Here is a 72,089-nt window from a genome sequence, read left to right as displayed (position 1 = left end):
GTGTGGCGCTATCTACAGGGGGCTGTGTGTGGCGCTATCTACAGGGGGGCTGTGTGTGGCGCTATCTACAGGGGGGCTGTGTGTGGAGCTATCTACAGGGGAGACTGTGTGTGGAGCTATCTACAGGGGGGCTGTGTGTGGAGCTATCTACAGGGGGCTGTTTGTGGCTCTATCTACAGGGGTCTGTGTCTGGTGCTATCTACAGGGGGGCTGTGTGTGGAGCTATCTACAGGGGGGCTGTGTGTGGAGCTATCTACAGGGGGCTGTTTGTGGCTCTATCTACAGAGGGCTGTGTGTGGCGCTATCTACAGGGGGGCTGTGTCTGGCGTTATCTACAGGGGGGCTGTGTCTGGAGCTGTCTACAGGGGGGCTGTGTCTGGAGCTCTCTACAGGGGGGCAGTGTGGAGCTATCTACAGGGGACTATGTGTGGCGCTATCTACAGGGGGGCTGTGTGTGAAGCTATCTACAGGGGGCTGTGTGTGGAGCTATCTACAGGGGGCTGTGTGTGGAGCTATCTACAGGGGGCTGTATCTGGCACTATGTACAGGGGCCTGTGTGTGGAGCTATCTACAGGGGGCTGTGTGTGGAGCTATCTACAGGGGGGCTGTGTGTGGTGCTATCTACAGGGGGCTGTGTGTGTAGCTATCTACAGGGGGGCTGTATCTGGCGCTATGTACAGGGGGCTGTGTGTGGAGCTATCTACAGGGGGATGTGTGTGGAGCTATATACAGGGGGGCTGTGTGTGGAGCTATCTACAGGGGGGCTGTGTGTGGAGCTATCTACAGGGGGGCTGTATCTGGCGCTATCCACAGGGGGGCTTTCGTGGATGATTTTTCCATTGACCGGTAGCAGAGTTACAGAACTAGAAAAAAAAACTTTCCCATCATGTAACTCTGCTACCTGTCAATTGAAAAGTCATCCACCACAAGGTCTCCCTCTTGACTTTCATTGTTCTCAGCCTTTTGGTTTGTCCTGCAGCAGCTGCCGCCGTGATGAGCAAATGTTATACCCAAGATCGGAAAAGTAACACATAGACGATATAACTTGAAATATAATATCTGTGATATCCAGACAGTCTATAGATCCGCAGTGACAATGTGTGCGTGTTATTTGCAGAAGGATCTGGCCGTGATTTGATGTGTTGATGCGGGATATTGGGCATGGTTAGGGGGCGTGGCTTAAAATTTCCCTCTTTTCCAAATTCAAAAGTTGGCAGGTATGTCTCTATGAGTTGTCGGGGGGCAGGACTCTCAAGCTCTCTTTATAAGTTGTCGGGGGGCAACACTCTTAGGCTCTCTCTATGAGTTGTCGGGGGCAGGACTCTCAGGCTCTCTCTATGAGTTGTCGGGGGGGGCAGGACTCTCAGTCTCTCTCTATGGGTTGTCGAGGGGGGGCAGCACTCTCAGGCTCTCTCTATGAGTTGTCGGGGGTCAGGACTCTCAGGCTCTCTCTATGAGTTGTCGGGGGGCAGGACCATCAGGCTCTCTCTTTGAGTTGTCGGGGGGGCAGGACTCTCAAACTCTCTCTAGGAGTTGTCGGGGGGGCAGCACTCTCAGGCTCTCTCTATGAGTTGTCGGGGGGCAGGTCTCTCAGGCTCTCTCTGTGAGTTGTCTGGGGGCAGGACTCTCAGGTTCTCTCTATGAGTTGTCGAGGGCAGCACTCTCAAGCTCTCTCTATGAGTTGTCGGGGTGCAGGACTCTCAGACTCTCTCTATGAGTTGTCGGGGGGCAGGACTCTCAGGTTCTCTCTATGAGTTGTCGGGGGGCAAGGACTTTCAGGCTCTCTCTATGAGTTGTCCGGGCAGGACTCTCAGGCTCTCTCTATGAGTTGTCGGGGAGCAGGACTCTCAGGCTTTCTCTATGAGTTGTCGGGGGGCAGCACTCTCAGGCTTTTTGAATTGTCGGGGTGGCAGGACTCTCAGGCTCTATGAGTTGTTTGGGGGGTAGGACTCTCAGGCTTTCTCTATGAGTTGTCGGGGGCAGGATTCTCAGGCTCTCTATGAGTTGTCGGGGGCAGGACTCTCAGGCTTTTTGAGTTGTCAGGGTGGCAGGACTCTCAGGCTCTATGAGTTGTTGGGGGGGTAGGACTCAGGCTCTGTCTATGAGTTGTCAGGGGGGGGGCAGCACTCAGGCTTTCTCTATGAGTTGTCGGGGGGGGGCAGGACTCTCAGGCTTTCTCTATGAGTTGTCGGGGGGGCAAGGACTCTCAGGCTCTCTCTATAAGTTGTCGGGGGGCAGGACTCTCAGTCTCTCTTTATGAGTTATCGGGGGGCAGGACTCTCAGTCTCTCTCTATGAGTTGTTGGGGGGCAGCAGTCCCAGGCTCTCTCTATGAGTTATCGGGGGGCAGGACTCTCAGGTTCTCTCTATGAGTTGTCGGGGGTCAGGACTCTCAGGCTCTCTCTATGAGTTATCGGAGGCAGGACTCTCAGGCTCTCTCTATGAGTTGTAGGGGGGCAAAAGTCAGGCTCTCTGAGTTGTCGAGGGGGCAGCACTCTCAGGCTCTCTCTATGAGTTGTCGGGGGACAGGATTCTCAGGCTCTCTATGAGTTGTCGGGGGGCAGCACTGTCAGGCTCTCTCTATGAGTTGTCGGGGGTCAGGACTCTCAGGCTCTCTCTATGAGTTGTCGGGGGGCAGGACTCTCAGGCTCTCTCTATGAGTTGATGGGGGGGTGGCAGGACTCTCAGGCTCTTTATGAGTTGTTAGGGGGGGAAGGACTCTCAGGCTCTCTAGGAGTTGTCGGGGGGACGACTATCTAGGAGTTGCCGGGGGGGGCAGGTCTTTCAGGCTTTCTGTATGATTTGTCAGGGGGGCAGTACTCTCAGGCTCTCTAGGAGTTGTCAGGGGGGGGGCAGGACTCTCAGGCTCTCTCTATGAGTTGTCGGGGGGCAGGACTCTAAGGCTCTCTCTATGAGTTGTCGGGGGGGCAGGACTCTCAGGCTTTCTCTATGAGTTGTCGGGGGGCAAGGACTCTCAGGCTCTCTCTATGAGTTGTCGGGGGGCAAGACTCTCAGTCTCTCTTTATGAGTTGTCGGGGGGGGGCAAGACTCTCAGTCTCTCTTTATGAGTTGTCGGGGGGGGGCAGGACTCTCAGTCTCTCTCTATGAGTTGTCGGGGGGCAGGGCTCTTAGGCTTTCTCTATGAGTTATCGGGGGGCAGGACTCTCAGGCTCACTCTATGAGTTGTCGGGGGTCAGGACTCTCAGGCTCTCTCTATGAGTTATCGGGGGGCAGGACTCTCAGGCTCTCTCTATAAGTTGTTGGGGGGGCAGGACTCTTAGGCTTTCTCTATGAGTTGTCGGGGGGGGCAAGGACTCTCAGGCTCTCTCTATAAGTTGTTGGGGGGCAGGACTCTCAGGCTCTCTATGAGCTGTCGGTGGGGCAGCACTCTCAGGCTCTCTCTATGAGTTGTCGGGGGACAGGATTCTCAGGCTCTCTATGAGTTGTCGGGGGTCAGGACTCTCAGGCTCTTTCTATGAGTTATCGGGAGGCAGGACTCTCAGGCTCTCTCTATGAGTTGTTGGGGGGCAGGACTCTCAGGCTCTCTATGAGCTGTCGGTGGGGCAGGACTCTCAGGCTCTCTCTATAAGTTGTTGGGGGGGCAGGACTCTCAGGCTTTCTCTATGAGTTGTCGGGGGGGGGCAAGGACTCTCAGGCTCTCTCTATAAGTTGTCGGGGGGCAGGACTCTGTCTCTCTTTATGAATTGTCGGGGGGGGGCAGGACTCTCAGTCTCTCTCTATGAGTTGTCGGGGGGCAGCAGTCCCAGGCTCTCTCTATGAGTTGTCGGGGGTCAGGACTCTCAGGCTCTCTCTATGAGTTATCGGGGGGCAGGACTCTCAGGTTCTCTCTATAAGTTGTCGGGGGTCAGGACTCTCAGGCTCTTTCTATGAGTTATCGGGGGGCAGGACTCTCAGGCTCTCTCTATGAGTTGTTGGGGGGGCAGGACTCTCAGGCTCTCTATGAGCTGTCGGTGGGGCAGCACTCTCAGGCTCTCTCTATGAGTTGTCGGGGGACAGGATTCTCAGGCTCTCTATGAGTTGTCGGGGGTCAGGACTCTCAGGCTCTTTCTATGAGTTATCGGGGGGCAGGACTCTCAGGCTCTCTCTATGAGTTGTTGGGGGGCAGGACTCTCAGGCTCTCTATGAGCTGTCGGGGGGGCAGCACTCTCAGGCTCTCCCTATGAGTTGTCGGGGGTCAGGACTCTCAGGCTCTCTCTATGAGTTGTCGGGGGGGTGGCAGGACTCTCAGGCTCTTTATGAGTTGTTGGGGGGGCAGGACTCCCAGGCTCTCTAGGAGTTGTCTGGGGGGGGACTATCTAGGAGTTGCCGGGGGGGGGGGGCAGGTCTTTCAGGCTTTCTGTATGAGTTGTCAGGGGGGCAGCACTCTCGGGCTCTCTAGGAGTTGTCAGGGGGGCAGTACTCTCAGGCTCTCTCTATGAGTTGTCGGGGGTCAGGACTCTCAGGCTCTCTCTATGAGTTGACGGGGGGGAGGCAGGACTCTCAAGCTCTTTCTGAGTTTTTGGGGGGGCAGGACTCTCAGGCTCTCTAGGAGTTGTTGGGGGGGGGGGGGACTATCTAGGAGTTGCCGGGGGGGGCAGGTCTTTCAGGCCTTCTGTATGAGTTTTCAAGGGGGCAGCACTCTCAGGCTCTCTAGGAGTTGTCAGGGGGGGCAGGTCTTTCAGGCTTTCTGTATGAGTTGTCAGGGGGGCAGCACTCTCAGGCTCTCTCTATGAGTTGTCAGGGGGCGCAGGACTCTCAGGCTCTCTCTATGAGTTGTTGGGGGGCAGGACTCTCAGGCTCTCTCTATGAGTTGTCAGGGGGGGCAGGACTCTCAGGCTCTCTGAGTTGTCGGGAGGCAGGACTCTCATGCTCTCTCTATGAGTTATCGGGGGGCAGGACTCTCAGGCTCTCTCTATGAGTTGTCGGGGGTCAAGACTCTCAGGCTCTCTCTATGAGTTGTTGCGGGGGCAGGACTCTCAGGCTCTCTATGAGTTGTCAGGGGGCAGGACTCTCAGGCTCTCTCTAGGAGTTGTCGGGGGGGGCAGGACTCTCAGGCTCTCTATGAGCTGTCGGTGGGGCAGCACTCTCAGGCTCTCTCTATGAGTTGTCGGGGGACAGGATTCTCAGGCTCTCTATGAGTTGTCAGGGGTCAGGACTCTCAGGCTCTTTCTATGAGTTATCGGGGGGCAGGACTCTCAGGCTCTCTCTATGAGTTGTTGGGGGGGCAGGACTCTCAGGCTCTCTATGAGCTGTCGGTGGGGCAGCACTCTCAGGCTCTCTCTATGAGTTGTCGGGGGACAGGATTCTCAGGCTCTCTATGAGTTGTCGGGGGTCAGGACTCTCAGGCTCTTTCTATGAGTTATCGGGGGGCAGGACTCTCAGGCTCTCTCTATGAGTTGTTGGGGGGCAGGACTCTCAGGCTCTCTATGAGCTGTCGGGGGGGCAGCACTCTCAGGCTCTCCCTATGAGTTGTCGGGGGTCAGGACTCTCAGGCTCTCTCTATGAGTTGTCGGGGGGGTGGCAGGACTCTCAGGCTCTTTATGAGTTGTTGGGGGGGCAGGACTCCCAGGCTCTCTAGGAGTTGTCTGGGGGGGGACTATCTAGGAGTTGCCGGGGGGGGGGGCAGGTCTTTCAGGCTTTCTGTATGAGTTGTCAGGGGGGCAGCACTCTCGGGCTCTCTAGGAGTTGTCAGGGGGGCAGTACTCTCAGGCTCTCTCTATGAGTTGTCGGGGGTCAGGACTCTCAGGCTCTCTCTATGAGTTGACGGGGGGGAGGCAGGACTCTCAAGCTCTTTCTGAGTTTTTGGGGGGGCAGGACTCTCAGGCTCTCTAGGAGTTGTTGGGGGGGGGGACTATCTAGGAGTTGCCGGGGGGGGGCAGGTCTTTCAGGCCTTCTGTATGAGTTTTCAAGGGGGCAGCACTCTCAGGCTCTCTAGGAGTTGTCAGGGGGGGCAGGTCTTTCAGGCTTTCTGTATGAGTTGTCAGGGGGGCAGCACTCTCAGGCTCTCTCTATGAGTTGTCAGGGGGCGCAGGACTCTCAGGCTCTCTCTATGAGTTGTTGGGGGGCAGGACTCTCAGGCTCTCTCTATGAGTTGTCAGGGGGGGCAGGACTCTCAGGCTCTCTGAGTTGTCGGGAGGCAGGACTCTCATGCTCTCTCTATGAGTTATCGGGGGGCAGGACTCTCAGGCTCTCTCTATGAGTTGTCGGGGGTCAAGACTCTCAGGCTCTCTCTATGAGTTGTCGCGGGGGCAGGACTCTCAGGCTCTCTATGAGTTGTCAGGGGGCAGGACTCTCAGGCTCTCTCTAGGAGTTGTCGGGGGGGCAGGACTCTCAGGCTTTCTCTAGTTGTCGGGGGGAAGGGGCAGGACTCTCAGGCTCTCTCTATGAGTTGTCGGGGGACAGGACTCTCAGTTTCTCTCTATGAGTTGTCGGGGGGGGCAGGACTCTCAGGTTCTCTCTATGAGTTGTCGGGGGGCAGGACTCTCAGGCTATGAGTTGTCAGGGGGCAGGACTCTCAGGCTCTCTCTAGGAGTTGTCGGGGGGCAGGACTCTCAGGCTTTCTCTAGTTGTCGGGGGGAAGGGGTAGGACTCTCAGGCTCTCTCTATGATTTGTCAGGGGGGGCAGGACTCTCAGGCTCTCTCTATGAGTTGTCGGGGGGCATGACTCTCAGTTTCTCTCTATGAGTTGTCGGGGGGGCAGGACTCTCAGGTTCTCTCTATGAGTTGTCGGGGGGCAGGACTCTCAGTTTCTCTCTATGAGTTCTCGGGGGGGCAGGACTCTCAGTTTCTCTCTATGAGTTGTCAGGGGGGTAGGACTCTCAGGTTCCCTCTGGCAGCAGGTAAACAGCTTTTTACTTTAAAAAAACGGAATCCCATTATAGAAAACGGTAACCCGCAGAGCTTAGCCCCTCCCCCTCTATCCTGCGCCGCCCTCCATTCTGCGTCTCCTATGGCTCCGCCGTGCTGTTTAATGGTTGCTTGTAATTTTATATTTTGTCCTGGACACCCCGTCCGCTTCAGTCTGTCTGACCCAAAATTGTGGTCAAGTTAAAGGAAGACGGCTGCCCGACCGTGACCCCGTGTAGCGCCAAACTGTAATTTAAAGTGAGAGTTCATTAAATGACTCATAAATAGCGGCTAAACCTAGAAACACCTGTAGTAGTCTGACTGTGTGGTCTGGACCGCCCCCTTGTTGCCTGGTAACGGTTGTTAGGGGGCGGTCCTGATCACACAGTCAGACTACTGTGCAGCAACCTCTCTCCGCTGCCGCAGCTTCTCCGGCTGAAATAAAGATCAAAATCTAAGGAAAGAAAATCATAAATCTCATTATTTTTAGGTTTATTAGCGATTTAGGAAAAGTTGTTTTTTTTAAAAGGAACTGGTCCTTTAATGCATTCTACACTGTAACGTGACTACAGCTGTGATGACACATGACGTCACTCCCCGTCCAGCGATCTGAGAGGGGCTCATCACTAAGGGTGGGGGACTTCACACGGGATACAATCTGGTCCTTCGTCCCATTTACACAATTGTTACATTCAGATGATTCCATTATAATCGCTACATGTAGCCGGCTCTGGATTATCCACTGTGTGCCGGATTACAGGAATATCAGGCAGTCGTGTGCCAGATTACAGGAATATCAAAAAGTTGTAAACTGGATTACAGAATTATCAAGCAGTTGTGTGCCAGATTACAGAATTATCAAGCAGTTGTGTGCCGGATTACAGAATTATCAAGCAGTTGGGTGCCGGATTACAGGATTATGAAGCAGTTGTGTGCCGGATTACAGGATTATCAAGCAGTTGTGTGCGGGATTACAGGAATATCAAGAAATTGTGTGCCGGATTACAGGATTATCAGGCAGTTGTGTGCTGGATTACAGGAATATTAGGCAGTTGTGTGCCGGACTACAGGATTATCAGTGTTTCATAGGACACGCTCTTTATTATTACTGGACGAGGTGGATTTTTCTGGATAGTTGTGTTGATCTTCTATATACACCGGAGTACACCGAGCCGCTCCCTGGCAGCGCTATTTCTGTGTTGTTTGCCCCTCTCTGTCCTCTGTGTGGCGCTGGCACAATGCGAGCTGCTGGTCCAACGTGGTGCCAAGTGCCCCTCCCCCTCCTCCAGTATGTTATACATTGTAGAGCCGCCCTGCTCACTGGTATATATATATATACACACATATAATAATCTCTACTGAGCATTTCCCTCTACAATAAAAAAATCTTCAGAAGTTAAAGTGCCAGCCGGTATGACCACCCTGGCAGCCCCCACAACTGTCACCCAGCTTGCCCAGACTCCTGAATGGCACATCTGCCTGTTTACATGTGTCAGTACAGGAGCAGTGGTTGTATCGCTGTATATTGCGACAATTTTACCTTTCAGGGTTCCTAGAAAGCTCGGTGACAGCCCCTATGATGGTGACCTATTATTTAGATTTCCCTGAACATCAGCAGCACAAATCTCTCTCCTGCCCTGGACTCTAGGCTGATGGCTCTTACCTGCACTGATACATTGTAACAAACCCTCATTTGTGGGATGGGTTTTCAGTTAATGATTCTACTCACTGATAGCAAGCAGAGATCTTGAAAATGGTAAGGCTTGAAACAAAGTATATTAGAAAGTTGCAGAACGTTTCATTAGATAATGATCACATGAAACTGGAAACGTAGTCACATACCCCGATCAGGGGCGTAGCTATAGCGGGTGCAGTCCTACCCGGGCCCTGGGGGCTCTAATGCCCCTCTGCCATATAGGAAGACACCACTATTATAAATGGCACACGGTGGGTGAGGGGCCGTTATATATTTTGCATTGGGGCCCCGGAGCTGCAGGTTCTGCCTCGGCCCCAATCCCAGCAGTGTAGAGCCACGTGTGGCCCCCGGGTCGTCACTCTTGTGGGATCGGCCTCGCGATGTCTGTTCATGGGAATTATTGCAGCGCTGGATAATGACACGACCTGTAAACCCTCAGATCTCTATATAGAAGGGTGCGGGGATCTCGCCCCTGTAATTGTCGCCGGCCGGGGCCTCACATTTGCTGCAGCTTTACAGCCTCGTGGTCAGTAAATTATAAGCTGTCAGTAACCGGGAACATTTCTGGGTTATTTTTGCTCATCTTGTATTTTAATGAATAAAAGGATTTATTTTTGGAAAACTTCTCGTCAGTATTTAAACTCCTGGCACGTCAGCGGCCGCCGTCAGTCTGAACCGGGTCCCTGGGATATTCGTGGGGGACGGAGTGAATATTTTGGGGGATCTCTTCTTCATTTTTGCTGATTTTAGCCGACATCATGTCAATAGCAAACAGGGCGGCGGAGTACATGCTCTCAGATGCTTTACTGCCGGATGTCCCCCCAAATAAGAAAGGCCTCCGCCTGGAGTTACCCCTGGATCGTACCATTAAGTTGGTCTCTGTTGGTCTCCCCCTGCTACTGGTCTCGTTGACTTTTGCCCGGGAACTTTCTACAGGTAAGGACAGTGCGTGTGCAAATGGGTTGTAATTTCTGTTGTAAGATCCCCTCCCCCTCACAGCTGCAGCTTCGTTACTGATGATATCCACAGGGTTTGCTTTATATCCTCTATTCATCTTATTTATTATCACTTCATTTCTGTGTTCTCCCTTAATTCCACTCATCTGTCCCACCAGGACTGTTCATTTTGTGCTCCCGGTCGGTGAATAGAATGCCAGTACTGCAGTGAAGACTGACACTGGCAGAGTAGGAGAAAAATGAAACGGAATAACCACATAGATTTTAGGTGTGCGGAAAGCTGGGTGATAATTCCTATGGGCACTGACATGGTTGTGATAGCGCCCATCACCATGTAAAAGAATATATATAAGATTATCAATAAGTATAATAATTATTAAAGGCTTCACAAAATTCAGGGTCAGATATTTAGAAGATTTCTTATTTACTTTAGAATCCTCTTCACAATGTTTTCCTTTAGAGATAAACTTCAGGTAATAATCACCACTAGGGGGCATCTTGCCAGTAAAATGGATGCACAGGATGGAAGAACATGACGGCATTGTGACGGCCATTAAGAGAGATACCCAGCCTAATAACAGACCCTGAATGGCGTATGCCTCTCCCCTCATCTTCCCGTGTTGGTCAGGCCGTAGCTTGTGTCCCATGTCTGCGTCTGTCGCGGGACTGAAGTTGTCACCGGGCCTCGGTATTATCACATGATCCTCCCTCTATTTCAGGGTCACAAATTATCTGCTTCCCTCCGAGTAATTACACTGAGAAACAAGTGCAGTTCGTGGACAAACACTGCTGGCAGTCGCTGACGCACCACGACTTCACCGCCGACGGGAAACTGGCGGTCACCGCCCTGTGGATCCATAAGGTAAGAGTCCATGAATGGGGGAGGCATGTCTATATGTGTCATCACCCGCTAGAACTCAGCTCCAATCACCAGTGATCACTACGTCAGGAGTTGTCCCATGTAGAACTACAACCCCACCCATCCAAATACATCACGCCATGTTTTACAAGGTGGCGCACCGGCTGCTCTCCACGCCGAATAATAGAGCTGACCCCCCTCCCTTCCCCTATAGGATCTATTACCAATATGGAAAGGGAACCCCTTTAGGCCCTGTTCACACAGCGGAATTTTTGTCTGCAAAATTCCGCCTCTCATTCATTACAATGGGAGTCGGACGTTTATTCTTCCCGCTAGCTGATTTTTTTCCTGCTTGATCTCTGGGCGGATTTTGTCTGAATCTCCCATTGAAGTCAATGGGAGGAGGAATCTTCCTGACGGCAAAAATAATTCCGCACCGGATTTTGCGGCCAGACCCGCCACGCAAAATCTGCTGTGTGAATAGGGCCTTACATGTCACCGAAGGGGGTGTGGACCCCCTCTACATAATGTCATGCGACCATACCCATATGCGCCAATCATCGGCGTAGCTATATGGAATGCAGAGGTAGCAGCCGCACCCAGATTCCGTATTATAAATGGCGCATGGTGGGTGGGGGACCTGGTACAGATTCTGCATTAGGACCCAGGAGTTTTACGTTATGTAATGTATCAGTTGGAGGGATGAATGGCCGTCAATAGGGTCAAAACGTAACCTCTAGACCCTAAACCCTGTGGGACTGGGACTCCTGCTCGCTAGAATGTAACATCTGGCCGCTGCGGGACAAGCGGGTAGTGCCAGGGCTGGAGCCTGCAGGGTGCGGTGGGCACAAGGTTGAATACATGGCGTTCAGTTCCATTCTCTGATTTCACCAGGTGTTCCCGTTCACGTTGATGGTTGTCGCCGTGGTGATGTATATTCCGGTCGCGTTGTGGAAATACATTTCGAAGTCTGCGTTATACCCAGATCTCCTCTTTATCATCGACGAGCTCGACAAATCCTACAATCGATCCATTAAACTGGTGCAACATTTACTGAAGACCCACAGGACCTGCCCCGACCCGCAGCTGTTCTGGGAGGAGCTGAAAAGGTGCAGTGAGTACTCCGCCTCAGATACAACGTAACGGCGAATGTTATCATGTTACTCTATGGGAGCTGTATATATCTGTATGTAGTGAGCTCCCCCTAGTGGTGGCTGCAAACAGCAGAATGTTATCATGCAACTCTATGGGAGCTGTATTTATGTGTATGTAGCGAGCTCCCCCTAGTGGTGGCTGCAGGCAGCAGAATATTATCATGTAACTCTATGGGAGCTGTATATATCTGTATGTAGTGATCTCCCCCTAGTGGTGACTGCAGGCAGCAGAATGTTATTATGTAACTCTATGGGAGCTGTATATATCTGTATGTAGTGAGCTCCCCCTAGTGGTGGCTGCAGGCAGCAGAATATTATCATGTAACTCTATGGGAGCTGTATATATCTGTATGTAGTGAGCTCCCCCTAGTGGTGTCTGCAGGTAATCAGAATGTTGTCATGTAACTCTATGGCTGTGTGAAGGCTAGCAGGGGATTTGGAGCTCTGTATCAGTAAAACAATGCTCCCCCTATACAGATATAATGAAATTACTCCGCAGTAGATCCTGAATCTATTCAGACAAACCACAGACCCTGGTTGCACGTGAAATCCTTTGCATGTATTGTCATTACGGGGATCTGATCAGAACCTTTTTGTTTCCAGCGCTCGCCACGTCCGATACTTCGAGTTTCCGCTGCTGGAGAAGTATCTGAGCTGCAAGCAGCGGTCACACTACATTGCGTTCACCTACATCGCGAGGAACCTGCTCCTCCTGCTCCTCATCCTCCTCACCTGCTTCTACCTCGGCTTCTTCCATCTCAACGTCTTCCACCAAGAAGAATTTACCTGTCGGGTGGCGGCGGGATTCCTCGTGTCGGAACCGGCCAGATCAGAATTCGTCAAGTGTAAATTAGTATCTGTGACGGTCTTCCAGGTGATCAGCGCGGTCCATGCGGCGCTTTACCTTCTCCTGCTGCCCGTCATCCTCTACAATCTCAGCAAACTCTTCCACTGGGACAAGCAATTCCTGAACGTCTACGAGATGCTCCCGGCCTTCGACCTCCTCACCAACAAGATGCTCGGCTGCCCCATCAACGACCTGAACGTCATCATCATGTTCCTCCGGGCCAACATCTCCGAGCTCAAGTCCTTCGGCCGCCTCAGTGTCCTGTGCACGCTCAAGAAAACCACCAGGAACAACCAGAAGATCGACACGGTGGTGGATTTCATGTCGCTGCTGGTGGGAATGGACGAGGATTATGGAACCCCCGACTTCGCATCGTGTGAGGAAAACATGGCGGCGAGTGAAACCCAACCCACGTCAAAACCAAGCAGCTTTGGTAAGACTGACCGTACCCTCCTGAGAGTAGTACAGGAACATTCCTTTACTCCGGCATCTGATCATCTAGAAAGCCCGATAGTACAAGATTTTCTGTTATGTACCGGACTAAGTCAATTTGTTGATACTTTTTTAAAAGAATTATCTAAAGGAGGAGAACCCCGGTCATATGTCCTCCAGTGTCGTAGCTATAGGGGGTCACAGTTGCGACCGGGCCCTTAAGCCAGGGGGCCCACAAGCCCCCTATACCACACTGTCTACTGTGTAGTCCCAACGACATGACGTCCGCCACAGGGACCAACAGTGGAGGATTGCAGGCTTAGATACAAGGCCCATGTGTGATATTGTCTGTTGGGCCCTGTATCTAAGACGAGCACACGATAGTTTCACACATAGGCCCTGTATCTAAGCCTAGCACATGATAGGCTTAGATACAGGGCCTTTGTGCGATGCTGTCCGCTGGGCCCTGTAGCCAAGCCTATCATGTGTAATACGGTCTTCTAAGTCACTGTATTTAATCCTATCCATATCTATAGGGGGTCGTAGTGCTATAGATCGCAGTCTCTTTGGCCATGAAGAGAAGTTGGGGGCCCATAAGGAACTTTTGCACTGGAGCCCATGAGCCTTTACCTGCGCCCCTGCCTATTACAGCATATGAACGCCATAATGTGGGGGCCCAGAATGGCTCTGGTGGGCCCGGCCTGTCCTCCATTACATGGATGGCTATTCATATGAATGACCGGCCTGTAATACTATAAATCCACCACAGCGGACGAAATACGTGGCAGGCCGTAGCTTTTACTTGGGGGAGATAGAGAAGCCGCGGTCTTCTTAAAAAGGGGTGGTCTTCATGAGACAATACGTTTAGTGACCGTTTAATAATCGGAAATTTCTGATAAACCACCACCAGTCCGATCCCATTCAAGGGGGGTCTCCGCTATGGACAATTCCTACTTCTTAGAAGGGTCCGTTGACAAAAAAAAAAAATGACCCACAGTGACCAGCTGTGATCTGTGGGGAAACCGGGCAGTAAGTGTTCAGTTTGCCTGCAGCGCCACCACAGGAGAAATGAAGTATTACACAGCGTCCATTCATATCAATGTGATGTCTGTGTAGGACAGGACAGAGAGAGAGAGAGAGAGACTCTATGTAACCGCTCTCCAACCTGCCCAAGAGATGAGGGTCCTGAAGAGAGGACCCCCCAATATTATCTCAGAATTCACTAATGGGAGGTATGACAATGGGATTTCTAGAATGGACAATTCCTTTAATGCTGGGCTAAAGGAATTTTAATGAATTACTCCTCTGGGTTATAAGAAAGCATCATATAGACAATGAACCCATAATGTCACTGTCCCCCATTGATTGCCACATTGGCATTGATCATAAACGAAGGTTTTAGGTTTTACAATAGATTCCTCTTACCATTTGCATTCATTTTTTTATGGGTTCTCCCACAATTCCATGCAATGCAGCCCTCCCGAAACAGAGAGATCTAATGAGCTGTTCATCCTGAGCATTCTAGTTAATGAATAGAATGCTAGAACTACAGTATAGACTGACAATAAAACCAAGAATTATTATAAAGGGAATGTTGGAGGGTATATGACATTGGGAGAGTGTGAGAAGCCGCGTTATGAACTCTGTAATGAAAGTCATTGTGGTCGCCATTGACCGCTGCCTCGGGGGCTTCGTCGTCGCAGATAACGTCAAATTTGGAAGGAGAACAGAGCTGCACGCGGTGCTATTTCTCCCGTCAAAACTACTTACACATCGGCGGAACCCGACGGACCATATTGCAAGTGAATGGGATCCGCCAGATGCCGCCATTGTGCGTCGGATCCATATACGACAACACAGGGAACGGAGATTATATATGTTTTGTGTTTTATGGTGGACGCGCTCTTTCCACATTAACGTTACTATGACAACACTGGGGGTATCCTTGACTAAAACAAATTGCCATTTTTTGCAGAAATGGTTAAAAACGAGGCCAGAAAATAGAAGATGTGTCCCGGAGGAGGAGGAAAGCCGCATTCCAGTCTACGTGTTCTCTGTGAACAATCACCCCCATCATCTTCTTATAGGATCAGCCTGGTTGGACATGATCTTCCTCTTTTCTATGAGGAAAAATATGGAGCTCAGGTATCCCGGGGACGGGTATCGCTCATCATGTGACCCTGCGGCCGGTGAGACACCCACCTGTCTATAGTCACCCGAGAAAGTGTCCCCGCAAAGCACAAATTATATTTAAAGGGCCAGTGTCAAGTCTTATATAAATTGTATAATAAAAAGTTCTGCAACTTTCTAATAAATCTGTTCTCAATTTTTTCTCAACAATTTGCATGATCTCTGCTTGCTGTCAGAGAATGGGAACATTCATGGTTTACCATCCAGAGGCTTGAAACCCTTCCTGACCAAATACTTCTCACGGCTGAGAGTTTGTTAAAAGTGTAGACAATGTTCTGTGAGCTAAACACGGCACAAATCTCTCTGCGACATCTCTCACCTGCACTAATACAATGTAACGTGCACCACTAGGTCAGGGTGGGTTTTCAGCCTCTAAATGTAAATATTTTTTATTCACAGCAAGCAGAGATCTTGAAAAGTTATTCAACATCCCAATATAAATTTGGACAATTCCTTTTTGTTAGAAGGATCTCCCGACAATGACCTGATCACCTGGGAACCCAGCGGTAAATTCTGCTGCAGCGCCGCCGCAGGGGAAATCAAGCATTACACAGTTCACATTGAAATCTACAGGTTGTCTCTGTAATGGATGCGCCGGGTCCTCCAGATGAAGAGACGCTGTTTGTAGCTGCTCTCCAGACGACCCCTTTAAGCTTTGTCTATAGAAGACTGGACCATTCTTTAACCGCTTCTTGACCGCCCACAGTAAATTCACGTCGGCGCTTGCTGGGCTCTGGGCAGCGCCGACGTGAAATCACGGTGGGTGTTAAAAGCGCGATCCAGGTGTCTCAGAGTAGCGCTGACACCCGGATCGCGCTGTTAACCCCTGCCTCTGGTCACGGAGACCTAATCCGGACCCGATTGGTTCAGGTCTCGAACATGTGATCGCAGGGAAAAGATCGATTACTTACCGGTAATCTGTTTTTCAAGAACCTATGACAGCACCCCTGGGGAGACGTCCCATCCGCTGGACAGGAAACCTGAGGATATAAAATGGACACACCTCTCCACACACCCTGTCTTTAGGAAGAACTCCGGATGAGAAGTCGTTTAGTTTGTATGCGTGTTTTTTTTTGTGAAAGTCCCTCACACCTTAATATGTACAATATTTACAGGGACGCTCAAATTAAGGGTAGCGATCCAGTGTATGAGGGTCATGTACTACAGACATGGGAGGGTAACAGCGGGGTGCTGTCATAGGTTCTTGAAAAACAGATTACCGGTAAGTAATCGATCTTTTACCTATTCACCTATGACAGCACCCCTGGAGATGTAAAATAGAAAACATTATTTCTAGGGTGGGACCACCGCTTGTAGTACCTTCCTACCGAAGGCCAAGTCAGAGGCTGTATGTACTTGTAATCTGTAGTGTTTAAAGAAGGTGTGAGGAGAACTCCGTGTGGCAGCCTTACATATTTGGTCTAGGGATGCATCTGCTCTTTCTGCCCATGAAGTGGATACGGCCCTAGTGGAGTGTGCCCCGAAGAATTCTGGGGGTTTGAGTTTTTGGTTTATGTAGGCTAGCCGTATGGCCTGCTAGATCCACCTTGCTATGGTAGCTTTGTTGGCTGCTGAACCCATATTGTGACCCTGAAACTGGATAAACAAATTTTGTGATGATCTCAGATCTTGGGTAACCTTTAGATACTGGACTACACATCTTCTTTTTTTTTAAATTCTTTATTTTTGTTGACCTATAAGGTCCATTTTATAACATAAAAGGAACATACAACAAGGTAATGTACTTTTAGAATACATAATCCAAAGGCAAATGTACAGAAAAAACAATCAGTGCATTGTTATATAATGGCATACTGAATGAAAAAGAGGGAATAACGACAAAGGAACACGAAACACAAAAGTGTAGATGGAGCTAAGCTCCCAGACAAGGGAATGAAGAAAGAAGGGGAGAGCGGAAAGAAGAAGGAGAGGGGGGGGGGGACCCTCCACAGCATCCCACAGACCAGGGTGTTATTGTGGCCGATTAAAAGGATACGGATCTCAGATGATGTCTTTATAGGAATCCGAGTCCTGAAAGACCATCCATTGGGCCCAAGTTTGGCAAAACCTGGAGCTTGAGTCGTTGATAACGGATGTCAAATCCTCCATATGCATGATGTCGTTAACCTGTGAAACCCAGAGGGATAGTGTTGGGGGAGATGGATCCTTCCATCTTAGTGGGATGCAATGCCGAGCTGCCATCACTAGAAAGTGAAGCAGGGAACGCTTATACTTGTTCGCTGGAATGTCGCAATGATGAAGAAGGAAAAGAGCCGCATCCATAGTTACATTTATATTTGTAACTTCCGTTATCACCCTCTTTACACCTTCCCAAAATGGGGTAAGGAGAGGACATGACCAGAAGGTGTGGAGGAGGGTACCACTATCTTGCCCACATCTCCAGCACATAGGGGACACTGTGGGGTAGATGTTATGTAGGCGGACTGGGGTCCTATACCAACGTGAGAGTAGTTTGAAGCTTGCCTCTTGGTATCTTGAGCAGATGGAGGTTTTTTGAGCCATAAGGAATATACGCTGCCCTTGTGCGGGGGAGAAGGATATCCCCAAGTCCTCTTCCCATCTTGACATGTATATAGGATTGGGCATATCTGGGGGGTCCATGAGAATTCTGTAAATAGCGGATAATGTATGTCTAATCAGGTCAGAGCCTGTGCAGAGGGTCTCTAGTGGAGTTTTTCCCTCCTGGTAGGACCTAGGGCCGGACTAGACATCTTCTTACGTCTAGGCAGTTAAACTGTTGTTCCCTCTGATTCTTTGGGGAGTCACAAAAGGAGGGAAGGACAATGCCTTGGTTTAGGTGAAAGGGTGAAACCACTTTAAGAAGGAATTCTGGTAGGGTTTTTAAGATGACTCTATCGTCTAGCAGTAGGGTATGTGGAGGAAAGGCAGAGAGGGCCTGGATCTCGCTCACTCTACGGGCTGATGTAATGGCTAATAGAAAGGTCATTTTGAGTGTCAGCATCTTCCAGGAAATAGTCTATGGGTTCAAAGGGTGGTTTTATCAAAGCCTGGAGAACGAGGTTTAAGTCCCAGGGAGGAACAGGGGACCTTATCTGTGGTCTAAGTCTGCAGGCGGCCGCTAGGAATCTTTTGATCCAGGGGTGTTCTGCTAATTTAAAATTGAAAAAGGAACTTAAAGCCGAAATCTGAACCTTTAATGTAGTAGGCCTAAGGTTCTTTTTTAGTCCCGCCTGGAGAAAATCCAATATTAGGGGAATATCTGGATTGGTTAAAGGATTAACCTCCCTGCCTGCGAAGTTTAAGAATGCGTTCCATGACCTCAGATATATCTTTGAGGTAATCGGTTTCCTACTAGCTAGTAGGGTGGCGATGACGGATTCTGAAAATCCTCTCTGTTTAAGGATTATCCTTTCAGTTTCCATGCTGTCAAGTGGAGCTTCTGAATATCTGGGTGTAATACTGGGCCCTGATATAGAAGATCTGGCCTGTCTGGAAGAACCCATGTTTGGTGTGACAACATTTTTCTTAGCCACGTGAACCATGGTCTCTTTGGCCAGAAGGGGGCTATCAGTATCACGCTGGCCCTGTCTTCTCTGATCTTTTTTAAGACTCTTGGGAGTAGGTTCAGGGGAGGGGGGGGGAGGCGTATCCTCTCTCTAGACTCCAGCACTGGGAGAGTGCGTCTATTGCTGTTGGGTGATCTGAGGGATTTAGGGAGAAGAACCTCTGGATTTTTCTGTTTCTCTTGGATGCGAACAGATCTATGGATGGGGTTCCCCATCTGAGAATGATCTCCTGAAATACTGTGGTGTTCAGGCACCATTCTGATTGGTGAAGCCTTTCCCGGCTTAGGAAATCTGCCACCAGGTTGTCCTTCCCTCTGAGATGAACAGCTGATAGAGTCAACAGGTGGTGTTCTGTCAGAGAAAATATGTGTGGCTAGGCCCATCAGTGAGGCCGATCTCGTACCCCCTTGTCGGTTTATATAGGATACTGTAGTTGTGTTGTCCGAATAGATGTTTAGGTGCTGACCTGAGATTGCCTGTATGGATCCCTTCAGGGCCTGAAGAACTGCTGCTAGTTCCCTGAAGTTGGAGGATCTGAGAGCGGTCTGCTGGTCCCACTGACCCTGAAGGAAAGAGGAGTCGAAATGGGCTCCCCACCCCCAAGGACTCACATCTGTGGTCATATTGAGAGTAGGGGTTAACCTCCATGGAATACCCCTTGTGAGATTTGCCCTGTTTAACCACCATCTGAGGGACAGCCTTGCTGTGGAAGAGATGTGAAAGGGTTGGTCCAGGGAGAAACTGCTCCTGTCCCATTGGTCTAGGATGTCCCACTGCAGTGGTTTGGACTTGAAGTGAGCCCGTAGTACGGCTGGGATGCATGATGTCATGAGGCCTAAGACTGACATAGCTTCCCTGAAAGTTGTCGTATGGTTCAGGTAGATCTCTGATATCCTGTTCATCAGGGGCCCGATTTTTTCTTCTGGGAGGAAGGTCATCTGTTTGGAGGAATCCAGCAGGGTTCCTAAGAATATACATCTTTTCGATGGATTTAAATTTGATTTCTTTAAATTTATGTTCCATCCTAATCTTGTCAGTATATCCCGGACTATCTGTATGTGTAGGGTCAGAGTTGGAACCATTTCTGCTACCACCAGAAAGTCGTCTATATATGGAATCAGGAAAATGTCGTTCATCCTGATGTATGAGGTCATTTCCGCTATCAGTTTGGAAAATACCCTTGGGGCTTGAGAGATGCCGAAGGGGAGGTCTCTGTATTGTAGGTGGCATACGGACCCGTTGAGTGTTACTGCTACCCTTAGATACTTTTGATGACGGTGACATATGGGTACGTGATAATAGGCATCCTCTAGGTAGGCATCCTCTAGGTCCATTGAGGCCATCACGCAGTCTTTGGAGAGGAGGTTTATAGTTGACATGATACTCTCCATGCGGAATTTTTTGTAGGTCAGATAGCAGTTCAGTTTTTTTAGGTTTATAATGACCCTGTGTTTTCCTCCTGGTTTGTTCACTAGGAAGAGGGGGGAATAAAAGCCCTGACCTATCTCTGTGTCTGGAACCTGTATTAGGACCTCTTTTTTTATAAGTGACAGAACTTCTACTTCTAGGATCTTTTGTTGGACTGGGTTCCTTAGGACCCCTGTGGGAAGGAATCTGTCTGGGGGAGGGTTGTGAACTCTAGTATGTATCCTGTTTTTATGATTCCCAGAATCCAAGGATTCGATGAAATCTTCTGCCAATGTTTGAGGAACAGGGAAAGGCGACCCCCCACTGCCCCCTTGGCGTCATTGTTGGTCCCTATTTTTAGGGTCCTTCTGGGGCCTGAAAAGAAAGGACTTGTTTTTTCTTGGAAATCTTGAGGGTCTAAATTCCTTTGCTCTAGGGTTAGCGTACCCCCCTCTTTTGTTACTTGGCCCTCTGGGACGAAAGACTCTCTTGTTGGCCTTGTTTGTGCCGGGAACCCCTTTTTACTGTCTGATGCCTTTTCTAGCATGTCATCAAGTGGGGGCCCGAAAAGGTAATCTCCTGAACAGGGGATAACGCACAGCTTCCCTTTGGATCCGGTGTCCCCTTTCCAGGTCTTTAGCCAGATAGCTCATCTAGCTGAATTCGCCAGTGCCGCTGATCTGGTGGAAAGGCGTACTGCGTCTACTGAGGCGTCTGCCAAGAAGTCTGCTGCTTTAGAAAGTGTTGGGAGGGAGGCTAAGATTTGATCCAGAGGGGTCTTGTCTTTCAGATGTACCTCCAGTTGTGCGAGCCACACTTTCAGGGATCTGGCCATGCAGGTGGCTGCAATGGCTGGTTTGAAACCCCCCGTAGAGGCTTCCCAGGTTCTCTTAAGGTAGAATTCGGCCTTTCTATCCATAGGGTCAGACAAGGAGCCTAGGTCTTCAAAAGGAAGGGAGTGTTTCCTTGAGATCTTGGCTACTGGAGCGTCGAGCCTGGGGATGTTATCCCAGTCCCTGCATGCGTCTTCCTCAAAGGGATACTTCATTTTGAGAAACTTGGGAATGCTTGTCTTTTTATCATGAGTTTTCCATTCCTTTTTAATAAGGTTAGATATGTTCCTATGGATGGGGAAGGTTCTATTCTTTTTAGGTCCTAGCCCTTGAAACATAATGTCCTGGATGGACCGTGGTTCTTTGGGGTCGTCTATATTCATAGTCGCCCTGACCGTTTTTAGGAGTAGGTCAACATCCTCCGTTGGGAATAGATATCTCTCTCCCTCCTCCTCACCTGAGGAATCATAGGCGCTGTACTCCCCTTCTTCGCCTAGCTGGGGGTCCCCTTCAGCTGAGGAATCCGAATCCAACCTGCTAGAAGAGGCGACCGGAGAATCTCTTCTCTTTCTAAGGGACTTTAGTGAGCTCCTCCTTTACAATATCTTTAATGCTTGTGGCTAAATTTGTGGACTCTTCTGATATAATATTATCTAGACATTTCTGACAGAGTCTTTTGTTATAGGAAGATGCGAGTTTCTTTTTGCATATCGCACATTCCTTGTTATGGGCCTTATCTTGCTTTTTCCTAGGACAATCCCTTGCCTAACATATGTACAAGAGAAAGGGGAACAGCATTAAGTAAAGGAGGCCTTCTCTTACCCCACTCCGGCGTTTATGTTCCTTGGATGCTCAAGTACCGGGCTGGAAGACTTGGCATCCGAGCGTTCAGTGCGTCCTGGAGCTTCTCCTGGCGACTCCATGACTGTGGAAGCTGGAGAGCGAGTCCTGCTGTTACTGGCCTAAAATAGGCCAAGAATTGGCTGGGAGGCCCTCGCTCCGGACGCTGGAGCACCACCTCCCCACGTGGGCCACCGGAACACCGCCCCCTGGAGTGTTGGACGCGCCCGGAAGTGACGCGTCGCGGCGACCGGACATGCCAGTGAGAGCACAAGGAAGCCGCCAACGCTGGGTCTGGCCCTTCCCCAAGCCGAACGAGCCCCGGGGATCCGCTCCCCGCCAGAGGAAGGCCCACTCTGTGGACCTTAAACCACCATCCTGTTTTGCAGCAGGAGGGGGACGATGGATCGGGAGAGGCGGGAGTACCTATCCCAGACTAAGGTTGCTCCCAGGGGGGAGACTTATACCTTTCCAGAGCACCCCTAGTGGAATAAGGTAAACCTTGCTAGAGGGTCTGCAATCCCGGAGAAGTGCTTTTTTCCTCAGGAGAATCTTCCATCCGGAGGACAGGAAACCTGACTGGGTGTGTGGAGAGGTGTGTCCATTTTATATCCTCAGGTTTCCTGTCCAGCGGATGGGACGTCTCCAGGGGTGCTGTCATAGGTGAATAGGTAAAGTTTGTTGCTCTAACAAAGTTTCCCGGGGACCAATTGTGGATGCTGCCGTCGGTTGTCATGGCAAAACCGGAGGCCATACAACGGCCTCCGGGTCTGCCATGCACGGAAGCCCATGAGGACCAGACGGAGGCTTCCTGTCAGTGTGACTCTCCGCGTCACACTGACAGTTTATAACACGTTACACTACCTAGGTAGTGTAATGTATTATAGCAGCTATCAGTGCTGCAGGTCTTCAAGAAAAAAAATTAAAAAGGTAATAAAAATGTTTTCTAAAAATTTTTGATGAAAAAACATTTATGACCACACGTGGGGTATTTCCGTACTCGGGAGAAATGGCTTTACAAATGTTGGGGTGCTTTTTCTCCTTTATCCTTTGTAAAAATGAAAAAATGAAACATTTTTGTGGAAAAAATGTTGATATTCATTTTCACGGCCTAATTCTAATAAATACTGCAAAAGACCTTTGGGGTCTAAATGCTCACTATACCCCTATATGGATTCCTTAAGGGGTGTAGTTTCCCAAATGGGGTCAGTTTTGGGGCTTTCCACTATTTTGGTATCTCTGGGGCTTTGCAAATGCGACATGACACCCAAAAACTATTCCATCTGAATTTGAGCCATAAAATCCAAATGGCGCTCCTTCCCTTCTGAGCCCCTCTGCGGGTCCAAGCAGCAGTTTATTACCACATATGGCGTATAGCCATAATCAGGAGAAATTGCTTTACAAATTTTGGGGTGCTTTTTCTCCTTTATAAATAGTAAAAATAAAACATTTCTACTTTTTTTCTGAAAAAACATAGATTTTCCTTTTCACAGTCTAATTCGACTAAATTCAGCAAAAAAAACTGTGGGGTCAAAATGCTAACTTTACCCCTAGAAAAACTCCTTGAGGGGTGTAGTTTCTAAAATGGGGTCACTTTTGGGAGTTTCCACTGTTTTGGTCCCTCCAGGGCGTTGCAAACGCGACATGGCACTGAAAACCAATCCAGCAAAATCTGCTCTCCAAAATCCAAATTGCGCTCTTTCCCTTCTGAGCTCTGCCGTAGGTCCAAACAGCAGTTTATTACCACATATGGGGTATTGCCGTATTCGGGAGAAACTGCTTTACACGTTTTGGGGTGCTTTTTATTCTTTATTCCTTGTAAAAAATTATATTTTTTTCTGAAAAAAAGTAGATTTTCATTTTCACAGACAAACTGCAATAAATATAGCAAAAGACCTGTGGGGTCAAGATGATAACTATACCCCTAGATAAATTCCTTGAGGGGTGTAGTCTCCAAAACGGTGTCACTTTTGGGGGGTTTCCACTGTTTTGGTACCACAAGACCTCTTCAAACCGGACATGGTGCCTAAAATATATTCTAAAAAAAAGGAGGCCCCAAAATCCACTGGGTGCTCCATTGCTTCGGAGGCCGGTGCTTGAGTCCAGTAACACACTAGGGCCACATGTTGGTTATTTCTAAAAACTGCAGAATCTGGGCAATAAATATTGATTGCGTTTCTCTGGTAAAACTTTCTGTGTTACAGGAAAAAATTAATTACATATGAATTTCGGCAGTTTATAAAATGGGGTGATTTATGGGGTCTATCTAGTACATAAGACCATCAAAGCCACCTCAGAAATGAACTGGTCCTTGAAAAAATAGACTTTTGAAATTTTCTTGAAAATGTGAGAAATCGCTGCTAAAGTTCTAAGCCTTGTAACGTCCTAGAAAAATAAAAGGACGTTCAAAAAATGATGCCAACATAAAGTAGACATATGGGAACTGTGAACTAGTGACTATTTTGTGTGGTATTATTATCTGTTTTACAAGAAGATACATTTAAAATTTGGAAAAACATAAATTTTTGCAAATTTTCTTTCAATTTTGGTGTTTTTCACAAATAAGCAATGAATTTATTGACCACATTTTTCCACTAACATAAAGTACAATATGTCAGGAGAAAATCTCAGAATCGTTTGGATAGGTAAAAGCATTCCAGAGTTAACACCACATAAAATGACACGTCGGATTTGAAAAAAACGGGGCTGGTCCTGAAGGCCAAAATGAGCTTGGTCCTGAAAGGGTTAATAGAAAACAACCCAAAAAGTTTATGCCGGCAGCAATATCCTAGGCGCTAACCTGGCTGCTATAAATACATTGTATACGATCCTGTCCCATAAACTGCCTGTGATGCCTTTCTGTTTTAGTAACACGATGACAATGCGGGGCCCCCGAGAGCCACTGGTGGGGGATCCCGGTAATGAGGGTCACACCACAAACACACTATTGCATCAGTCAGCTAACACAGTGCAAGTCTCTGGACTGTTTATTTGCATAGGAAACAACAGATTGGAACAGAAATGCTGCTCCAGAACGAGAACCTACGGCCCAGAGCAGATCCTGCAATAGGTCCGGTGAGATTATGACACACGGCACTTACTGGAGCCGACAGCGATTCCGTTCAGTTCGACTGTAAATGAAACCAGATGAAAGGAAAAGATTTAACACGTTCTTAAAGGAGACTCGTCACCTGTGCAGGGACGATACGGCTATCCTGAGGCCTCTGTGAGGATAGACACCCCTGATGGCACCCTGAAACTTCAGTTTACATTGAAGAAATGAGAACACCATCACGAGGCAGAAAAAAAACCCTTTGCTGGAGAATCCTGTTCTGGTGTCCCTATGACTACCCTTCCTGTCACAAGTTCTGGCAATTCAGACCATCAGGTCATTGTGTTGTTCCAAATCAGTGTCCATATCACAACTAGCACTACGAAGGAAGCTAGATTATAAACATTGGAGTAGAATGGCAATTTGCAGCCACACTATGACAACCCTTAACGGATTTTGTGTGCAGTAAAGTGGCTTTTATAGAATATTCTTGATGGATCTCATTTAAACAAGTAGAGAGGACAGCGCAGCAGTCTCATTTACAGAGCCACGCTCATTCCTGTGTTTATTCCTGCTGCCCTTCATGCACAGATGTTTCCTGCAAATGTCCCCCCTGCATTGGAGTCACCAGCAAATGTCCCCCCTGCATTGAAATTACCGGCAAATGTCCCCCCTGCATTGAAGCAACCAGCAAATGTTCCTCCTGCATTGAAATTACCGGCAAATGTCTCTCCTGCATTGGAGTCACCAACAAATGTTCCTCCTCCATTGGGACCTCTGGCAAATGCCCCTCTTGACCTGATGGTTCTTGCAGAGCTACTTCCAGCATGGGGGCATCCAGTAAAGGTCCCTCACACGCAGATACCCCTGGTGCATGTTCTCCATGCACAGCTCCCCCTGCTGAGGGGCCCAGGGTCCCCTCGTTGGCTGCTTTCCAGTGCCGCAATGATACAGGGTGCGGAAGAGACAGAAACAGGCGGCAGAATTTGTAGGCCTTTGGGGAGGCGTAATACAGGTTCAAAGCGAACTCCTTCATGAGGCTGCAGTACTGGGTGACGCTGTGCCGCCCGTAGCCGTTTTTCATCTGCTGTGTGAACAGGAGCTGAGTGAGGCCGCTGCAGTGCTCCGCGATCACCTGCTCCGGATCTCTCTCCATCATGTTGTTCTTCCGTAAATCAACCAGCGTCTTCTTCAGGTTCTTGATCTTGACGCCTTGACGCAGGACCTGCTTCTGTAAGGCTTTGATCTTTCTCCTAAATTTAACGACTTTTGGGACGGCGACAGGGGCGGGAACGTCGTTCTCCTTGTCGGCGGACATAGCGGAGTAAGCGTGGTCAACAGGAATGTAATCGGACACGTTCGCACATGGAGGTCTGGGTGGAACTTTCACTACAATGGTCATGTCTGGGAAACGACTTTCAATCGGTTCTCCTCCTGCCCCCTTCTTCTTGCCCCGTGCCGCCACGTTTTGCCTATTAGCGGGTTGTTTAGTGGTCACCCTCTCGCCCTCCTGCTGATCACTCTGGGTTTGTGATTCCATATTTTCATCCCGAGTTTCTACCGCCTGCTGCTCACCCTGCCCTTCCACCTCCATCTTCTCACCCTGCCCTTCCACCTGTGTTTCCTCCCCACTCCGCGTCTCCACCATTGGCCTGCACAGCGTTTCCTCCTCGTTCTTCTCTCCCTGCGATGCAACCGCCTGCTTCCCAACCTGCCCTTCCACCGCCTGCTGCTCAACCTGCCCTTCCACCGCCTGCTGCCCAACCTGCCCTTCCACCGCCTGCTTTCCAACCTGCCCTTCCACCGCCTGCTGCTCAACCTGCCCTTCCACCGCCTGCTGCTCAACCTGCCCTTCCACCGCCTGCTGCTCAACCTGCCCTTCCACCGCCTGCTGCCCAACCTGCCCTTCAGCCTGCCCTTTCACCGCCTGCTGCCCAACCTGCCCTTCCACCGCCTGCTGCCCAACCTGCCCTTCCACCGCCTGCTGCTCAACCTGCCCTTCCACCGCCTGCTGCCCAACCTGCCCTTCCACCGCCTGCTGCCCAACCTGCCCTTCCACCGCCTGCTTCCCAATCTGCCCTTCCACCGCCTGCTTCCCAATCTGCCCTTCCACCGCCTGCTCCTCCTCCGCCTGCCCCTCCTCCGCCGGCTCCTCCTCCGCCGGCTCCTCCTCCGCCGGCTCCTCCTCCGCCGGCTCCTCCTCCACCGCCTGCTCCTCCACCGCCGACCCCTCCACTGCCTGCTTCTCACCCCGTTTTCCATCCCCACTCTTCACACCCTGTATTTCCGCTGCCAGAATCCGGCCCTGTTCTCCCTCCTCCATCTTATGTGTTTCCTCCTCTTCGCCATGTCTTTTCTCCGCTTGTGCGTCACTCTGTGTTTCTTTTTCCTCCCCCGCGCTGCCGCTCGCACCGGTCTCGCTGGGGGTCTCCTGGGCCGTATCCTCTGCCTTTATTTCCTCAGATTCTGCCGTTTTTCTCGTCGTCCTCCTGGTATATTTTCTCTTTTTAGTCTTTTTCTTTCGTTGGGCGGGGTAGAGGGGAGTGGGCACAGCGTCCATACGCAGGTAAGGACAAGCAGCACCTGGACGTATCATGTAATGTTTCTCTGTGAAGTGGTCGCTGCAGATTTTGCTGTGAATGGAGGGATTCCAGTCATCTCTCTGGGCGGCTTCGATCCACCTGGAGAGACGTTCTGGGTCTTTCATGGGGAACCTGCAGATTGAAAAACCACGGTTTTAACGTCATAATTCACAGTTTTGGGCGTACATTAGTGTTAAGGGGGGGGTCTTCATTGTACAATCCTTCTTATAAGGGTAACGAGGCAATAACAGAAAACCCTAGCGCCTCATTGGTTTCCGGGAGCAACAAAACATGTTACCCCCATTTAAATTAAAGAAAAAGAATGTCACCCACTTCGTATCCTGAAACTTTCTACACCATTTAAATTGTCCACCATCCTCATGATCTCTGTTTGCTGTCAGTGAATGGGAACATTCGTACTTCCATCCAGAGGCTGAAAAGCCATCACCATTGACTGCGTTGTAGGATACCAGGCGGCGGCCCAGACATCTGATGGCTACCACTAAAACAGCAGGCAGTGGATCCCCACCCATTAAACCCCCCTATTGAGCAGTGGTCTCCAACTGATTCAAAACTACAACACCCAGCATGCACTGGCACACAGTTTTGGAACAGCTGTGGAGCTTCAGGCTGGAAATCACCACAATAAGGGGACTTATCGCATGATAGACGAAGGGTCACATGATCAACCACGTGTCACGCTGCCACGGGTGTAAAGATTATCGATCCGAGTGACTTCACAATTATTAATCATTATGGCTACAGTAATAAATAACGTTCAGTCCCATCCAATGAAAATCGGTTTCCCACATGTCCCTTTATCGTTATGCGGATATAGACCTGCGGATAAAATGATCGGAACCGCAAAAAGCAACCAATAGGAACGATCATAGAGGATTATTTGTAACAAACCCTCTGCTGTGAGAAATTTAAGGTCAGGAAGGGATCAGCAGCCTCTGCATGTAAACAAGAATGTTGCTATTCACTGACAGCCAGTAGAGATCTTGAAAATGGTGAGGAATAAATCCTGCAATCCCGATTCTATAATACCCAGTGCCGCGATTACCTGAAGAAATGTTTTCCGCATCCCTTGTGCCTGCGATTCTTACAGCCGAACATGGCGCACACCGTCATCTTTCCACCGCTGCGTTTTTTGCCACTAAAACAAAGTAAATCAGATGAATGGTCCGCAGGGGCCGCCCCGGGTCCCCCCGACTTCCCCCAGACACCCACAATCTGTCTACATTATACACGAGCCCCGACACAAGGATCACCAGACAATGTCCCTCAATGGTCAGAAGCACGAACTTATTCCTGGGAAAGCTGGAAGACAACCATCATGGCGGCCATTATAGATCACATGGGGTTCACACCCCGCTTTCCCAGTATCCTGAATGGTAAATATGCCAATAAATGTAGTAGTGAGATCTCCTGCATCACTGTATTATTATAGTGTGATATGAGGTGCGGCTGTGTATTATTATAGTGTGATATGAGGTACGGCTGTGTATTATTATAGTGTGATATGAGGTGCGGCTGTGTATTATTATAGTGTGATATGAGGTACGGCTGTGTATTATTATAGTGTGATATGGGGTGCGGCTGTGTATTATTATAGTGTGATATGAGGTACGGCTTTGTATTATTATAGTGTGATATGAGGTGCGGCTGTGTATTATTATAGTGTGATATGAGGTGCGGCTGTGTATTATTATAGTGTGATATGGGGTACGGCTGTGTATTATTATAGTGTGATATGAGGTACGGCTGTGTATTATTATAGTGTGATATGAGGTACGGCTGTGTATTATTATAGTGTGATATGGGGTACGGCTGTGTATTATTATAGTGTGATATGGGGTACGGCTGTGTATTATTATAGTGTGATATGAGGTACAGCTGTGTATTATTATAGTGTGATATGAGGTACGGCTGTGTATTATTATAGTGTGATATGAGGTACGGCTGTGTATTATTATAGTGTGATATGGGGTACGGCTGTGTATTATTATAGTGTGATATGAGGTGCGGCTGTGTATTATTATAGTGTGATATGAGGTGCGGCTGTGTATTATTATAGTGTGATATGAGGTGCGGCTGTGTATTATTATAGTGTGATATGGGGTGCGGCTGTGTATTATTATAGTGTGATATGAGGTGCTGCTGTGTATTATTATAGTGTGATATGAGGTGCGGCTGTGTATTATTATAGTGTGATATGGGGTGCGGCTGTGTATTATTATAGTGTGATATGGGGTACGGCTGTGTATTATTATAGTGTGATATGGGGTACGGCTGTGTATTATTATAGTGTGATATGAGGTACAGCTGTGTATTATTATAGTGTGATATGAGGTACGGCTGTGTATTATTATAGTGTGATATGAGGTACGGCTGTGTATTATTATAGTGTGATATGGGGTACGGCTGTGTATTATTATAGTGTGATATGAGGTACGGCTGTGTATTATTATAGTGTGATATGGGGTGCGGCTGTGTATTATTATAGTGTGATATGAGGTGCGGCTGTGTATTATTATAGTGTGATATGAGGTGCGGCTGTGTATTATTATAGTGTGATATGAGGTGCGGCTGTGTATTATTATAGTGTGATATGAGGTGCGGCTGTGTATTATTATAGTGTGATATGAGGTACGGCTGTGTATTATTATAGTGTGATATGAGGTACGGCTGTGTATTATTATAGTGTGATATGGGGTACGGCTGTGTATTATTATAGTGTGATATGAGGTACGGCTGTGTATTATTATAGTGTGATATGAGGTACGGCTGTGTATTATTATAGTGTGATATGAGGTGCGGCTGTGTATTATTATAGTGTGATATGGGGTACGGCTGTGTATTATTATAGTGTGATATGGGGTACGGCTGTGTATTATTATAGTGTGATATGGGGTACGGCTGTGTATTATTATAGTGTGATATGGGGTACGGCTGTGTATTATTATAGTGTGATATGTGGTACGGCTGTGTATTATTATAGTGTGATATGGGGTACGGCTGTGTATTATTATAGTGTGATATGAGGTACGGCTGTGTATTATTATAGTGTGATATGAGGTACGGCTGTGTATTATTATAGTGTGATATGAGGTACGGCTGTGTATTATTATAGTGTGATATGAGGTGCGGCTGTGCATTATTATAGTGTGATATGGGGTACGGCTGTGTATTATTATAGTGTGATATGAGGTACGGCTGTGTATTATTATAGTGTGATATGGGGTACGGCTGTGTATTATAGTGTGATATGAGGTACGGCTGTGTATTATTATAGTGTGATATGAGGTGCGGCTGTGTATTATTATAGTGTGATATGAGGTACGGCTGTGTATTATTATAGTGTGATATGAGGTACGGCTGTGTATTATTATAGTGTGATATGAGGTACGGCTGGGTATTATTATAGTGTGATATGAGGTACGGCTGTGTATTATTATAGTGTGATATGAGGTACGGCTGTGTATTATTATAGTGTGATATGAGGTACGGCTGGGTATTATTATAGTGTGATATGAGGTACGGCTGTGTATTATTATAGTGTGATATGGGGTACGGCTGTGTATTATTATAGTGTGATATGAGGTGCGGCTGTGTATTATTATAGTGTGATATGAGGTACGGCTGTGTATTATTATAGTGTGATATGAGGTACGGCTGTGTATTATTATAGTGTGATATGAGGTACGGCTGTGTATTATTATAGTGTGATATGAGGTACGGCTGTGTATTATTATAGTGTGATATGAGGTGCGGCTGTGTATTATTATAGTGTGATATGAGGTACGGCTGTGTATTATTATAGTGTGATATGAGGTACGGCTGTGTATTATTATAGTGTGATATGAGGTACGGCTGTGTATTATTATAGTGTGATATGTGGTACGGCTGTGTATTATTATAGTGTGATATGAGGTACGGCTGTGTATTATTATAGTGTGATATGGGGTACGGCTGTGTATTATTATAGTGTGATATGAGGTGCGGCTGTGTATTATTATAGTGTGATATGGGGTACGGCTGTGTATTATTATAGTGTGATATGAGGTACGGCTGTGTATTATTATAGTGTGATATGAGGTACGGCTGTGTATTATTATAGTGTGATATGAGGTACGGCTGTGTATTATTATAGTGTGATATGGGGTACGGCTGTGTATTATTATAGTGTGATATGGGGTGCGGCTGTGTATTATTATAGTGTGATATGAGGTACGGCTGTGTATTATTATAGTGTGATATGAGGTACGGCTGTGTATTATTATAGTGTGATATGAGGTACGGCTGTGTATTATTATAGTGTGATATGGGGTACGGCTGTGTATTATTATAGTGTGATATGAGGTACGGCTGTGTATTATTATAGTGTGATATGTGGTACGGCTGTGTATTATTATAGTGTGATATGAGGTACGGCTGTGTATTATTATAGTGTGATATGAGGTACGGCTGTGTATTATTATAGTGTGATATGGGGTACGGCTGTGTATTATTATAGTGTGATATGAGGTACGGCTGTGTATTATTATAGTGTGATATGAGGTACGGCTGTGTATTATTATAGTGTGATATGTGGTACGGCTGTGTATTATTATAGTGTGATATGAGGTACGGCTGTGTATTATTATAGTGTGATATGAGGTACGGCTGTGTATTATTATAGTGTGATATGGGGTGCGGCTGTGTATTATTATAGTGTGATATGAGGTACGGCTGTGTATTATTATAGTGTGATATGAGGTACGGCTGTGTATTATTATAGTGTGATATGAGGTGCGGCTGTGTATTATTATAGTGTGATATGAGGTGCGGCTGTGTATTATTATAGTGTGATATGGGGTACGGCTGTGTATTATTATAGTGTGATATGAGGTGCGGCTGTGTATTATTATAGTGTGATATGGGGTACGGCTGTGTATTATTATAGTGTGATATGAGGTACGGCTGTGTATTATTATAGTGTGATATGAGGTACGGCTGTGTATTATTATAGTGTGATATGGGGTGCGGCTGTGTATTATTATAGTGTGATATGAGGTACGGCTGTGTATTATTATAGTGTGATATGAGGTGCGGCTGTGTATTATTATAGTGTGATATGGGGTACGGCTGTGTATTATTATAGTGTGATATGAGGTACGGCTGTGTATTATTATAGTGTGATATGAGGTACGGCTGTGTATTATTATAGTGTGATATGGGGTGCGGCTGTGTATTATTATAGTGTGATATGAGGTGCGGCTGTGTATTATTATAGTGTGATATGGGGTACGGCTGTGTATTATTATAGTGTGATATGAGGTACGGCTGTGTATTATTATAGTGTGATATGAGGTACGGCTGTGTATTATTATAGTGTGATATGAGGTACGGCTGTGTATTATTATAGTGTGATATGAGGTACGGCTGTGTATTATTATAGTGTGATATGGGGTGCGGCTGTGTATTATTATAGTGTGATATGGGGTGCGGCTGTGTATTATTATAGTGTGATATGAGGTACGGCTGTGTATTATTATAGTGTGATATGAGGTACGGCTGTGTATATTATAGTGTGATATGAGGTACGGCTGTGTATTATTATAGTGTGATATGGGGTACGGCTGTGTATTATTATAGTGTGATATGGGGTACGGCTGTGTATTATTATAGTGTGATATGGGGTACGGCTGTGTATTATTATAGTGTGATATGAGGTACGGCTGTGTATTATTATAGTGTGATATGAGGTGCGGCTGTGTATTATTATAGTGTGATATGGGGTGCGGCTGTGTATTATTATAGTGTGATATGGGGTACGGCTGTGTATTATTATAGTGTGATATGAGGTGCGGCTGTGTATTATTATAGTGTGATATGGGGTACGGCTGTGTATTATTATAGTGTGATATGAGGTACGGCTGTGTATTATTATAGTGTGATATGAGGTGCGGCTGTGTATTATTATAGTGTGATATGAGGTGCGGCTGTGTATTATTATAGTGTGATATGAGGTACGGCTGTGTATTATTATAGTGTGATATGAGGTGCGGCTGTGTATTATTATAGTGTGATATGAGGTGCGGCTGTGTATTATTATAGTCTGATATGGGGTACGGCTGTGTATTATTATAGTGTGATATGAGGTGCGGCTGTGTATTATTATAGTGTGATATGAGGTACGGCTGTGTATTATTATAGTGTGATATGAGGTACGGCTGTGTATTATTATAGTGTGATATGAGGTGCGGCTGTGTATTATTATAGTGTGATATGGGGTACGGCTGTGTATTATTATAGTGTGATATGGGGTACGGCTGTGTATTATTATAGTGTGATATGAGGTACGGCTGTGTATTATTATAGTGTGATATGGGGTGCGGCTGTGTATTATTATAGTGTGATATGAGGTACGGCTGTGTATTATTATAGTGTGATATGAGGTACGGCTGTGTATTATTATAGTGTGATATGGGGTACGGCTGTGTATTATTATAGTGTGATATGGGGTACGGCTGTGTATTATTATAGTGTGATATGAGGTGCGGCTGTGTATTATTATAGTGTGATATGAGGTACGGCTGTGTATTATTAAAGTGTGATATGAGGTACGGCTGTGTATTATTATAGTGTGATATGGGGTGCGGCTGTGTATTATTATAGTGTGATATGAGGTACGGCTGTGTATTATTATAGTGTGATATGAGGTGCGGCTGTGTATTATTATAGTGTGATATGAGGTGCGGCTGTGCATTATTATAGTGTGATATGAGGTACGGCTGTGTATTATTATAGTGTGATATGAGGTACGGCTGTGTATTATTATAGTGTGATATGAGGTACGGCTGTGTATTATTATAGTGTGATATGAGGTGCGGCTGTGTATTATTATAGTGTGATATGAGGTGCGGCTGTGTATTATTATAGTGTGATATGAGGTGCGGCTGTGTATTATTATAGTGTGATATGGGGTACGGCTGTGTATTATTATAGTGTGATATGAGGTACGGCTGTGTATTATTATAGTGTGATATGAGGTACGGCTGTGTATTATTATAGTGTGATATGAGGTGCGGCTGTGTATTATTATAGTGTGATATGAGGTACGGCTGTGTATTATTATAGTGTGATATGAGGTGCGGCTGTGCATTATTATAGTGTGATATGGGGTACGGCTGTGTATTATTATAGTGTGATATGAGGTACGGCTGTGTATTATTATAGTGTGATATGAGGTACGGCTGTGTATTATTATAGTGTGATATGAGGTACGGCTGTGTATTATTATAGTGTGATATGAGGTACGGCTGTGTATTATTATAGTGTGATATGAGGTGCGGCTGTGTATTATTATAGTGTGATATGAGGTGCGGCTGTGTATTATTATAGTGTGATATGGGGTGCGGCTGTGTATTATTATAGTGTGATATGGGGTACGGCTGTGTATTATTATAGTGTGATATGGGGTACGGCTGTGTATTATTATAGTGTGATATGGGGTACGGCTGTGTATTATTATAGTGTGATATGAGGTGCGGCTGTGTATTATTATAGTGTGATATGAGGTACGGCTGTGTATTATTATAGTGTGATATGAGGTGCGGCTGTGTATTATTATAGTGTGATATGGGGTACGGCTGTGTATTATTATAGTGTGATATGAGGTGCGGCTGTGTATTATTATAGTGTGATATGAGGTGCGGCTGTGTATTATTATAGTGTGATATGAGGTACGGCTGTGTATTATTATAGTGTGATATGAGGTACGGCTGTGTATTATTATAGTGTGATATGAGGTACGGCTGTGTATTATTATAGTGTGATATGAGGTGCGGCTGTGTATTATTATAGTGTGATATGAGGTACGGCTGTGTATTATTATAGTGTGATATGAGGTACGGCTGTGTATTATTATAGTGTGATATGAGATGCGGCTGTGTATTATTATAGTGTGATATGGGGTACGGCTGTGTATTATTATAGTGTGATATGAGGTATGGCTGTGTATTATTACAGTGTGATATGGGGTGCGGCTGTGTATTATTATAGTGTGATATGAGGTGCGGCTGTGTATTATTATAGTGTGATATGGGGTACGGCTGTGTATTATTATAGTGTGATATGGGGTACGGCTGTGTATTATTATAGTGTGATATGAGGTACGGCTGTGTATTATTATAGTGTGATATGGGGTGCGGCTGTGTATTATTATAGTGTGATATGAGGTACGGCTGTGTATTATTATAGTGTGATATGAGGTACGGCTGTGTATTATTATAGTGTGATATGGGGTACGGCTGTGTATTATTATAGTGTGATATGGGGTACGGCTGTGTATTATTATAGTGTGATATGAGGTGCGGCTGTGTATTATTATAGTGTGATATGAGGTACGGCTGTGTATTATTATAGTGTGATATGAGGTACGGCTGTGTATTATTATAGTGTGATATGGGGTGCGGCTGTGTATTATTATAGTGTGATATGAGGTACGGCTGTGTATTATTATAGTGTGATATGAGGTGCGGCTGTGTATTATTATAGTGTGATATGAGGTGCGGCTGTGTATTATTATAGTGTGATATGAGGTACGGCTGTGTATTATTATAGTGTGATATGAGGTACGGCTGTGTATTATTATAGTGTGATATGAGGTACGGCTGTGTATTATTATAGTGTGATATGAGGTGCGGCTGTGTATTATTATAGTGTGATATGAGGTGCGGCTGTGTATTATTATAGTGTGATATGAGGTGCGGCTGTGTATTATTATAGTGTGATATGGGGTACGGCTGTGTATTATTATAGTGTGATATGAGGTACGGCTGTGTATTATTATAGTGTGATATGAGGTACGGCTGTGTATTATTATAGTGTGATATGAGGTGCGGCTGTGTATTATTATAGTGTGATATGAGGTACGGCTGTGTATTATTATAGTGTGATATGAGGTGCGGCTGTGCATTATTATAGTGTGATATGGGGTACGGCTGTGTATTATTATAGTGTGATATGAGGTACGGCTGTGTATTATTATAGTGTGATATGAGGTACGGCTGTGTATTATTATAGTGTGATATGAGGTACGGCTGTGTATTATTATAGTGTGATATGAGGTACGGCTGTGTATTATTATAGTGTGATATGAGGTGCGGCTGTGTATTATTATAGTGTGATATGAGGTGCGGCTGTGTATTATTATAGTGTGATATGGGGTGCGGCTGTGTATTATTATAGTGTGATATGGGGTACGGCTGTGTATTATTATAGTGTGATATGGGGTACGGCTGTGTATTATTATAGTGTGATATGGGGTACGGCTGTGTATTATTATAGTGTGATATGAGGTGCGGCTGTGTATTATTATAGTGTGATATGAGGTACGGCTGTGTATTATTATAGTGTGATATGAGGTGCGGCTGTGTATTATTATAGTGTGATATGGGGTACGGCTGTGTATTATTATAGTGTGATATGAGGTGCGGCTGTGTATTATTATAGTGTGATATGAGGTGCGGCTGTGTATTATTATAGTGTGATATGAGGTACGGCTGTGTATTATTATAGTGTGATATGAGGTACGGCTGTGTATTATTATAGTGTGATATGAGGTACGGCTGTGTATTATTATAGTGTGATATGAGGTGCGGCTGTGTATTATTATAGTGTGATATGAGGTACGGCTGTGTATTATTATAGTGTGATATGAGGTACGGCTGTGTATTATTATAGTGTGATATGAGATGCGGCTGTGTATTATTATAGTGTGATATGGGGTACGGCTGTGTATTATTATAGTGTGATATGAGGTACGGCTGTGTATTATTACAGTGTGATATGGGGTGCGGCTGTGTATTATTATAGTGTGATATGAGGTACGGCTGTGTATTATTACAGTGTGATATGGGGTACGGCTGTGTATTATTACAGTGTGATATGGGGTGCGGCTGTGTATTATTACAGTGTGATATGAGGTACGGCTGTGTATTATTATAGTGTGATATGAGGTGCGGCTGTGTATTATTATAGTGTGATATGAGGTACGGCTGTGTATTATTATAGTGTGATATGAGGTACGGCTGTGTATTATTATAGTGTGATATGAGGTACGGCTGTGTATTATTATAGTGTGATATGAGGTGCGGCTGTGTATTATTATAGTGTGATATGAGGTACGGCTGTGTATTATTATAGTGTGATATGAGGTACGGCTGTGTATTATTATAGTGTGATATGGGGTGCGGCTGTGTATTATTATAGTGTGATATGGGGTACGGCTGTGTATTATTATAGTGTGATATGGGGTACGGCTGTGTATTATTATAGTGTGATATGAGGTGCGGCTGTGTATTATTATAGTGTGATATGAGGTACGGCTGTGTATTATTATAGTGTGATATGGGGTACGGCTGTGTATTATTATAGTGTGATATGGGGTACGGCTGTGTATTATTATAGTGTGATATGAGGTGCGGCTGTGTATTATTATAGTGTGATATGAGGTGCGGCTGTGTATTATTATAGTGTGATATGAGGTACGGCTGTGTATTATTATAGTGTGATATGAGGTGCGGCTGTGTATTATTATAGTGTGATATGAGGTGCGGCTGTGTATTATTATAGTGTGATATGAGGTGCGGCTGTGTATTATTATAGTGTGATATGAGGTGCGGCTGTGTATTATTATAGTGTGATATGAGGTACGGCTGTGTATTATTATAGTGTGATATGAGGTACGGCTGTGTATTATTATAGTGTGATATGAGGTGCGGCTGTGTATTATTATAGTGTGATATGAGGTACGGCTGTGTATTATTATAGTGTGATATGAGGTACGGCTGTGTATTATTATAGTGTGATATGAGGTACGGCTGTGTATTATTATAGTGTGATATGAGGTGCGGCTGTGTATTATTATAGTGTGATATGAGGTACGGCTGTGTATTATTATAGTGTGATATGAGGTGCGGCTGTGTATTATTATAGTGTGATATGGGGTACGGCTGTGTATTATTATAGTGTGATATGAGGTGCGGCTGTGTATTATTATAGTGTGATATGAGGTGCGGCTGTGTATTATTATAGTGTGATATGAGGTACGGCTGTGTATTATTATAGTGTGATATGAGGTACGGCTGTGTATTATTATAGTGTGATATGAGGTACGGCTGTGTATTATTATAGTGTGATATGAGGTGCGGCTGTGTATTATTATAGTGTGATATGAGGTACGGCTGTGTATTATTATAGTGTGATATGAGGTACGGCTGTGTATTATTATAGTGTGATATGAGATGCGGCTGTGTATTATTATAGTGTGATATGGGGTACGGCTGTGTATTATTATAGTGTGATATGAGGTACGGCTGTGTATTATTACAGTGTGATATGGGGTGCGGCTGTGTATTATTATAGTGTGATATGAGGTACGGCTGTGTATTATTATAGTGTGATATGGGGTACGGCTGTGTATTATTACAGTGTGATATGGGGTGCGGCTGTGTATTATTATAGTGTGATATGAGGTACGGCTGTGTATTATTATAGTGTGATATGAGGTGCGGCTGTGTATTATTATAGTGTGATATGAGGTACGGCTGTGTATTATTATAGTGTGATATGAGGTACGGCTGTGTATTATTATAGTGTGATATGAGGTACGGCTGTGTATTATTATAGTGTGATATGAGGTGCGGCTGTGTATTATTATAGTGTGATATGAGGTACGGCTGTGTATTATTATAGTGTGATATGAGGTACGGCTGTGTATTATTATAGTGTGATATGGGGTGCGGCTGTGTATTATTATAGTGTGATATGGGGTACGGCTGTGTATTATTATAGTGTGATATGGGGTACGGCTGTGTATTATTATAGTGTGATATGAGGTGCGGCTGTGTATTATTATAGTGTGATATGAGGTACGGCTGTGTATTATTATAGTGTGATATGGGGTACGGCTGTGTATTATTATAGTGTGATATGAGGTACGGCTGTGTATTATTATAGTGTGATATGGGGTACGGCTGTGTATTATTATAGTGTGATATGGGGTACGGCTGTGTATTATTATAGTGTGATATGGGGTACGGCTGTGTATTATTACAGTGTGATATGGGGTGCGGCTGTGTATTATTATAGTGTGATATGAGGTACGGCTGTGTATTATTATAGTGTGATATGAGGTGCGGCTGTGTATTATTATAGTGTGATATGAGGTACGGCTGTGTATTATTATAGTGTGATATGAGGTACGGCTGTGTATTATTATAGTGTGATATGAGGTACGGCTGTGTATTATTATAGTGTGATATGAGGTGCGGCTGTGTATTATTATAGTGTGATATGAGGTACGGCTGTGTATTATTATAGTGTGATATGAGGTACGGCTGTGTATTATTATAGTGTGATATGGGGTGCGGCTGTGTATTATTATAGTGTGATATGGGGTACGGCTGTGTATTATTATAGTGTGATATGGGGTACGGCTGTGTATTATTATAGTGTGATATGAGGTGCGGCTGTGTATTATTATAGTGTGATATGAGGTACGGCTGTGTATTATTATAGTGTGATATGGGGTACGGCTGTGTATTATTATAGTGTGATATGGGGTACGGCTGTGTATTATTATAGTGTGATATGAGGTGCGGCTGTGTATTATTATAGTGTGATATGAGGTGCGGCTGTGTATTATTATAGTGTGATATGAGGTACGGCTGTGTATTATTATAGTGTGATATGAGGTGCGGCTGTGTATTATTATAGTGTGATATGAGGTGCGGCTGTGTATTATTATAGTGTGATATGAGGTGCGGCTGTGTATTATTATAGTGTGATATGAGGTGCGGCTGTGTATTATTATAGTGTGATATGAGGTACGGCTGTGTATTATTATAGTGTGATATGAGGTACGGCTGTGTATTATTATAGTGTGATATGAGGTGCGGCTGTGTATTATTATAGTGTGATATGAGGTACGGCTGTGTATTATTATAGTGTGATATGAGGTACGGCTGTGTATTATTATAGTGTGATATGAGGTACGGCTGTGTATTATTATAGTGTGATATGAGGTACGGCTGTGTATTATTATAGTGTGATATGAGGTGCGGCTGTGTATTATTATAGTGTGATATGAGGTACGGCTGTGTATTATTATAGTGTGATATGAGGTGCGGCTGTGTATTATTATAGTGTGATATGAGGTGCGGCTGTGTATTATTATAGTGTGATATGAGGTGCGGCTGTGTATTATTATAGTGTGATATGAGGTACGGCTGTGTATTATTATAGTGTGATATGGGGTACGGCTGTGTATTATTATAGTGTGATATGAGGTGCGGCTGTGTATTATTATAGTGTGATATGTGGTACGGCTGTGTATTATTATAGTGTGATATGAGGTACGGCTGTGTATTATTATAGTGTGATATGAGGTGCGGCTGTGTATTATTATAGTGTGATATGTGGTACGGCTGTGTATTATTATAGTGTGATATGAGGTACGGCTGTGTATTATTATAGTGTGATATGAGGTACGGCTGTGTATTATTATAGTGTGATATGGGGTACGGCTGTGTATTATTATAGTGTGATATGGGGTACGGCTGTGTATTATTATAGTGTGATATGAGGTACGGCTGTGTATTATTATAGTGTGATATGGGGTACGGCTGTGTATTATTATAGTGTGATATGGGGTACGGCTGTGTATTATTATAGTGTGATATGGGGTACGGCTGTGTATTATTATAGTGTGATATGAGGTGCGGCTGTGTATTATTATAGTGTGATATGAGGTACGGCTGTGTATTATTATAGTGTGATATGAGGTACGGCTGTGTATTATTATAGTGTGATATGAGGTGCGGCTGTGTATTATTATAGTGTGATATGAGGTGCGGCTGTGTATTATTATAGTGTGATATGAGGTACGGCTGTGTATTATTATAGTGTGATATGGGGTACGGCTGTGTATTATTATAGTGTGATATGAGGTGCGGCTGTGTATTATTATAGTGTGATATGAGGTACGGCTTTGTATTATTATAGTGTGATATGAGGTACGGCTGTGTATTATTATAGTGTGATATGGGGTACGGCTGTGTATTATTATAGTGTGATATGAGGTGCGGCTGTGTATTATTATAGTGTGATATGAGGTGCGGCTGTGTATTATTATAGTGTGATATGAGGTACGGCTGTGTATTATTATAGTGTGATATGAGGTGCGGCTGTGTATTATTATAGTGTGATATGAGGTACGGCTGTGTATTATTATAGTGTGATATGAGGTGCGGCTGTGTATTATTATAGTGTGATATGGGGTACGGCTGTGTATTATTATAGTGTGATATGGGGTGCGGCTGTGTATTATTATAGTGTGATATGAGGTGCGGCTGTGTATTATTATAGTGTGATATGGGGTGCGGCTGTGTATTATTATAGTGTGATATGAGGTGCGGCTGTGTATTATTATAGTGTGATATGAGGTACGGCTGTGTATTATTATAGTGTGATATGGGGTACGGCTGTGTATTATTATAGTGTGATATGAGGTACGGCTGTGTATTATTATAGTGTGATATGAGGTGCGGCTGTGTATTATTATAGTGTGATATGAGGTGCGGCTGTGCATTATTATAGTGTGATATGGGGTACGGCTGTGTATTATTATAGTGTGATATGGGGTACGGCTGTGTATTATTATAGTGTGATATGAGGTGCGGCTGTGTATTATTATAGTGTGATATGAGGTGCGGCTGTGTATTATTATAGTGTGATATGAGGTGCGGCTGTGTATTATTATAGTGTGATATGGGGTACGGCTGTGTATTATTATAGTGTGATATGAGGTACAGCTGTGTATTATTATAGTGTGATATGAGGTACGGCTGTGTATTATTATAGTGTGATATGAGGTACGGCTGTGTATTATTATAGTGTGATATGGGGTACGGCTGTGTATTATTATAGTGTGATATGAGGTGCGGCTGTGTATTATTATAGTGTGATATGAGGTGCGGCTGTGTATTATTATAGTGTGATATGAGGTGCGGCTGTGTATTATTATAGTGTGATATGAGGTACGGCTGTGTATTATTATAGTGTGATATGAGGTGCGGCTGTGTATTATTATAGTGTGATATGAGGTACGGCTGTGTATTATTATAGTGTGATATGGGGTACGGCTGTGTATTATTATAGTGTGATATGAGGTACGGCTGTGTATTATTATAGTGTGATATGAGGTGCGGCTGTGTATTATTATAGTGTGATATGAGGTGCGGCTGTGTATTATTATAGTGTGATATGAGGTGCGGCTGTGTATTATTATAGTGTGATATGAGGTGCGGCTGTGTATTATTATAGTGTGATATGAGGTGCGGCTGTGTATTATTATAGTGTGATATGGGGTACGGCTGTGTATTATTATAGTGTGATATGGGGTGCGGCTGTGTATTATTATAGTGTGATATGAGGTGCGGCTGTGTATTATTATAGTGTGATATGGGGTGCGGCTGTGTATTATTATAGTGTGATATGAGGTGCGGCTGTGTATTATTATAGTGTGATATGAGGTACGGCTGTGTATTATTATAGTGTGATATGGGGTACGGCTGTGTATTATTATAGTGTGATATGAGGTACGGCTGTGTATTATTATAGTGTGATATGAGGTACGGCTGTGTATTATTATAGTGTGATATGAGGTACGGCTGTGTATTATTATAGTGTGATATGGGGTACGGCTGTGTATTATTATAGTGTGATATGAGGTACAGCTGTGTATTATTATAGTGTGATATGAGGTACGGCTGTGTATTATTATAGTGTGATATGAGGTACGGCTGTGTATTATTATAGTGTGATATGGGGTACGGCTGTGTATTATTATAGTGTGATATGAGGTGCGGCTGTGTATTATTATAGTGTGATATGAGGTGCGGCTGTGTATTATTATAGTGTGATATGAGGTGCGGCTGTGTATTATTATAGTGTGATATGAGGTACGGCTGTGTATTATTATAGTGTGATATGAGGTGCGGCTGTGTATTATTATAGTGTGATATGAGGTACGGCTGTGTATTATTATAGTGTGATATGGGGTACGGCTGTGTATTATTATAGTGTGATATGAGGTACAGCTGTGTATCATTATAGTGTGATATGAGGTGCGGCTGTGTATTATTATAGTGTGATATGAGGTACGGCTGTGTATTATTATAGTGTGATATGGGGTACGGCTGTGTATTATTATAGTGTGATATGAGGTGCGGCTGTGTATTATTATAGTGTGATATGGGGTACGGCTGTGTATTATTATAGTGTGATATGAGGTACGGCTGTGTATTATTATAGTGTGATATGAGGTACGGCTGTGTATTATTATAGTGTGATATGGGGTACGGCTGTGTATTATTATAGTGTGATATGAGGTGCGGCTGTGTATTATTATAGTGTGATATGAGGTACGGCTGTGTATTATTATAGTGTGATATGGGGTACGGCTGTGTATTATTATAGTGTGATATGAGGTACGGCTGTGTATTATTATAGTGTGATATGGGGTACGGCTGTGTATTATTATAGTGTGATATGAGGTACGGCTGTGTATTATTATAGTGTGATATGAGGTACGGCTGTGTATTATTATAGTGTGATATGAGGTACGGCTGTGTATTATTATAGTGTGATATGAGGTACGGCTGTGTATTATTATAGTGTGATATGGGGTACGGCTGTGTATTATTATAGTGTGATATGAGGTACGGCTGTGTATTATTATAGTGTGATATGAGGTGCGGCTGTGTATTATTATAGTGTGATATGAGGTACGGCTGTGTATTATAGTGTGATATGGGGTACGGCTGTGTATTATTATAGTGTGATATGAGGTACGGCTGTGTATTATTATAGTGTGATATGAGGTACGGCTGTGTATTATTATAGTGTGATATGAGGTACGGCTGTGTATTATTATAGTGTGATATGAGGTACGGCTGTGTATTATTATAGTGTGATATGAGGTGCGGCTGTGTATTATTATAGTGTGATATGAGGTACGGCTGTGTATTATTATAGTGTGATATGGGGTACGGCTGTGTATTATTATAGTGTGATATGGGGTACGGCTGTGTATTATTATAGTGTGATATGGGGTACGGCTGTGTATTATTATAGTGTGATATGAGGTACGGCTGTGTATTATTATAGTGTGATATGGGGTACGGCTGTGTATTATTATAGTGTGATATGGGGTACGGCTGTGTATTATTATAGTGTGATATGAGGTGCGGCTGTGTATTATTATAGTGTGATATGTGGTACGGCTGTGTATTATTATAGTGTGATATGAGGTGCGGCTGTGTATTATTATAGTGTGATATGAGGTGCGGCTGTGTATTATTATAGTGTGATATGGGGTACGGCTGTGTATTATTATAGTGTGATATGAGGTGCGGCTGTGTATTATTATAGTGTGATATGAGGTACGGCTGTGTATTATTATAGTGTGATATGGGGTGCGGCTGTGTATTATTATAGTGTGATATGAGGTACGGCTTTGTATTATTATAGTGTGATATGAGGTGCGGCTGTGTATTATTATAGTGTGATATGAGGTACGGCTGTGTATTATTATAGTGTGATATGAGGTGCGGCTGTGTATTATTATAGTGTGATATGAGGTGCGGCTGTGTATTATTATAGTGTGATATGAGGTGCGGCTGTGTATTATTATAGTGTGATATGAGGTACGGCTGTGTATTATTATAGTGTGATATGAGGTACGGCTGTGTATTATTATAGTGTGATATGAGGTGCGGCTGTGTATTATTATAGTGTGATATGGGGTACGGCTGTGTATTATTATAGTGTGATATGAGGAGCGGCTGTGTGTTATTATAGTGTGATATGAGGTGCGGCTGTGTATTATTATAGTGTGATATGAGGTGCGGCTGTGTATTATTACAGTGTGATATGAGGTGCGGCTGTGTATTATTATAGTGTGATATGAGGTGCGGCTGTGTATTATTATAGTGTGATATGAGGTGCGGCTGTGTATTATTATAGTGTGATATGTGGTACGGCTGTGTATTATTATAGTGTGATATGGGGTGCGGCTGTGTATTATTATAGTGTGATATGTGGTACGGCTGTGTATTATTATAGTGTGATATGAGGTGCGGCTGTGTATTATTATAGTGTGATATGAGGTGCGGCTGTGTATTATTATAGTGTGATATGGGGTACGGCTGTGTATTATTATAGTGTGATATGAGGTGCGGCTGTGTATTATTATAGTGTGATATGAGGTGCGGCTGTGTATTATTATAGTGTGATATGTGGTACGGCTGTGTATTATTATAGTGTGATATGAGGTGCGGCTGTGTATTATTATAGTGTGATATGAGGTGCGGCTGTGTATTATTATAGTGTGATATGGGGTACGGCTGTGTATTATTATAGTGTGATATGAGGTGCGGCTGTGTATTATTATAGTGTGATATGTGGTACGGCTGTGTATTATTATAGTGTGATATGAGGTGCGGCTGTGTATTATTATAGTGTGATATGAGGTGCGGCTGTGTATTATTATAGTGTGATATGGGGTACGGCTGTGTATTATTATAGTGTGATATGAGGTGCGGCTGTGTATTATTATAGTGTGATATGAGGTGCGGCTGTGTATTATTATAGTGTGATATGAGGTGCGGCTGTGTATTATTATAGTGTGATATGGGGTGCGGCTGTGTATTATTATAGTGTGATATGAGGTACGGCTTTGTATTATTATAGTGTGATATGAGGTGCGGCTGTGTATTATTATAGTGTGATATGAGGTACGGCTGTGTATTATTATAGTGTGATATGAGGTGCGGCTGTGTATTATTATAGTGTGATATGAGGTGCGGCTGTGTATTATTATAGTGTGATATGAGGTGCGGCTGTGTATTATTATAGTGTGATATGAGGTACGGCTGTGTATTATTATAGTGTGATATGAGGTACGGCTGTGTATTATTATAGTGTGATATGAGGTGCGGCTGTGTATTATTATAGTGTGATATGGGGTACGGCTGTGTATTATTATAGTGTGATATGAGGAGCGGCTGTGTGTTATTATAGTGTGATATGAGGTGCGGCTGTGTATTATTATAGTGTGATATGAGGTGCGGCTGTGTATTATTACAGTGTGATATGAGGTGCGGCTGTGTATTATTATAGTGTGATATGAGGTGCGGCTGTGTATTATTATAGTGTGATATGGGGTACGGCTGTGTATTATTATAGTGTGATATGAGGTACGGCTGTGTGTTATTATAGTGTGATATGAGGTGCGGCTGTGTATTATTATAGTGTGATATGAGGTGCGGCTGTGTATTATTATAGTGTGATATGGGGTACGGCTGTGTATTATTATAGTGTGATATGAGGAGCGGCTGTGTGTTATTATAGTGTGATATGAGGTGCGGCTGTGTATTATTATAGTGTGATATGAGGTGCGGCTGTGTATTATTATAGTGTGATATGAGGTACGGCTGTGTATTATTATAGTGTGATATGAGGTACGGCTGTGTATTATTATAGTGTGATATGAGGTGCGGCTGTGTATTATTATAGTGTGATATGGGGTACGGCTGTGTATTATTATAGTGTGATATGAGGAGCGGCTGTGTGTTATTATAGTGTGATATGAGGTGCGGCTGTGTATTATTATAGTGTGATATGAGGTACGGCTGTGTATTATTACAGTGTGATATGAGGTGCGGCTGTGTATTATTATAGTGTGATATGAGGTGCGGCTGTGTATTATTATAGTGTGATATGTGGTACGGCTGTGTATTATTATAGTGTGATATGGGGTACTGCTGTGTATTATTATAGTGTGATATGAGGTACGGCTGTGTATTATTATAGTGTGATATGAGGTGCGGCTGTGTATTATTATAGTGTGATATGAGGTGCGGCTGTGCATTATTATAGTGTGATATGAGGTACGGCTGTGTATTATTATAGTGTGATATGAGGTGCGGCTGTGTATTATTATAGTGTGATATGAGGTGCGGCTGTGTATTATTATAGTGTGATATGAGGTGCGGCTGTGTATTATTATAGTGTGATATGGGGTACGGCTGTGTATTATTATAGTGTGATATGAGGTGCGGCTGTGTATTATTATAGTGTGATATGAGGTACGGCTGTGTATTATTATAGTGTGATATGAGGTGCGGCTGTGTATTATTATAGTGTGATATGGGGTACGGCTGTGTATTATTATAGTGTGATATGAGGTGCGGCTGTGTATTATTATAGTGTGATATGAGGTGCGGCTGTGTATTATTATAGTGTGATATGAGGTACGGCTGTGTATTATTACAGTGTGATATGAGGTGCGGCTGTGTATTATTATAGTGTGATATGAGGTGCGGCTGTGTGTTATTATAGTGTGATATGAGGTGCGGCTGTGTATTATTATAGTGTGATATGAGGTACGGCTGTGTATTATTATAGTGTGATATGAGGTACGGCTGTGTATTATTATAGTGTGATATGAGGTACGGCTGTGTATTATTATAGTGTGATATGAGGTGCGGCTGTGTATTATTATAGTGTGATATGAGGTGCGGCTGTGTATTATTATAGTGTGATATGAGGTACGGCTGTGTATTATTATAGTGTGATATGGGGTACGGCTGTGTATTATTATAGTGTGATATGGGGTACGGCTGTGTATTATTATAGTGTGATATGAGGTACGGCTGTGTATTATTATAGTGTGATATGAGGTACGGCTGTGTATTATTATAGTGTGATATGAGGTGCGGCTGTGTATTATTATAGTGTGATATGAGGTGCGGCTGTGTATTATTATAGTGTGATATGAGGTACGGCTGTGTATTATTATAGTGTGATATGAGGTGCGGCTGTGTATTATTATAGTGTGATATGAGGTACGGCTGTGTATTATTATAGTGTGATATGAGGTACAGCTGTGTATCATTATAGTGTGATATGAGGTGCGGCTGTGTATTACGGGGTACGGCTGTGTACTGTGGTAGGGCTGCTGTCCCCGGGCATGCTATGTACAGTCTCCCCAGTCGCACACGTACCAGGAGCGGGCAGTTCTCAGGTTACTTCCCGGCGCTGTGTCTTCCACAATATGGCCGCCACCGCCTTCTTTGCGCTCTCTAGTGTTCGCCGTCTCCTTAGTCATGTGACCACACGTTATTCTCGCGAGATCTCATCTTGTCTCCACGAAAACCTCCTGAGCCCCGCCCTCCATAACTTCTCGCGGGATCTGCTGGGATCTCCCTCTTTCTCTTGCTGGCGCCGCCATGGTAGGTATCGGGTTCGTGGCGCCTAGGCCGGAGCGGGGAAAAAGGGAATGTAGGGGCCGCTTTGTATCCGGGGTGACTAGGTGTGTTGCACGGGAGTTTTCTGGGGAGCTCTGGTCCGGTCTTGGTGCTGGTTTGCGGGTGGAGTGATGCATGTGCTCGGGGCCTAGGGGAGGGGGGCAGCCACGCGGCTCTACTACTGTTCCCGGGATCCGGCTCCCCTTGCGCTCGGGAACATGGAGGGGTAGAGTACGGCGTGGTGAATGACCGATGCCCGTTCTATGTGTACAATATGGGGGTCCCTGCTGGGTCTGGTGTGGATATGGGGGGGATGCAGGTGAGTATGAGGTGGATATTTGGGGGGGGGGGTTGTGTTTTGGATCCCCCTCCCCTTGTTCTGATATTGTCCGGTCTTTGTGCCGCACTCTGATTCCCCGGTTGTTCGCCGCTGGATCTTTTTTGATTTCTGACCCCCTCACCCCCCCCCCTTTTGTAATGTAATCCGTATTTGACTGCACCTAAACTAGTGTTCCTGTTCACTGACAGCAAGCGAAGATCGTAAAATCTGAGCAATTGGGATAAAGTAGAATAGAAAGTGGCCGGTCCAGGACATTTTTCACTTTTGGGGGGTTGTCTGTCTCCCTTCCCTGGTTGTCCTTTACCCCCCCCCCCCCCCCCGAGACTAGAGTCACATCGCGGCAGGACCGTGCCCCCGGTGTGCTAGAGTCCTCGGAGATCAATCACTGCGCTTTATTCACTGGCGAGTCCTCGCTGTGGCCCTGCCGGTCACCGGCTCCGTGACATCTAACACTGACGATTCTTGATCATGTGAATTGCGCTGATTATGGTTTTGTCTAATTGTTGCGTTTTCTTGAACAGCCATCCAAGCTACGGAAGACCAGGAAGCTCCGCGGACACGTCAGTCATGGCCACGGTCGTATTGGTGAGTGCGGAGGTTACACGGTGGAGGGTCGGGGACATTAAAGTGGAGCTAAACGTTTGACATGTCAGATGTTTGGATTGGTGGGGGTCCGAGCACTGAGGTCTGCCAACCTGCTGCCACTTTATTATGCTGCATATTTTCTGTCTGTATTTCTGTGATTTGCTCCAACTGCAGGACCCTCATAGGCCGGGGGCTCGGGGGGACTCGTGGTTGTCGTGGGCGGAGGTCACGCTTATTTTCCAGTGCTCCTCTCAGCATTTTTGAGTTTTTACATCCAGGGAGGAGAACGTTATTTGCAGTAGTTTAATACGCAGCATACGAGGTGTTAAACGCGCGATTTACGCAGCGACGTTATGACGGATTCTTTCCTGTAGAAATAGATTTTGTTCTAGACACTGAATTTATCTGGAAACACAAAGGGTTAATTCACACGCTGCGGTCAAATTACAAAATGCAGCGATAATTCGCGATGTGACGGCAGCGCGCGAATATGGTGATAATCCGGCCGTGTCTGAACGCGAACTATTACATGGACCGTCTCTTCTAACGAGCGGGGGCTACAGGGGTCTGCCGGTAATAACTAATGATCGTCCGGCCGCTGACTGGTGATAACTGCGGGATCGGTGGGGAATTTGACTTTTCCCTCCTCCCAGCAGCAAAACCGCGGCCAGGAGTCGAACAGAGCCGCGTACAGCAGTCAGACTGGAGCTGCAGGGCGCATCCTCGAGCTCCGCTCCATTCAACTCCTTCTGGCAGTGGTCTCGCCGCATGTGGGGACCCCACGATTTTAACCCTTTTAGAGGTATTTAGATGGTGGGGTGACTTCTTACAGCAGCGCAGTCATTTACGGCGTCGCAGTCTCACCGGCTGCCGCCATCCTTTCTCCAGCGCTGCCGCCGTCCAAACAAGTCCATCAGATTCTGCCTGTCAAGGATGCGTTATGGAGAATCCCTGTCACTGACACCACCCGTTCCATGCGCCGGATGAGCTCCATGTTAATCTTCGCTGTAGTCCTTAAAATAATGGCACCGCCTGACGTCCGTATTGTAAGAACCTGCACCGATGTCCCATATACAACTGTTATATATAAGTAACCCCCCCCCCGAGACTAGTCACATCGCGGCAGGACCGTGCCCCCGGTGTGCTAGAGTCCTCGGAGAGCAATCACTGCGCTTTATTCACTGGCGGGTCCTCGCTGTGGCCCTGCCGGTCACCGGCTCCGTGACACGTCCTCCTACCAGGGCACAGAACTTATTTCTAGGTCTATTTAAAGGGGCACTCCAGTATTTTCTGCGGCCTCTTGGTTCAGGATATTGGTAGTGGGGATCAGACACCTCAGCATTATTATTCCTGGGGTCCCTGTAACATTGGGTTCTGGGGATTGTGATCCGCTCATGCATTATAACGTTGGGGAAGACTTGGAACTACTGTTTGTTTTATAATTTCATGATCTTTCCTCCTCTAGGTAAACACAGGAAGCACCCCGGAGGTCGCGGTAACGCCGGTGGTATGCATCACCACAGAATCAACTTTGATAAATAGTGAGTATTGGCGCGTTCGTCTAACTAGAATGTTCCTATTCACTGACAGCAAGCAGAGATCATATAAACTTAGAACAATTGGTACAAAGTATATTAGTATGTGGCCGATCCAGAAAACCTTTGACCTTTGGGGGTTTGTTGTCGGTTTCCTTTCCCTGGGTGTTCTTTATCCCCCCGAGACTAGAGTCACATCGCGGCAGGACCGTGCCCCCGGTGTGCTAGAGTCCTCGGAGAGCAATCACTGCGCTTTATTCACTGGCAGGTCCTCGCTGTGGCCCTGCCGGTCACCGGCTCAGTGACACGTCCTCCTATCAGGACACAACTTATTTCTGGGGGCTGTTCATAGAGGGAGATAAGTGGCTGCCACATTCTTGGTGCTGCTTTTCTTGGTACGAAAAACCATAGTATTAGATTGGTGGAAATCCAAGCTGTCCAATCCCGGTGTCGGATGTAACGCGGTCGGAGGGGCCCCCATTAGACTTGTTTGGTGATTGCAGCGTCTCATGAGCCCGGGCTCTTCTCTTCTCCAGTCACCCCGGATACTTCGGGAAGGTCGGGATGAGACATTACCACTTAAAGAAGAATCAACATTTCTGCCCAACAATCAACCTGGACAAACTGTGGACCTTAGTGAGCGAGCAGACCCGGCTGACCCACGCCCAGAACCCCGCCGGCCCCGCGCCCATCATTGATGCCGTGCACGCAGTAAGTGTAAATCCTCCTATCAAATCTGCAGGAGAAACTACAAGCAATATAGCGCCGATCGCGCGTCACCCAGCTTTCCTAGAACCCTGAAGGTCCCTAGCGGCGGATCTCCCCTTTATTGTGGACAGTCTCAGCCGTCTTACTGTTCAGGACTGTGGGAGAGCTGGGGGACCGCCCCGGTGATGGCTGTAGTTGTGGCTCAGATACGACTCCTGTTCAGCAGTTCTGGCGGGTTTACGTGTACGCGGTGTTCTTCTTCTGTAGCGGGTGGCGGTCTTACTCCGCAGGGCGTTAAAGGGGTTGCCCGAGACAAAATTATGACTTCATACTTGTAATTTATTAATATACTTACATTTTCCAAAGTGGCCCCGTTTCCAGAGCCTGCCGCGGGGTACCTAACGGGTGACGTCTTTCTCTGGCCGCGGTGTTGATCTTCAATTATTTCCTGGGTATATGACACGTCAATTGTACAGCCCGTAACGCGCATGCGCGGTACCTAAGAACAGCAGTGACTGCGCATGCGCGTTATGGGCTGTACAAGTGACGTGTCGTATACGCAGAAAATAATTGAAGATCAACACCGCGGCCAGAGAAAGACGTCACCCGTCAGGTACCCCGCGGCAGGCTCTGGAAACGGGGCCACTTTGGAAAATGTAAGTATATTAATAAATTACAAGTATGAAATTATTTTATCTCGGAATCCCCCTTTAATACCGGCCGCTGACACTCCTCGTCTCTCCACAGGGTTATTACAAGATTCTGGGAAAAGGAAAACTCCCCAAACAGCCGGTGATCGTAAAGGCGAAGTTCTTCAGCCGCCGCGCAGAGGAGAAAATCAAAGGAGTCGGCGGCGCCTGTGTGCTGGTGGCGTAAACTGCGCAAAACCATTAAACTTCCATTCTCTACGTTCTGTGGTCGCTTGTTTGTTCCTCCCGGCGTGGTCTGTTACGGCTGTAGACGCGTGGAGTCCGATCCTGCAGTCGTCACTCCCTCCGCTCCGCCTGCTCGTCTGTCTAGGGAACTGGAAGGGTTCGTGCACACGGCTTATTTTCGCCCGTTTTTCAGGCAGATTAATCGGAAGCGGATCGTCTCCAAACATCTTCCCATTGATTTCAATGGAAAAAAACGCGTTCTGTTCCGACGGGGGCTTTTATTTACGCGGCTGTTTTTAAAAAAAAAAAAAAAAACCGGCAGCGTAAAAGACGCCCGCAAAGAAAGTGCAGGTCATTTCTTGAGCCGTTTTTCATTGACTAGAAAAACGACCGTGAAAAACGCGACTTTGATTAACCCCTTAACGCTCAGCGAAGTAATATTCTGTCGCGCTGACCATGCCATTCGTGCTCAGCGACAGAATATTACGTCGTGGGAGTAACGGCCATTTCACCCGTCCTCCCGACACATACATGAGCTGTGACAGCTGCTGTCGCGTACAGCGGGGACCGATCGCTTATTAACCCCTTATAAGCCGCGTTCAATACAGAATGTGGCTTTTTAGGGGTTAAGGTACAATCGCTGGCCTGCTACACGATAGCGGCCGGCGATGGTGACTATGGCAACCGGACACCTAACAATGGCGGCCGGCTATGCCATTGACAGAAGCCTAGTGGGTCCGGACAGTCAGGACCCACTGCTTGCTGTCAGTGAGTAGCTGACAGCTCTGATACACTGCAGTACGCATGTAGTGCAGGGTATTAGAATAGCGATCAGGGCCTCCTGCCCTCAAGTCCCCTAGTGGGAAAAAGTAAAAAAAAGATGTGTAAAAATAAGTTTTAAAAGTAAAAATCTCCCTTCTTCCCTGATCAGTCCTTTATTATTAATAAAAATATATAAACAAATAAACTATACATAATTGGTATCGCCGCGTCCGTAACGGCCTGAACTACGACATTATTTCGTTATTCCGCACGGTGAACGCCGTAAAAGAAAGTAAACCGTACCACAATCACAATTGTTTGGTCACTTCACCTCCCAAAAAATGGAATAAAAAGAGATCAAAAAGTCGCTAAAAATGGTCCTGATGGAAACTACAGTTCGTTACGCAAAAAACAAGTCCTCGCACGGCTTTATTGATGGAAAAATAAAAAAGTTCTGGCTCTTAGAATAAGGAACACAAAAAGTGAATGATTTATTACAAAATGTATTTTATTGTGGAAACGCCATAAGACAAAAAAAAACTATAAACATCTGGTATCGCCGTAATCGTATCGCCACGCAGAATAACGTGAATATGTCATTTATAGCGCACGGTGAACGCTGTAAAAAAACAATAGTAGAATTGCTGTTTATTAGTCACCGCGCCACCTAAAAATAGAATAAAAACTGATCAAAAAGCCGCATGCACCCCAAGAAAACTACAATGGATTCCTCAAGGTCTCTAGTTTCCAAATTGGGGTCACTTTTGGGGGGATTCCAATGTTTTGGCACCACAAGACCTCTTCAAAACGGGTCATGGTGCCTAATAACAAGGAGGCCTCATAATCCACTAGGTTCTCCTTTGCTTCGGAGGCCGGCTCTTCAGTCATTACCGCACTAGCGCCACATGTGGGATATTTCTCAAAACTGCAGAATCTGGGCAATAAATATTAAGTTGCGTTTCTCGGATAAAACCTTTTGTGTTATAAAAAAAATGGTATAAAGAGGATTTTCTGACAAAAAAAACTTCACCTCTACTTTGCTCTAAATTTCTGTGAAACACCTAAGGGGTTCATACACTTTCTACATGCTGTTGTGAATACTTTGAGGGGTCTAGTTTCTAAAATGAGGTGTTTGATAGGGGTTTCTAATATATGGGCCCCTCAAAGCAACTTCAGAACTGAACTGGAACCTAAAAAAATAAATAAATGAGGCAATACTTCGCTTCTTACATTATACTGATAATGAGCCGTGCCCACCCCGAGATGACCCCAGTTTTGACCGTTTGTATAAACGGAGACCCCTATTAGACCGTTCCAGTGCCCGGTTTTCCCAAGCATTCACCCCCGAGACGTGTATTTCTATTGATGAGTCCCTGGTACATTTTTGAAGGGAGGCTTCAATTCCGCGAGTACCTGCCGTGTAAGAGGGCAAGGTATGGCGTGAAGATGTATAAGCTGCGAGAGTGCATCAGGGTATACCTACAGGTTTAGGATATATGAAGGGAAGGACAGCAGTATTCAGCCCCCAGAATGCCCCCCCCTTACTGGGAGTTAATACAAAAACTGTGTGGGATTTGGTGCACCCACTGCTGGACCAGGGTTACCACCTCTACCTGGATAATTTTTATACCAGCGTCCCACTCTTCACCTGCCTCGCTGCCAGGAGTCCTGCGGCATGCGGCACTGCTAGAAGAAACCTGAGAGGCCTCCCTAAGACTCTGCAGGGCAAACAAGAAGGGGTGAGCGCAGGGCACAATCTAGCAGCAACATATTGTGTGTCACGTACAAGACGAGATGTCACACCAGTACCCATGTACCTGTACAGAGACCCCCAAACCAGACTGCATCCTGGACTACAATAGGTACATGGGAGGGATGGACTTGTCAGATCAAATCCTGAAGCCCTACAGCGCCATGCGGTGTGGTATAAGGAGCTGGCCGGGCACATCATACAGATGGCTTTGTACAATGTGTACGTGCTACGTCGATGTGCAGAGGGGAACTTTCCTGGAATTTCAAGAGGTGATTATCAAGAACCTAATCTTTAGGGACTAAGAAGGGGGGGCACCCAGTACTTCTGGAAGCGAGCCCACACGCATCGTACCAGGGCAACACTTTCTATGAGAAGTTTCCCAAACTGGCAAGAAGGGAAAAAGTCAAAAGAGGTGCAAAGTCTGCTATAAGAGGGGGATAAGGGATGACGCAATATATCAATGTGACACGTGTCCCGAATAACCAGAGCTCTGTATGAAAGTGTTTTAAAATTTATCATACATCCCTTGGTTTATAATTTACCCCAATTTTACTTACCCTGATCCCCTCCGCACAGCTTATCCCCCCTCGTCTTTCCCCTCTGGGCCCTGCTGTGTGCCCAGGCAGCTGATAACAGCCACATGTAGGGTATTGCCATACCCGGGAGAACCCACATTACAGTTTATAGGGTGTATATCTCCGGTCAAAATGCTCACTACACCTCTAGATGAATGCCTTAAGGGTGTAGTTTTTAAAAAGGGGTCACTTCTCGGGGGTTTCAACTGTACTGGTACCTCAGGGGCTTCTGCATACATGACTTCGCACTAGAAAATCCCCAGTAGGCCAAATGGTGGTCCTTTCCTTCTGAGCCCTCCCTTGGGCCCAAACGGCAGTTTATCACTACAAATGGGGTATTGATGCACTCAGGACAAATTGCGCAACAGAATGGGGTATTTTGTGCCCTGTGAAAATAAGAAATTTTGATGAAAAATGACATTTTCTTGGAATTTTTTTTTATTTTTTTCATTTCACAGCCCAATTCAAATACGTGCTGTGAAAAAACTACGGGGTCAAAATGGTAACAACAACCCTAAATGAATTCCCTGAGGGATGCAGTTTCCAAAATGGGGTCACTATTGGGGGATTCCTACTGTTTTGACACCTCAACACCTCTTCAAACCTGGCATGCTGCCTAAAATGTATTCTAATAAAAAAAGAGGCCTCAAAATCCTCTAGGTGCTTCTAGGGCTTGTCTTTTAGTCCACGAGCGCAGTAGGGCCACATGTGGGACATTTCTAAAAACTGCAGAATCTGGACAATACATATTTAGTAGTGTTTCTCTGGTAAAACCTTCTCTGTTACAGAAAAAAAATGAATACAATTGAAATTCAGCAAGAAAAATAAAATATGCAAATTTCACCTCCACTTTGCTTTAATTCCTGTGAAATGCCTGAAGGGTTAAAAAACTTTCTAAATGCTGTTTTGAATACTTTGAGGGGTCTAGTTTTTAAAATGGGGTGTTTTATGGGGGTTTCTAATACATAGGCCCCTCAAAGCCACTTCAGAACTCAAGAGGTACCTTAAAAAAAAGGCTTTTGAAATTTTCTTAAGAATATGAGAAATTGCTGTTTATGTTCTAAGCCTTGTAACGTCCAAGAAAAATAAAAGAATGTTCAAAAAACGATGCCAATCTAAAGTAGACATATGGAAATGTGAACTAGTAACTATTTTGGGTGGTATAACCGTCTGTTTTTCAAGCAGATGCATTTAAATTCTGAAAAATGCTATTTTTTATACATTTTCTCAAAATTTTGAAATTTTTCACCAATAAACACTGAATATATCGTCCAAATTTCACCACTAACATGAAGCCCAATGTGTCACGAGAAAACAATCTCAGAATCGCTTGGGTAGGTTTAAGCATTCCGACGTTATTACCACATAAAGTGAAATATGTCAGATTTGAAAAATGGGCTCTGAGCCTTAAGGCCAAAACAAGGCTGCGTCCTTAAGGGGTTAAAAAACGTCTGACAATCAGGAGCGGTTTTCCCTTCGCTCCATATTTTCAGATTTTTTTTATTTTGCGCGTGCACGCACCTGAAGCGTTAACAACTGCAGGATCAGACTACACGCACTGTTTGTAGTCTGGAGCCATGACGATACTTCGGTCTGCAGCGGAGCTGCGTGCACAATTGTAGGACGATTTTAAATGGTTGCAAAAAAAAAAAAAAGACCTGAGACCTACTGCAATTGACATCTTGCCATATTTGACATGACCCGCTAGAGCTGCAGTGCTGTTACACTTTTATTGACGCTGTGATCAGGTATAGAGGGAGGCAGTGTCGTCTACAGAACGATGCAGGTGAGAGGAGAATGTGCAGCGACCACAACACTGGCACCTGAGCACGGATGTGGGTCACTGGGTAGTCGTGGGTCATTGGATAGTCACTGGGTAGTTGCGGGTCACTGGGTAGTTGCGGGTCATTGGGTAGTCGTGGGTCGCTGGGTAGTCGCGGGTCGCTGGATAGTCGCGGGTCGCTGGATAGTCGCAGGTCATTGGATAGTCGCGGGTCGCTGGGTAGTCGTGGGTCGCTGAATAGTCGCGGGTCGCTGGTTAGTCGCGGGTCGCAGGGTAGTCGCGGGTCACTGTGTAGTCGCTGGGTAGTCGCGGGTCGCTGGGTAGTCGCGGGTCATTGGATAGTTGCGGGTCGCTGGGTAGTCGCTGGTTGCTGGGTAGTCGCGGGGCAGTGGGTAGTCGCGGGTCGCAGGGTAGGCACGGGTCGCTGGGTAGTCGCGGGTCAGTGGGTAGTCGCGGGTCGCAGGGTAGTCGCTGGATAGTCGCAGGTCATTGGGTAGTCGCGGGTCGCTGGGTAGTCGCGGGGCATTGGATAGTCGCGGGTCATTGAATAGTCGCGGGTTCCTGGGTAGTCGCGGGTCATTGGATAGTTGCGGGTCGCTGGGTAGTCGCGGGTCATTGAATAGTCGCGGGTTGCTGGGTAGTCGCGGGTCATTGGATAGTTGCGGGTTGCTGGGTGGTTGCTGGGTAGTCGCGGGGCATTGGGTAGTCGCAGGTCACTGCTCGGCAGTCAGATAAGTTTGCCTTGTAGAATACATTTTAGTGACGTCCTCCGTTGTCCTGTGGCCATAAATTCTATTTACCCAGAACCCCCTGCTGTTTCCTCCAGTCCGGCCTCCTGGGATTATTTCATCCCATGTGACCACTGCAGCCAATCACAGGCTGCAGCGGTCACGTGGGCTGTAGTGTCATCCAGGGAGGCCAGACGTTAAAAGAGGAAAGCGACACCATGAAAACGCCCTCGGTAGCTATTTTTTTATTTCTATGCTTTTTTCGTACAGAATGTGCTGCGGATTCCAGTTTGGATTCGCTGCGCGGTTTTTACTCATCGTATCCGACCCGGACGATGTTATAAAGCGTTTTCTTGAAAGATCTGCCCGACTCCTTCTGTTTTACCTTTTACAAAGTTGAAGGATGGCGCCGGCCACAAAGCAAACTGCTGTAACTTGTGCTGGCAATGGTACGTTATGAAACTAGAATTCACCAGGGAGTCCAATGACGATAAACGGAGGCAAAGGCCCCATAGAGCGCCAGCTGCAACTTCCCCAGCGTGCCCAAGGCTTTCAGACCATTCTGGGAGTTGTAGTTTCCTGACACCTAGTGAGTCCCAGGTGGCCGCAGTGACCGGTCATGTTGTCGCCTTCGTGATAAAACCCAAACCGGTATATGGGCACTAAGTCTGGTGAAGGGGTGCGGCCTGTGTCCCACCTGACAACCGATGCCCAGCAGCGTCGCGGCCGTGTACAGACGTCAATGTTACTGGTCAACCTTTGCTGGTGGTGCTATTATGAGGAGGCGGCGGCGGCGGCTGAGTGACACGCGGGATCCAAATCACAAGTAATTGCCTTTGAAAACTGGTTAAGAAGTTTTTGCCCCATTTGTAATTACATTTTTATTAAATAACACCTGACATGACCACTAGGGGGCGCCGGGTGGGCCCGACTAATACCGCGTCTCACCACCGCGCTGCCACGTCGTCACATTGGGGTTATAAGGATTTTTGTCACCAGAGAAGCTAAAAATTGTCATTCCGTGACGTGATTATTTTTGCAAATTAGAAAGATTGTCGCTAGTTCACCGTCAATTCACGGACTGGACCAGGACTGGAGCGATCCCGATAGCCAATGGCTGTAAGGTTCTGTTTACCACATGTTTTCGGCCTCCCATATACCTCTATAATAGTATACCAAATGCACATAAAAGGAGCTGGTAGTTGATGTGCTCAGAGGCTGATAAGTATCAAACTGCCAGTATGGAATAGCCGACACGTATAAGAAATGATAACCTACCCAAAGTCATGGTCACCCCCAGACGAAGGCATTTGGCGGAACGTGCGTCGGGTGCGGGCGTCTCTCCTGGGGGTGACCATGACTTTGTGTAGGTTATCATTTCTTATACTATTATATATTTCCCTTATTTATTATTGCAATTTTAGCATTACCATTTCACCTCTAACAATTGTTTTGATGTACTCTGTATATGGCTTGGCTGCTATCCTTAGGGTATGTTCACACGAGGGCGTCTGTAACGGCTGAAATTCCGGGGATGTTTCAGCCTGAAAACATCCCCGTAATTTCAGCCGTAACGGCATGTGCAGGCGCTTGAACGCCGCGTCAATTACGGCCGTAATTAGCGCTGCTATTCATTGGAGTCAATGAATAACGGCTCCAATTACGGCCAAAGAAGTGATAGGTCACTTCTTCTACGCGGGCGTCTATTTACGCGCCGTCATTTGACAGCGGCGCGTAAATATACGCCTCGTGTGAACAGACAAACGTCAGCCCATTGCTTTCAATGGGCAGATGTTTGTCAGCGCTATTGAGGCGCTATTTTCAGACGTAATTCGGGGCAAAAACGCACGAATTACGTCTGTAAATAGGCCGTGTGAACATACACTGAGACTTCTGATACGCGTTTGTTCATATATTTCTAGATTTATTCACTACTTTGGTCTAGCAGAGGTTGACGCCTTTTTCATTGTGTGACTCATCTTTTTTATTCTGTTATGTCTAAATGTAATAAAGTTGATATCTTTATATTCAAATATTATTGTACTGAAGTTGATCATTTTTCCCCCTCTGGAGGGTTCCTATAGTTGTATTTCATCATCGCACCAAGGTTTACTTGGTCATTACTACGGATTGTTTTTCATAAGTGTCATCAATTTAGATGGATATATTACGCTAATACTTGGATGTTATACTTTGTATTATCACTAATGAATTAAATCCCTCCGTGGGTATTATTTTGGTTCTAATACAATATAAAATGCGCGGCGTACACTGCGTTTTTGCTTGTGTCGATATTGTTGCTGGTTTACGGTCAGTGCCGGTTTTTCCAAACATTCTATTAAATTGCTCCCTATAAGTTATTGAAAAGTCCCTGTTGGGGGATGTATTTAAAGGGGTTATGTGGGGACCAATAATGATTGAGTGTAGTCCCTGCAGTACGTGATACACTCGCTAATATACATTCCGGTCCCCGTCGCGCTGATTCTGAGATTTTCATACATTTTATAGCGCTGCCGGTGGACCGGAGGACTAGCTGCGCAGTCTTCTTTGTTGATCATCCGACTCTTCATCACGTGACCGATCCCGCTGTACTCTGTGTATAAGCAGCACCACATCGATTACATAGAGTGCAGCGGGATCGGTCACATAATGAAGAGGCGTTTCGTCATCAATGAAGGCTGCAACTAGATCTCCGGTCCCCCGGCAGCGCTATAAAAATCGATGAAAATCTCAGCATCAGAGCGACGGGGACCGGATTGTATATTAGTGAGTGTATCAAATACTGCAGGGACTACACTGATAATAATTTTTGGTCCCCACATAACCCCTTTAAGGACTGAAGATCCCTCACTGTACAGTTAAATCTATCGTTAAAAATGGGAGGAACATGGCACCAAGGGTCCTATGACAACACTGAAGGGCTTTAGGGCTAGGTTCACGCCTGGCGTAAAAACCTCACAGTGGTACCGGCCTCGAAATCCGCATTAATATCTGTGCGTTACATGCAAATTTTGTAGCTGATTGTGGTGTTAAATTTAGCCGCAGATTTCACATTTATTGTATTGCGATGACGGACGTCCACGGTGAAGGTCTGCGCCATTTACACAACAGGTGACGATGCGGATTTTAGAATCCACGGCAAATTTTTCATGCAGTAAGTGAATGGGTTTGTTAAAACTTGAAGGAAGAGGCTGCAAACAATAATGACCCGGACCAATCACAGCTTCAGGGAGAAAACAAGCCTGGTGGGGGCAGCACTGAGCAAATGCAGCAAAATACTGGAGGAAAACCTGCTGCAGGCTGCAAGAGAACTGCCACCTGGGAGGTTTATATTTTAGTAAGACAAAGACCCCAAATTTAAAGTCCGAGCTACACAGAAAGATCTAGAACCAGCAATATTCAATATCCTGAGACCATAATCCCCCGGGGAGATCCTGGCTGGTCACACGCAGTCCTTATACAACAGCAAGGAGCTGGAGCAGGTTTGTAAATCTTGTGGAGGGGTGTCCACATGTACAAAGCTGATCCGGGCCTATCCCCCATGAATCATCGCTGCCAATAGTGACTCCAGACCTGAAGGGGGTGAATACTTATGCATTCAATAAGTGTGTGAAATAATAATCACGAATGTAGATGACTTTTTAGGGATTTGATGATCGGCCATTGCCAAAGGACATCACAAGGTCATCTACAAGAATAACAGATGTTGCTGACTGGTTGTTGTTATATACAGGTTGTCACCAAGCTTTCCATGGACCCTGAATGGCATATAAGAGAAATATGTCCTCTGCCTCCTCATGCTATGTTAGTGTGTCAGTCTTCACTGTGGTTCTGGCATTCTATTTCTGAACATCGAAGCTCAGGATGAACTACACAGTGAGCTCTGCTGACACAGGAGAGAAAATAAAAGTGCATTCTGAACTGTAACGTAGGATATAATTATTAGTAATAATTCTGCATCTATGGAGCCTCCCGCAATATATTCAGAGCATATAGTGTGATATTTCTGGGAATGTGTAATCTGAATGCCCCAACGGTTCCTCTAACATCTTGTTGGTTAATTGTTATTTAAGCAATTCCCTAATGTTGGGCTGGAGCGGCGTCTGGAATTTGTGAATTAAAATCCCATTGTTTCCGCTGCAGTAATCACTTTCTACCACAAGGGGGCAGCTGAAGAGGAACATTGTGTGCCAGAAGAACTGAATGTGCAGAATATGGGCAGTAGCTCCAGACTGCTGTGAATTCCTTATTGCTGACAAATAGGATTTCTGCGCTGCCCCTTTAAGGAGGAGGGGAGGGGGAGTGTGCCTGGAAGACACATCTTTTTGATCCATTCAAACATGACTATTACCTGGCGGCAGGAGGGGACAGGGGGGTCTTGTGTCAGGGCTATTGATACAATGTGTCACTTCCTACCCTGCCTGTGACTGCAGCACCAGGAAGCTGCTGATCCTTCTGATCACATATTGCTCTATGCTGAGGGATGACACATTAACCCTTCTCCTACCATGGCTGCAAGAGACGACCTGTACAGCAAGATCATCCCCAGGAAGAACAGGCAGCACCGCACCGGGACCATCAAACATGGATCGTCCCTCGAAATCCTACTCTCCATGGGATTCCCGAAAGCCAGGGCGTGAGTTATTCCTTCCGCTGTCATGTATTGGGGTGGTGGCGGGGCTGCATCGGCTGTGGCTACTTTGTTGCTCATCATCTCAGTGAGCAGGCAAATTCCTGCATGATTGGTGGAGTAGTAGGGGCCCTTCTGGCTCCCAGTTTTTGGCATGTGTTCCTGCGTTACGGATGGACTGCGGTGTAAATGAGACCCAGCTGGAGGGATGTGGGGTTCGTACTGGGATACAAGAAGCCACGTGACGGGGAAGGAAAACTTGCGTAAAGAGGTTCTGCAGCAGCTGCTTGGCTCAATGCTGGGTGTTCGCGCCGTTTCGTCTGGTCCGTGTTCCTGCGGCCTTTGTGTTTGCACTGATGTGTGAGAATTTAGCAGGGTTCCTGTGTACTGTGGTCGTCTTGTTACTTTTATACTGTAGCGGATTTTATTTGTAGCTCCGGGGGGGGGGGATAGAGTGCGGGTCGTGCTTTCAGGTGGCGTCGTAACATCCGCCATTTGCACGAGCGAAGATGTTCCCCCTGACGGGGCGTTGTTCACTGTGGGACATTTTCAAAAAGTTTTTCGACAACTGTTGGAAACGTCTCGCTGTAACGTCTTGTAAGTGATCTCGTCGGCTTCGTACGTGCCGCACAACTGAGAGAAGACTGCGCCATTTTTACAGATTTAACTGTGAAGCAAAACGTTTTAAAATGACTCCAAATAACCAAATATTGTCTCTTATTTTAAGGGGGTCGTTATGGGAATAAATTGGTGCCTCAAAAGTAGCATCAGGACGGAGCGCAACTTCCTAAACTGCCCCTCGTCCAGATTCTGCCTCCCACACAGACTGCAAATCCCGGGGAGAAGGTCCCGGACACCGTGATATAAAAGTGCAGGACCCCTTTAAATATTTTACCTCTAAGACCAGGTTATTGTAGAAACCTGAACCGGAATACGATGCATCCCAACACCCCCATAACATGAAGTCCCATATCTCCAGTGCTGAGAACCCGCAGACATTACATCTATATATGTGACTGATATCAGCCGCTCCTCTTATATCACTCCAGTACTATTATATCCTCCAGAGACATTACATCATATGTGTGACTGATATCAGCCGCTCCTCTTATATCACTCCAGTACTAGTATATCCTCCAGAGACATTACATCATATGTGACTGATATCAGCCGCTCCTCTTATATCACTCCAGCACTATTATATCCTCCAGAGACATTACATCATATGTGTGACTGATATCAGCCGCTCCTCTTATAACACTCCAGCACTATTATATCCTCCAGAGACATTACATCATATGTGTGACTGATATCAGCCGCTCCTCTTATATCACTCCAGTACTATTATATCCTCCAGAGACATTACATCATATGTGTGACTGATATCAGCCGCTCCTCTTATATCACTCCAGTACTATTATATCCTCCAGAGACATTACATCATATGTGTGACTGATATCAGCCGCTCCTCTTATATCACTGCTGTACTATTATATCCTCCAGAGACATTACATCATATCTGTGACTGATATCAGCCGCTCCTCTTATATCACTCCAGTACTATTATATCCTCCAGAGACATTACCTCATATGTGTGACTGATATCAGCCGCTCCTCTTATAACACTCCAGTACTATTATATCCTCCAGAGACATTACATCATATGTGACTGATATCAGCTGCTCCTCTTATATCACTCCAGTACTATTATATCCTCCAGAGACATTACATCATATGTGACTGATATCAGCTGCTCCACTTATATCACTCCAGCACTATTATATCCTCCAGACATTACATCATATGTGACTGATATCAGCCGCTCCTCTTATAACACTCCAGTACTATTATATCCTCCAGAGACATTACATCATATGTGACTGATATCAGCCGCTCCTCTTATAACACTCCAGCACTATTATATCCTCCAGAGACATTACATCATATATGTGACTGATATCAGCCGCTCCTCTTATAACACTCCAGTACTATTATATCCTCCAGAGACATTACATCATATGTGTGACTGATATCAGCCGCTCCTCTTATAACACTCCAGCACTATTATATCCTCCAGAGACATTACATCATATGTGTGACTGATATCAGCCGCTTCTCTTATATCACTCCAGTACTATTATATCCTCCAGAGACATTACATCATATGTGTGACTGATATCAGCCGCTCCTCTTATATCACTCCAGTACTATTATATCCTCCAGAGACATTACATCATATGTGACTGATATCAGCCGCTCCTCTTATATCACTCCAGTACTATTATATCCTCCAGAGACATTACATCATATGTGTGACTGATATCAGCCGCTCCTCTTATATAACACTCCAGCACTATTATATCCCCAGAGACATTACATCATATGTGACTGATATCAGCCGCTCCTCTTATACCACTCCAGTACTATTATATCCTCCAGAGACATTACATCATATGTGTGACTGATATCAGCCGCTCCTCTTATACCACTCCAGTACTATTATATCCTCCAGAGACATTACATCATATGTGACTGATATCAGCCGCTCCTCTTATAACACTCCAGCACTATTATATCCTCCAGAGACATTACATCATATGTGACTGATATCAGTCGCTTCTCTTATATCACTCCAGTACTATTATATCCTCCAGAGACATTACATCATATGTGACTGATATCAGTCGCTTCTCTTATATCACTCCAGTACTATTATATCCTCCAGAGACATTACATCATATGTGTGACTGATATCAGCCGCTCCTCTTATATCACTCCAGTACTAGTATATCCTCCAGAGACATTACATCATATATGTGACTGATATCAGCCGCTCCTCTTATAACACTCCAGTACTATTATATCCTCCAGAGACATTACATCATATATATGTGACTGATATCAGCCGCTCCTCTTATATCACTCCAGTACTATTATATCCTCCAGAGACATTACATCATATATGTGACTGATATCAGCCGCTCCTCTTATATCACTCCAGTACTATTATATCCTCCAGAAACATTACATCATATACATGTGACTGATATCAGCCGCTCCTCTTATATCACTCCAGTACTATTATATCCTCCAGAGACATTACATCATATATGTGACTGATATCAGCCGCTCCTCTTATATCACTCCAGTACTATTATATCCTCCAGAAACATTACATCATATGTGTGACTGATATCAGCCGATCCTCTTATATCACTCCAGTACTATTATATCCTCCAGAGACATTACATCATATGTGACTGATATCAGCCGCTCCTCTTATAACGCTCCAGTACTATTATATCCTCCAGAGACATTACTTCATATATGTGACTGATATCAGCCGCTCCTCTTATAACACTCAAGTACTATTATATCCTCCAGAGACATTACATCATATGTGTGACTGATATCAGCCGCTCCTCTTATATCACTCCAGCACTATTATATCCTCCAGAGACATTACATCATATATGTGACTGATATCAGCCGCTCCTCTTATAACACTCAAGTACTATTATATCCTCCAGAGACATTACATCATATGTGACTGATATCAGCCGCTCCTCTTATATCACTCCAGTACTATTATATCCTCCAGAGACATTACATCATATGTGTGACTGATATCAGCCGCTCCTCTTATATCACTCCAGTACTATTATATCCTCCAGAGACATTACATCATATATGTGACTGATATCAGCCGCTCCTCTTATATCACTCCAGTACTATTATATCCTCCAGAGACATTACATCATATATGTGACTGATATCAGCAGCTCCTCTTATATCACTCTAGCACTATTATATCCTCCAGAGACATTACATCATATGTGTGACTGATATCAGCCGCTCCTCTTATATCACTCCAGCACTATTATATCCTCCAGAGACATTACATCATATGTGACTGATATCAGCCGCTCCTCTTATAACACTCCAGCACTATTATATCCTCCAGAGACATTACATCATGTGTGACTGATATCAGCCGCTCCTCTTATAACACTCCAGTACTATTATATCCTCCAGAGACATTACATCATATATGTGACTGATATCAGCCGCTCCTTTTATATCACTCCAGCACTATTATATCCTCCAGAGACATTACATCATATCTGTGACTGATATCAGCCGCTCCTCTTATATCACTCCAGCACTATTATATCCTCCAGAGACATTACATCATGTGTGACTGATATCAGCCGCTCCTCTTATAACACTCCAGTACTATTATATCCTCCAGAGACATTACATCATATATGTGACTGATATCAGCCGCTCCTCTTATATCACTCCAGCACTATTATATCCTCCAGAGACATTACATCATATCTGTGACTGATATCAGCAGCTCCTCTTATATCACTCCAGTACTATTATATCCTCCAGAGACATTATATCATATGTGACTGATATCAGCCGCACCTCTTATATCACTGCAGTACTATTATATCCACCAGAGACATTACATCATATGTGTGACTGATATCAGCCGCTCCTCTTATAACACTCCAGTACTATTATATCCTCCAGACACATTACATCATATGTGACTGATATCAGCCGCTCCTCTTATATCACTCTAGCACTATTATATCCTCCAGAGACATTACATCATATGTGTGACTGATATCAGCCGCTCCTCTTATATCACTCCAGTACTATTATATCCTCCAGACACATTACATCATATATGTGACTGATATCAGCTGCTCCTCTTATATCACTCCAGTACTATTATATCCTCCAGAGACATTACATCATATATGTGACTGATATCAGCCGCTCCTCTTATATCACTCCAGTACTATTATATCCTCCAGAGACATTACATCATATGTGACTGATATCAGCCGCTCCTCTTATATCACTCCAGTACTATTATATCCTCCAGAGACATTACATCATATGTGTGACTGATATCAGCCGCTCCTCTTATATAACACTCCAGCACTATTATATCCCCAGAGACATTACATCATATGTGACTGATATCAGCCGCTCCTCTTATACCACTCCAGTACTATTATATCCTCCAGAGACATTACATCATATGTGTGACTGATATCAGCCGCTCCTCTTATACCACTCCAGTACTATTATATCCTCCAGAGACATTACATCATATGTGACTGATATCAGCCGCTCCTCTTATAACACTCCAGCACTATTATATCCTCCAGAGACATTACATCATATGTGACTGATATCAGTCGCTTCTCTTATATCACTCCAGTACTATTATATCCTCCAGAGACATTACATCATATGTGACTGATATCAGTCGCTTCTCTTATATCACTCCAGTACTATTATATCCTCCAGAGACATTACATCATATGTGTGACTGATATCAGCCGCTCCTCTTATATCACTCCAGTACTAGTATATCCTCCAGAGACATTACATCATATATGTGACTGATATCAGCCGCTCCTCTTATAACACTCCAGTACTATTATATCCTCCAGAGACATTACATCATATATATGTGACTGATATCAGCCGCTCCTCTTATATCACTCCAGTACTATTATATCCTCCAGAGACATTACATCATATATGTGACTGATATCAGCCGCTCCTCTTATATCACTCCAGTACTATTATATCCTCCAGAAACATTACATCATATACATGTGACTGATATCAGCCGCTCCTCTTATATCACTCCAGTACTATTATATCCTCCAGAGACATTACATCATATATGTGACTGATATCAGCCGCTCCTCTTATATCACTCCAGTACTATTATATCCTCCAGAAACATTACATCATATGTGTGACTGATATCAGCCGATCCTCTTATATCACTCCAGTACTATTATATCCTCCAGAGACATTACATCATATGTGACTGATATCAGCCGCTCCTCTTATAACGCTCCAGTACTATTATATCCTCCAGAGACATTACTTCATATATGTGACTGATATCAGCCGCTCCTCTTATAACACTCAAGTACTATTATATCCTCCAGAGACATTACATCATATGTGTGACTGATATCAGCCGCTCCTCTTATATCACTCCAGCACTATTATATCCTCCAGAGACATTACATCATATATGTGACTGATATCAGCCGCTCCTCTTATAACACTCAAGTACTATTATATCCTCCAGAGACATTACATCATATGTGACTGATATCAGCCGCTCCTCTTATATCACTCCAGTACTATTATATCCTCCAGAGACATTACATCATATGTGTGACTGATATCAGCCGCTCCTCTTATATCACTCCAGTACTATTATATCCTCCAGAGACATTACATCATATATGTGACTGATATCAGCCGCTCCTCTTATATCACTCCAGTACTATTATATCCTCCAGAGACATTACATCATATATGTGACTGATATCAGCAGCTCCTCTTATATCACTCTAGCACTATTATATCCTCCAGAGACATTACATCATGTGTGACTGATATCAGCCGCTCCTCTTATAACACTCCAGTACTATTATATCCTCCAGAGACATTACATAATATGTGACTGATATCAGCCGCTCCTCTTATAACGCTCCAGTACTATTATATCCTCCAGAGACATTACATCATATGTGACTGATATCAGCCGCTCCTCTTATATCACTCCAGCACTATTATATCCTCCAGAGACATTACATCATATGTGTGACTGATATCAGCCGCTCCTCTTATATCACTCCAGCACTATTATATCCTCCAGAGACATTACATCATATGTGACTGATATCAGCCGCTCCTCTTATAACACTCCAGCACTATTATATCCTCCAGAGACATTACATCATGTGTGACTGATATCAGCCGCTCCTCTTATAACACTCCAGTACTATTATATCCTCCAGAGACATTACATCATATATGTGACTGATATCAGCCGCTCCTTTTATATCACTCCAGTACTATTATATCCTCCAGAGACATTACATCATATGTGTGACTGATATCAGCCGCTCCTCTTATATCACTCCAGCACTATTATATCCTCCAGAGACATTACATCATATGTGACTGATATCAGCCGCTCCTCTTATAACACTCCAGCACTATTATATCCTCCAGAGACATTACATCATGTGTGACTGATATCAGCCGCTCCTCTTATAACACTCCAGTACTATTATATCCTCCAGAGACATTACATCATATATGTGACTGATATCAGCCGCTCCTTTTATATCACTCCAGCACTATTATATCCTCCAGAGACATTACATCATATCTGTGACTGATATCAGCCGCTCCTCTTATATCACTCCAGCACTATTATATCCTCCAGAGACATTACATCATGTGTGACTGATATCAGCCGCTCCTCTTATAACACTCCAGTACTATTATATCCTCCAGAGACATTACATCATATATGTGACTGATATCAGCCGCTCCTCTTATATCACTCCAGCACTATTATATCCTCCAGAGACATTACATCATATCTGTGACTGATATCAGCAGCTCCTCTTATATCACTCCAGTACTATTATATCCTCCAGAGACATTATATCATATGTGACTGATATCAGCCGCACCTCTTATATCACTGCAGTACTATTATATCCACCAGAGACATTACATCATATGTGTGACTGATATCAGCCGCTCCTCTTATAACACTCCAGTACTATTATATCCTCCAGACACATTACATCATATGTGACTGATATCAGCCGCTCCTCTTATATCACTCTAGCACTATTATATCCTCCAGAGACATTACATCATATGTGTGACTGATATCAGCCGCTCCTCTTATATCACTCCAGTACTATTATATCCTCCAGACACATTACATCATATATGTGACTGATATCAGCTGCTCCTCTTATATCACTCCAGTACTATTATATCCTCCAGAGACATTACATCATATATGTGACTGATATCAGCCGCTCCTCTTATATCACTCCAGTACTATTATATCCTCCAGAGACATTACATCATATCTGTGACTGATATCAGCCGCTCCTCTTATATCACTCCAGCACTATTATATCCTCCAGAGACATTACATCATATGTGTGACTGATATCAGCCGCTCCTCTTATAACACTCCAGCACTATTATATCCTCCAGAGACATTACATCATATGTGACTGATATCAGCCGCTCCTCTTATATCACTCCAGTACTATTATATCCTCCAGAGACATTACATCATATGTGTGACTGATATCAGCCGCTCCTCTTATATCACTCCAGTACTATTATATCCTGCAGAGACATTACATCATATGTGACTGATATCAGCCGCTCGCTCCTCTTATATCACCGCTGTACTATTATATCCCCCAGTCCTTACATCTATATATGTGACTGATATCAGCCGCTCGCTCCTCTTATATCACCGCTGTACTATTATATCCCCCAGTCCTTACATCTATATATGTGACTGATATCAGCCGCTCCTCTTAGGACACTGCTCTGTTATAAGAGGTGTCAACTGACGTAGCTGCTCCTGGTTGGATGGTATCTTATTTCCCTCCAGGGGTTGTCTGGTTTAGAAACCCATTTTCTAATACTCTTTTTTTGTAATTTTGAATTAATAGGGGAGTTCAGGACCCTCATTTACTGGCCAAATTGGCTACAAACAGCGCCTCTCTCTGGAGGACCCGGCACATCCGAGATTTACACGGACAACCCATGAATTTAAATGAGAACTGTGTAATGCTTTCTTTCACCTGCGGTGGCGCTGCAGAGAAGTTGAACACTTGCTGCTTGATTCCCCACAGAATACAGCTGATCGCTGGGGGTCTTAGGCACAGGACACCATGTGATTGGCTTTTTTTTTTTTTTGGAGGGGGATAAACCCTTCTGACAGAGATTGATTGTCCAAAGCAGAAAACTCTTTAAGACCTAATCAGATCCTATAAAGATCTATTCACACGGCGTTCTCAAATCACGGTTTATTGCCGCCAAATTGTGACAAAATACCAAGTTTTTGCAAACCTGTAGTAAAACCGGCAGCATTTTGCAATTCTGCTTTCAATGCAACAATAAACCACAATTTCCGCTCCCTGTGTGTACAGAGCCTTATGCAGCGACTCCACGGACGAGCCTTTGAAAGCCCCTATAAGACATGGGAACCTATGTGGTCTTATCTGGGCTCCTCTTGGCTCTTGGGCCCTGACCTGTGTGGCCCTGGCCTAAGGCTGTGTTCACATTTTGCTGCACGTTTTTACGGAAAATGGTGCAGTTTG

At 45.2% G+C, this 72,089-nt stretch overlaps 4 protein-coding genes and 3 non-coding genes across 8 annotated transcripts in view; 6 read left to right on the top strand and 1 right to left on the bottom strand.

The window, feature by feature from the left end:
* Window positions 1-6,769: 6,769 nt before the first annotated feature.
* LOC142661708 (pannexin-3-like) lies at window positions 6,770-15,052 on the top strand. Its single transcript, XM_075839179.1, has 5 exons — window positions 6,770-9,477; window positions 10,217-10,359; window positions 11,251-11,465; window positions 12,114-12,790; window positions 14,765-15,052. The coding sequence occupies exons 1-5, from the start codon at window positions 9,300-9,302 to the stop codon at window positions 14,791-14,793; spliced, it is 1,242 nt and encodes a 413-aa protein (XP_075695294.1). The 5' UTR covers window positions 6,770-9,299; the 3' UTR covers window positions 14,794-15,052.
* Window positions 15,053-24,579: 9,527 nt separating this feature from the next.
* LOC142661706 (uncharacterized) lies at window positions 24,580-48,524 on the bottom strand. The gene is made up of 3 exons (XM_075839176.1): window positions 48,361-48,524; window positions 28,308-28,400; window positions 24,580-27,373 (listed from the first exon to the last, which is right to left on the bottom strand). Exons 1-3 carry the CDS (start codon window positions 48,462-48,464, stop codon window positions 25,225-25,227), a joined length of 2,346 nt encoding a protein of 781 aa, XP_075695291.1. The 5' UTR covers window positions 48,465-48,524; the 3' UTR covers window positions 24,580-25,224.
* A 29-nt stretch (window positions 48,525-48,553) lies between these two features.
* RPL27A (ribosomal protein L27a) lies at window positions 48,554-52,679 on the top strand. 2 transcript variants are annotated; one of them, XM_075839178.1, is made up of 5 exons: window positions 48,554-48,588; window positions 49,465-49,528; window positions 50,994-51,069; window positions 51,600-51,774; window positions 52,519-52,679. In XM_075839178.1, the coding sequence occupies exons 1-5, from the start codon at window positions 48,586-48,588 to the stop codon at window positions 52,645-52,647; spliced, it is 447 nt and encodes a 148-aa protein (XP_075695293.1). In that variant the 5' UTR covers window positions 48,554-48,585; the 3' UTR covers window positions 52,648-52,679. The 2 variants fall into 2 exon arrangements, with proteins under 2 accessions (XP_075695293.1, XP_075695292.1); XM_075839177.1 differs by lacking the exon at window positions 48,554-48,588 and adding an exon at window positions 48,863-48,922.
* On the top strand, window positions 49,261-49,391 carry LOC142662778 (small nucleolar RNA SNORA3/SNORA45 family). The gene has a single exon (XR_012850992.1). It is a non-coding gene; the product is annotated as a small nucleolar RNA SNORA3/SNORA45 family (small nucleolar RNA).
* On the top strand, window positions 50,630-50,758 carry LOC142662779 (small nucleolar RNA SNORA3/SNORA45 family). Its single transcript, XR_012850993.1, has one exon. It is a non-coding gene; the product is annotated as a small nucleolar RNA SNORA3/SNORA45 family (small nucleolar RNA).
* Window positions 51,243-51,373, top strand: LOC142662777 (small nucleolar RNA SNORA3/SNORA45 family). The gene has a single exon (XR_012850991.1). It is a non-coding gene; the product is annotated as a small nucleolar RNA SNORA3/SNORA45 family (small nucleolar RNA).
* A 9,850-nt stretch (window positions 52,680-62,529) lies between the features above and the next one.
* Window positions 62,530-72,089, top strand: part of UBASH3B (ubiquitin associated and SH3 domain containing B) — a 54,916-nt gene continuing 45,356 nt past the window's right edge. The window contains exon 1 of the mRNA XM_075840552.1: window positions 62,530-62,883. Coding sequence (XP_075696667.1) covers window positions 62,756-62,883 — 128 coding nt within the window. The 5' untranslated portion in view covers window positions 62,530-62,755. The remainder of the gene's footprint in view (window positions 62,884-72,089) is intronic.

Source organism: Rhinoderma darwinii, chromosome 10 (assembly GCF_050947455.1).
Source record: "Rhinoderma darwinii isolate aRhiDar2 chromosome 10, aRhiDar2.hap1, whole genome shotgun sequence".
Taxonomy (NCBI): domain Eukaryota; kingdom Metazoa; phylum Chordata; class Amphibia; order Anura; family Rhinodermatidae; genus Rhinoderma; species Rhinoderma darwinii.
The sequence above is the reverse complement of the archived record's forward strand: the minus strand, read 5'-3'. Positions and strand labels throughout refer to the sequence as shown.

Bases quoted from the DNA above. Each gene is read 5' to 3' on its own strand.
- LOC142661708 (XM_075839179.1), top strand. From the start codon at position 9,300: ATGTCAATAGCAAACAGGGCGGCGGAGTACATGCTCTCAGATGCTTTA. The intron at 10,360-11,250 runs GTAAGAGTCCAT...TGATTTCACCAG, and splicing joins CCGCCCTGTGGATCCATAAG to GTGTTCCCGTTCACGTTGAT. The intron at 12,791-14,764 runs GTAAGACTGACC...CATTTTTTGCAG, and splicing joins GTCAAAACCAAGCAGCTTTG to AAATGGTTAAAAACGAGGCC.
- RPL27A (XM_075839177.1), top strand. From the start codon at position 48,878: ATGGGGGTCCCTGCTGGGTCTGGTGTGGATATGGGGGGGATGCAG. The intron at 48,923-49,464 runs GTGAGTATGAGG...TTTCTTGAACAG, and splicing joins TGGATATGGGGGGGATGCAG to CCATCCAAGCTACGGAAGAC. The intron at 49,529-50,993 runs GTGAGTGCGGAG...TTCCTCCTCTAG, and splicing joins TCATGGCCACGGTCGTATTG to GTAAACACAGGAAGCACCCC.
- LOC142661706 (XM_075839176.1), bottom strand. From the start codon at position 48,464: ATGACTAAGGAGACGGCGAACACTAGAGAGCGCAAAGAAGGCGGTGGC. The intron at 28,401-48,360 runs GTACGTGTGCGA...ACTTTGTTTTAG, and splicing joins CTGAGAACTGCCCGCTCCTG to TGGCAAAAAACGCAGCGGTG. The intron at 27,374-28,307 runs GTAATCGCGGCA...TTCAATCTGCAG, and splicing joins TGCGGAAAACATTTCTTCAG to GTTCCCCATGAAAGACCCAG.